The sequence below is a fragment of the Oncorhynchus gorbuscha genome, linkage group LG21 (assembly GCF_021184085.1).
Source record: "Oncorhynchus gorbuscha isolate QuinsamMale2020 ecotype Even-year linkage group LG21, OgorEven_v1.0, whole genome shotgun sequence".
NCBI classification, from domain to species: Eukaryota; Metazoa; Chordata; class Actinopteri; order Salmoniformes; family Salmonidae; genus Oncorhynchus; species Oncorhynchus gorbuscha.
This window is the reverse complement of record NC_060193.1, coordinates 12,633,203-12,704,680: the sequence shown is the minus strand read 5'-3', so window position 1 is coordinate 12,704,680 and position 71,478 is coordinate 12,633,203. Positions and strand designations below refer to the sequence as shown.

General features: G+C 41.2%; 2 protein-coding genes and 1 non-coding gene across 5 annotated transcripts in view; 1 reads left to right on the top strand and 2 right to left on the bottom strand.

Annotated features, from left to right (window-relative positions):
* Nucleotides 1–6,331: 6,331 nt before the first annotated feature.
* Nucleotides 6,332–6,413, top strand: trnal-aag. Its single transcript has one exon. It is a non-coding gene; the product is annotated as a tRNA-Leu (tRNA).
* Nucleotides 6,414–25,823: 19,410 nt separating this feature from the next.
* On the bottom strand, nucleotides 25,824–41,683 carry LOC124007839 (mucin-17-like). Its single transcript, XM_046318618.1, has 11 exons — nucleotides 40,711–41,683; nucleotides 40,413–40,528; nucleotides 40,250–40,311; nucleotides 39,972–40,102; nucleotides 38,648–38,719; nucleotides 38,045–38,210; nucleotides 30,488–30,643; nucleotides 29,168–29,286; nucleotides 28,619–28,737; nucleotides 28,262–28,399; nucleotides 25,824–28,066 (listed from the first exon to the last, which is right to left on the bottom strand). The coding sequence occupies exons 1-11, from the start codon at nucleotides 41,558–41,560 to the stop codon at nucleotides 28,022–28,024; spliced, it is 1,974 nt and encodes a 657-aa protein (XP_046174574.1). The 5' UTR covers nucleotides 41,561–41,683; the 3' UTR covers nucleotides 25,824–28,021.
* Nucleotides 41,684–66,233: 24,550 nt separating this feature from the next.
* The window catches only part of LOC124008390 (mucin-2-like), a 12,416-nt gene continuing 7,171 nt past the window's right edge, over nucleotides 66,234–71,478 (bottom strand). The window contains exons 5-11 of one of the 3 annotated variants that reach the window (XM_046319636.1): nucleotides 71,088–71,159; nucleotides 70,481–70,646; nucleotides 69,010–69,165; nucleotides 67,662–67,780; nucleotides 67,113–67,231; nucleotides 66,709–66,894; nucleotides 66,234–66,558 (exon numbers count right to left, since the gene is read on the bottom strand). In XM_046319636.1, coding sequence (XP_046175592.1) covers nucleotides 66,733–66,894; nucleotides 67,113–67,231; nucleotides 67,662–67,780; nucleotides 69,010–69,165; nucleotides 70,481–70,646; nucleotides 71,088–71,159 — 794 coding nt within the window. In that variant the 3' untranslated portion in view covers nucleotides 66,234–66,558; nucleotides 66,709–66,732. Of the gene's footprint in view, nucleotides 66,895–67,112; nucleotides 67,232–67,661; nucleotides 67,781–69,009; nucleotides 69,166–70,480; nucleotides 70,647–71,087; nucleotides 71,160–71,478 lie in introns of all 3 variants that reach the window. The other 2 variants (XM_046319637.1, XM_046319635.1) reach the window with 2 other exon arrangements.

Here is a 71,478-nt window from a genome sequence, read left to right as displayed (position 1 = left end):
GTGTCGTCTGCAAACTTGATGATTGAGTTGGAGGCGTGCATGATCGCGCAGTCATAGGTGAAAATGGAGTGCAGGAGAGGGCTGAGAACCCTTGTGGGGCCCCAGTGTTGAGGATCAGCGAAGTGAAGATGTTGTTTCCTACCTTCACCACCTGGGGGCGGCCCTTCAGGATGTCCAGGACCTAATTACACAGGGCAGGGTTGAAACCCAAGGCCTCAAGCTTAATGATGAGCTTGGAGGGTACTATGGTGTGCAGTGTGATGGATATTGCATCGTCTGTGTACCTGTTAGGGCAGTATGCAAACAGAAGTGGGTCTAGGGTGGCAGGTAAGGTGGAGGTGATATGATCCTTGACTAGTCTCTCAAAGCACTTCATGATGACAGAAGAGAGTGCTACGGGGCGATAGTCATTTAGTTCAGTTATCTTTGTTTTCTTGTGTACAGGAACAATGTGGTCATCCTGAAGCATGTGGCTACAGCAGATTGGGATAAGGAGTGATTGAATATGTCCGTAAACACACCAGCCAGCTGGTCTGCGCATGCTCTGAGGACGCGGCTAGGGATGCCGTCTGGGCCAGCAGCCTTGCGAGGGTTAACACATTTAAATGCCTTACTCACGTCAGCCATGGAGAAGGAAAGGTGGGCCCACAGTCCTTGGTAGTGGGCCGCGTCGGTGGCACTGTATTATCCTCAAAGCGGGCAAAGAAGGCATTTAGTTTGTCTGGAAGACTTCAGCGTTCGTGACGTGGCTGGTTTTCTTTCTGTTGTCCGTAATTGCCTGTAGACCCTGCCACATACGTCTCGTGTCTGAGCCGTTGAATTGCGACTCCACTTTGTTCGTATATCGACATTTCGCTTGTTTGATTGCCTTGCTGAGGGATTAACTACACTATTTATATTTGGCCATATTACTAGTCATCTTTCCATGGTTGAATGCGGTGGTTCGCGCTTTCAGTTTTGCGCGAATGCCGCAATCTATCCACGGTTTCTGGTTAGGGTAGGTTTTAATAGTCACAGTGGGTACAACATCTCCTACGTACTTCCTTATAAACTCCCTCAACAAGTAAGCGTATAAATCGATGTTAATCTCTGAGGCTTCCTGGAACATTTCCCAGTCCGCGTGATCAAAACAATCTTGAAGCGTGGATTCCGATTGGTCAGACCAGCGTTGAATGGGTCTAGTCATGGGTACATCCTGTTTGAGTTTCTGCCTGTAGGACGGTAGGAGCAAGGTGGTCAGATTTGCCGAAGGGAGGGGGGGGGCCTTGTATGCATCCCGGAAGTTAGAGTAGCAGTGGTCCAGTGTATTGCCTGTGCGGGTGTGACAGTCAATGTGTTGATAGAATTTAGATGGCCAAGTTCTCATTACTTTAAGACGTGAAGATCAGTCAATACGGAAAATGTCAAGTGTAGTCGCTGGGTTGGCAGCGTAGCCTAGTGGTTAGAGCGTTGGACTAGTAACCAAAAGATTTCAAGTTCAAATCCCTAAGCTGACAAGGCACAAACTGTCGTTCTTCCCCTGAACAGTCAGTTAACCCACTTTTCCTAGGCTGACATTGAAAATAAGAATTTGTTCTTAACTGACTTGCCTAGTTAAATAAAGGTTTAAAAAAAGGTGCTATGATGCTATGATGAAAATTGCTCACATGCTGTTGTGCAAATGGAATAGACAAAAGGTGGAAATTATAGGCAATTAGCAAGACACCCCCAATAAATGAGTGGTTCTGCAGGTGGTGACCACAGACCACTTCTCAGTTCCTATGCTTCCTGGCTGATGTTTTGGTCACTTTTGAATGCTGGCGGTGCTTTCACTCTAGTGGTAGCATGAGACGGAGTCTACAACCCACACAAGTGGCTCAGGTAGTGCAGCTCATCCAGGATGGCACATCAATGCGAGCTGTGGCAAGAAGGTTTGCTGCGTCTGTCAGCGTAGTGTCCAGAGCATGGAGGCGCTACCAGGAGACAGGCCAGTACATCAGGAGACGTGGAGGAGGCCGTAGGAGGGCAACAACCCAGCAGCAGGACCGCTACCTCCGCCTTTGTGCAAGGAGGGCAGGAGGAGCACTGCCAGAGCCGTGCAAAATGACCTCCAGCAGGCCACAAATGTGCATGTGTCTGCTCAAACGGTCAGAAACTGACTCCATGAGGGTGGTATGAGGGCCCGACGTCCACAGGTGGGGGTTGTGCTTACAGCCCAACACCGTGCAGGACGTTTGGCATTTGCCAGAGAACACCAAGATTGGCAAATTCGCCACTGGCGCCCTGTGCTCTTCACAGATGAAAGCAGGTTCACACTGAGCACATGTGACAGACATGACAGAGTCTGGAGACGCCGTGGAGAAAGTTCTGCTGCCTGCAACATCCTCCAGCATGACCGGTTTGGCGGTGGGTCAGTCATGGTGTGGCGTGGCATTTCTTTGGGGAGCCGCACAGCCCTCCATGTGCTCGATAGAGGTAGCCTGACTGCCATTAGGTACCGAGATGAGATCCTCAGACCCCTTGTGAGACCATATGCTGGTGCGGTTGGCCCTGGGTTCCTCCTAATGCAAGACAATGCTAGACCTCATGTGGCTGGAGTGTGTCAGCAGTTCCTGCAAGAGGAAGGCATTGATGTTATGGACTGGCCCGCCAGTTCCCCAGACCTGAATCCAATTGAGCACATCTGGGACATCATGTCTCGCTCCATCCACCAACGCCACGTTGCACCACAGACTGTCCAGGAGTTGGCGGATGCTTTAGTCCAGGTCTGGGAGGAGATCCCTCAGGAGACCATCTGCCACCTCATCAGGAGCATGCCCAGGCGTTGTAGGGAGGTCATACAGGCAAGTGGAGGCCACACACACTACTGAGCCTCATTTTGACTTGTTTTAAGGACATTACATCAAAGTTGGATCAGCCTGTAGTGTGGTTTTCCACTTAAATTTTTAGTGACTCCAAATCCAGACCTCCATGGGTTGATAAATTTGATTGCCATTGATCATTTTTGTGTGATTTTGTTTTCAGCACATTCAACTATGTAAAGAAAAAAGTATTTAAAAAGAATATTTCATTCATTCAGATCTAGGATGTGTTATTTTAGTGTTCCCTTTATTTTTTGAGCAGTGTACTACTAAGGGACACGAAGAATAAGAAGACTTGCTTGGGCCAAGAAACAAAAGTAATGGACATTAAGAGCAGTGGAATTCTTGTTTTTGGTCTGATGAATCCAAATGTGATATTTTTGGCTCCAACCGCCGTGTCTTTGTGAAACAACTATGAACAGATTTAGTGAGCATAACCTTGCTATTGAGAATGGTCGCCGTAGGCAGACCTGGCTCTCAAGAGAAGACAGGGTATGTGCACACTGCCCACAAAATGAGTTGGAAACTGAGCTGCCATTTCGAACCTCCTGCCAAATGTATGACCATGTTAGAGACACATATTTCCCTCAGATTACACAGACCCACAAAGAATTCGAAAACAAACCCAATCTTGATAAATATGTATTGGGTGAAGTACCACAGTGTGCCATCACAGCAGCAAGATTTGTGACCGGTTTCCACAAGAAAAGGGCAACCAGTGAAGAACAAACACCATTGTAAATACAACCCAGATGTATGTGAATATCTTTTCCCTTTTGTACTTTAACTATTTGCACATCGTTACAACATTGTATATAGACATAATATGACATTTGAAATGTTCCTATTCCTTTGAAACTTTTGTGAGTGTAAAGTTTACTTTTAATTTTTGATTGTTTATTTCACTTTTGTTTATTATCTATTTCACTTGCTTTGGCAATTTAAACATATGTTTGCCATGCCAATAAAGCCTATTGAATTGAATTGAGTTACATACAGTGTGAGAGAGAAAGTTACACAGTGAGAGAAAGCGAGAATTACACAGAATGTGAAAGAGAGAGTTACACAGAATGTGAGAAAGAGAGAGTTACACAGAATGTGAGAAAGAGAGAGTTACACAGAATGTGAAAAAGAGAGAGTTACACAGAATGTGAGAAAGAGAGAGTTACACAGAATGTGAGAGAGAGTTACTTCTGTGAGTGTAATGTTCACTGTTCATTTTTATTGTTAATTTCACTTTTGTATATTATCTACTTCACTTGCTTTGGCAATGTTAACATATGTTTCCATTGCCAATAAAGCTCCTTGAATTGAGTTACACTGAATGTCAAAGAGAGAGAGAGAGAGAGTTACACGGAATGTGAGACAGAAAGAGAGAGTTACACGGAATGTGAGACAGAAAGAGAGAGTTAAACAGAATGTGAGACAGAAAGAGAGAGTTAAACAGAATGTGAGACAGAAAGAGATAGTTAAACAGAATGTGAGACAGAAAGAGAGAGTTAAACAGAATGTGAGACAGAAAGAGAGAGTTAAAAAAATGTGAGACAGAAAGAGAGAGTTAAACAGAATGTGAGACAGAAAGAGAGAGTTAAACAGAATGTGAGACAGAAAGAGAGAGTTAAACAGAATGTGAGACAGAAAGAGAGAGTTAAACAGAATGTGAGACAGAAAGAGAGAGTTAAACAGAATGTGAGACAGAAAGAGAGAGTTAAACAGAATGAGAAAGAGAAAGAGAGAGTTAAACAGAATGTGAGACAGAAAGAGAGAGTTAAACAGAATGTGAGACAGAAAGAGAGAGTTAAACAGAATGTGAGACAGAAAGAGAGAGTTAAACAGAATGTGAAAGAGAAAGAGAGAGTTAAACAGAATGTGAGACAGAAAGAGAGAGTTAAACAGAATGTGAGACAGAAAGAGAGAGTTAAACAGAATGTGAGACAGAAAGAGAGAGTTAAACAGAATGTGAAAGAGAAAGAGAGAGTGGTAGTGAGGAGGGAAAGAAGAATAGGTTAGCTACGTAAATAGAACGGTGATTACCATAACAATCAGTCTATTAGACTTCAGGCTAGGAATGGCTTCAGGACTAAAGGGTCGCTACCTCTCAGCATACAGCAGCAACGCACCATGAGGAATTGAGACAGTCACGAGTCACTATGACACAAATCACAACTAGGCTACGTCATTGCACTATTTTATGCTCAGGCTGAGGATAAAGCATTATGTTTATCCTCCAAGGTTATTGAGTCACAAATAATGTTATGTGATTACTTGATTATTAATAACTACAGCAGCAGTATGTATCATATTAGCAAGCTTTTCTGGCTGCAGAAATATCGAGTTTTCTTAATGTAAGGTTTTTGTGTTGTTTGTTCATGTTGTTTCGTTTAAGCACAACGAGGTAACTTTAATAAAATACACCATGATATATAGATCGGCAAGGTAAAGGTTCTGTCGAGCGGCTAGATGTTCTTTACCATTCTGGCCATCAGATTTGCCACCAATGCTCCGTATAGGACACATCACTGCACTCTATACTCCTCTGTAAACTGGTCATCTCTGTATACCCGTCGCAAGACCCACTGGTTGATGCTTATTTATAAAACCCTCTTAGGCCTCACTGCCCCCTATCCGAGATACCTACTGCAGCCCTCATCCTCCACATACAACACTCATTCTGCCAGTCACATTCTGTTAAAGGTCCCCAAAGCACACACATCCCTGGGTTGCTCCTCTTTTCAGTCCTCTGTAGCTAGTGACTGGAACGAGCTGCAACAAACACTCAAACTGGACAATTTTATCTCAATCTCATCATTCAAAGACTCAATCATGGACACTCTTATTGACAATTGTGGCTGCTTCACGTGATTTATTGTTGTCTCTACCTTCTTGCCCTTGGTGCTGTTGTCTGTGCCCAATAATGTTTGTACCATGTTTTGATCTGCTACAATGTTGTGCTTCTGCCATGTTGTGTTGCTACCATGTTGTTGTAATACTGTGTTGCTACCATCCTGTGTTTTCATGTGTTGCTGCCATACTATGTTGTTGTCTTAGGTCTCTCTTTTAGTGTTGTGGTGTCTCTCTTTTCACGATGTGGCTTTGTTTCTTATTTTATTTTTGATCCCAGCCCCCGTCCCAGAAGGAGGCATTTTGATAGACCGTCATTGTAAATAATGATTTGTTCTTAACTGACTAGCCTTGTTAAATAAAGGTTAAATAAAAATAAATACAAAATAAAAAGTTGACCTTGCCCGATTGGTGCGTGATAGTTATTACACTGCCTCTTCAACCAGTAGATGGCGGTAGTGTACAAGGTTGGTGTTTCTGCGTTCTGAATAAACACACGTTTTCAGTACCATTGGGAGAAAAGTAGTGGGATAGGTCTACTGATTTTGAAGTGGTGTAGTAAAACTTTCCCATCAAATAAAGTATTGAGCAGAAATATATACCCTCATTTTGCTGAGTTAAATACCCAATCCCAACACACGTTTTTCATCGGTAGCGTGGCCGAGCGGTCTAAGGCGCTGGATTAAGGCTCCAGTCTCTTCGGAGGCGCGGGTTCGAATCCCGCCGCTGCCAGTTGATTTTTTGTTTGACATTTTGAAATAATATTTCTATAGTTACTACTGCAATCAATTATATTTCATGTGCATACGTCACGCACTTCAATACAAAATGTAGAACTTGTTTCTCCAGTGGTGCATTGTCCAGACTTTTTAAACCTTCGGTACTCCGTGGTGTATTGAGTACATTTAAATGTGTTGTCAACGCTAGGCACATAAACATAATTCACTTCTGCCCAGAGAAAGTGCAACATTTAGACATTTAAAGATATCTACGAACCATATTAGCTAGCTATAGCTATGTGAGACACGTTATTTGTACGTTGGCACGTAGATAACTAGCTATAAAGGGAGGGAGAAATAGTTTCAAAGCTAGTAACGTTAACTTGCTCTGGTCTTTCGTGCTACAGACAACGAGTTGCCTCCACTCTATCGTTATTCCATTTATCATTTCATAGAGGATATACTTTAGTAGCTAACTCTCCGATGTAACGATGTGCCTAGAGTGCTGGATAATGTGTATATGTGTGTGAAGGGTGTCATTTTTCCAAAATAGGAAAAGGAGCTTTGGTCACTTTTCTGAGAAGGGCAGCTACAGCTATGGCGAGTGGGTGTGTCGAAAGCGCTCCACATAGGTTAGACAAAATATATTAAGAACTAACCCAAGATAGTTCATCTGTGTTGTATACAGTAGGAGAACATGAAGCATACTGGGCAGAACCAGGAAGCAGGTGGGCAAAGCCAAACAAGAAATAGCGCGATACTATTGGCGCGTTGTACCATGTATTTGCATATTTATATTAGGGAACGCCCCTGGTGAAGTACGCTTCTGCACAAACTCCATTCGGCCTTGCACTCCTCCGAGTGAGGAAACTTTCTGAACTGGCGTGTATAGCCGCTGTGATGGGTTTCCCCTTCTGTCTATGGTTAGACGGATTTGATTGAGCTGTGTTTCTTACCACGCAGCTTCAACTACCGTACATTATACTGTGAGAGTTTGCACTTGTGTATTGAAGCCAGAGAATGAGTCGTATTTCACAAAATAATTTGACATTTTCACTTTTGAAAAATATGATTTAATACTCTTTAGCACTCTTTTAATTTTTACCTTTATTTAACCAGGCAAGTCAGTTAAGAACATATTCTTATTTTCAATGACGGCCTGGGAACAGTGGGTTAACTGCCTGTTCAGGGGCAGAACGACCTTGTCAGCTCGGGGGTTTGAACTCGCAACCAAGTTACTAGTCCAACGTTCTAACCACTAGGCTACGCTGCCGCCCAAATTTCTTCATGCGTTGTATGAATGTGCTTAGTAGCTAAAGTACCTGATACTAGGTACTTTAGCTACTTTCCTAACTGTTGCCGGTGTTGTGCCGAAAAGCTCCCACTGCCAGAATTCTCCCCCACCCCCGACTTGCAGGTACTCAATTATTCATTGTTGCGACTTGCTTGCTTGTTGAGATTTTTTTTATGTCGGTTTGATATCGGGGGAGGCACTAGTAATGTCTGCAGTTTTCGGTTTGGCTATTTGTTTCAAGTGTTTTTGTCTATAAATACACCTCTTTGACAAAATTGGTCATCTCTCCAATGTCTTATTCAACTAGTAGTTGTTCTGAAATGTTTATTGCTTGCCTACATTTGACTCCCGGCTCAATGTTTAATATCCTGACGTGAAGTTTGTTCAATAGAAAGTACTTGACTCTGATGTGTGCCAAAGAAAGAAGGGGCAGGATTTCCCCCTATCTGCCTACAGGACTAGGTTAAGCTTGAGTTCCATGCGATATCACCTGGAAAACTTTCCATAAAAATTGGACTAAATGTTCAGTCGAGCTGTTGCAGCTATCCAATATTTGTTTGTTATTTGTCTTTTTATATTTGATTTATTGTCATTTTACATCTTATTATCGAAATGTATATTTCTTATTTAATGTTTGTTAACAAACGTAACTTACTGTGATGTTTTTGTGTTACTGTGTGATAATATTTGTCTATTATCACTATTTTTCTTATACATTACAAAATGTTTCTAAAATAAATGTTTATGTTTCTTTATACTTTAATTTTGCTTTCTGTGGCACACACTACTTACTGGTCAACATGAGCTACCAAAATGATTATGAAGTGTGCCAGGCCTTGCAGTCCCAAGATAGAATTGGGGCGAGGGGGGGGATTTCGGCAAGAAAATAGCCTTTGCAAACTCCCAATCACGGCCAGTTGTGATACAGCCTGGAATCGAACCAGAGTATGTAGTGACGCCTTTCGCTCTGAGATGCAGTGCCTTAGACCGGTGCAACACTCGGGAGCTCCTGGTGTTGTTGCCGTTCATTCCCTGCCCATTGAGTAATCAATATGTGCTGTTTCTTATGTAGGCTGCTGTCTTACTTGATATACAATAATGGGAGGGAAAGAAAAGGCAGTCGGAAGCTTAATTATCGCGGTTAGATCTCAGGTTGGAAGGCATGTCCATACAGCATCAGTGCACTGGTCGCCGGTTTATTGACTCGTCGTGCAAACCAATGTATGTAGTTCTGTCCTTGAGCTGTTCTTGTCTAATGATGTTCTGTATTATGTCATTCTGTATTGTGTTTCATGTTTTGTGTGAACCCCAGGAAGAGTAGCTGCTGCTTTTGCAACAGCTAATGGGGACTCTAATAAAATACCAAAGAGGCCACACAAAACAGTCTTGAGTGGTAACATATCTGACAAACCAGCTGACTCGTTTTCCTTTCAACACACCCGATCGCCCATACTCCGGTGGCCATCTCGATTTGGATCAATGGAAAAAATATAAGAGAACTACAGTGCACCCTCACGAAAAGTGCAAAACCATGGATAAAACAACCACTCAGCTCCTTTCAACACACCCGATCGCCCATACTCCGGTGGCCATCTCGATTTGGATCAATGGAAAAAATATAAGAGAACTACAGTGCACCCTCACGAAAAGTGCAAAACCATGGATAAAACAACCACTCAGCTCCTTTCAACACACCCGATCGCCCATACTCCGGTGGCCATCTCGATTTGGATCAATGGAAAAAATATAAGAGAACTACAGTGCACCCTCACGAAAAGTGCAAAACCATGGATAAAACAACCACTCAGCTCCTTTCAACACACCCGATCGCCCATACTCCGGTGGCCATCTCGATTTGGATCAATGGAAAAAATATAAGAGAACTACAGTGCACCCTCACGAAAAGTGCAAAACCATAGATAAAACAACCACTCAGCTGGAGGAGACAATCTCCAATGCTGAACGGTCCAATATAAGATGTTGCCTGTACGAACAGACTGAATACAGCGTTGTGGTCGTAAAACAAAAAGTAAGTGCCATTTGTCAGAAGCTAGCGCCCGGTCTTGGTGTGAGTCAGCGAGACCGTCGACATCGCACACAGGCTGGGCAGGCGAGACAAGAACAATTCAGTTAAGTAGTTAATGACTTCTGTTGTTGTTACTTTTTATATCCTTTAACACAATGGGTTTACAGGATATTGTAAAAAGAAAAGCATTTTTCCTATTTTGTAAAGAGGCAAAGGAAGATTTAATTTTCTTTAAAAAAAAAATGCCATTCATACTCAGAGGATGTGCAATTTTGGAAAAACCAGTGGGGACTATCAATGAGCTGTGGTAATCACATGGTATGAATTATTCTGCAGAGGTCACTATTGTCAAAGAGAAGTATTAACAACTAAGACTTATACAAACTTCACAGCAAATGGCAATTATCTTATTTAACACTGGACATGATGATGATGAGAAATGAGAAATAGTGTGAATTATTCATGTTTAAGATTAGAAGATTGGCAATGAGGCATGGCAAGGAACATGCATCAAAAAAAGAGATTAAGGATTAAAAGCATTGTCAGTGAAATTACTTCCCCATCTGAAAGTCAAAACGAAGGTACAGGGTTGAATGATATTCAGGTACATAAACTGCTCAATGAATGAGATTACATTTACAAAGAGAAGGCTAGAGGGGCTTTTGTTACATCAAGAAGATAATGTATGGAGGAAGGCGAAAATAATTCAGAAATTAATGTTAAGGAAATTACCAATTGATGGAGCTTTGTGAAGATAGTAAAATTTCTACATTTTGTGGCTAGTTTTTACAGTAATCTTTACAAACTGACTCTTTGTCTTTGGGACACAAGCTAAGGCTTGATCACCCTTTAGCTGGCCACCTTTGATGAGGGTGTTTAGTGATTAAAGGCCGAAACACCCACTGATTCGAAGGCACACTACTGAGGATGTGTCCCAAAAATTGACATCTTACCCCAGTCTAAGAAATAAACCTCCCATGCCACTCTGTCAACATCACGGCAAATCTCATGCGAGTGCATTCCATCTATTGGCACAATGGACAGTTTTTAACATCTCGTCCCGTGTTTTATGATTCTTCACCAAGGAAGTTCAGAAATATACTGAACAAAAATATAAATGCAACAATTTCAACGATTTTACTGAGTTACAGTTCATATAAGGAAATCAGTCTAATGAAATACATTCATTAGGCCCTAATCTATGGTTTTCACATGATTGGAAATACAGATATGCATCTGTTGGTCGCAGATACCTTTAAAAAAAGATAGGGGCGGAAAACCAGTCAGTATCTGGTGTGACCACCATTTGCCTCATGCAGAGAGACATCTCCTTCACATACTATAGAGTTGATCAGGCTGTTGATTGTGGCCTGTGGAATGTTGTCCCACTACTCTTCAATCGCTGTGCAGTTGCTGGATATTGGCAGGAACTGCAACACGCCTTCCTACAAGTCGCCCCAGAGCATCCCAAACATGCTCAATGGTTTACATATCTGGTGAGTATGCAGGCCATGGAAGAACCAGGGCATTTTCAGCTTCCAGGCATTGTGTACAGATCCTTGCGACATGGGTGGCAGCAGATGAATGGCACGACAAAGGGCCTCAGGATCTCATTACGGTATCTCTGTGCATTCAAATTGCCATCGATAAAATGCAATTGTGTTTGTTGTCTGGACATACTGCCAAATTTTCCAAAATTGTGTTGGACGCAGTTTATGTGTAACGGCATTCCTCCTCTGAGGAGGAGAAGGATCGGAGGACCAATGTGCAGCGTGGTAAGTGTCCATAACGTTTATTTTTAGATTTAGACTGAACACTATGAAAATACAAAACAATAAACGTGAACATGAGGAAACAGTACCGTGTGGCAACAAACACCCACCACTCAAAAGTGAAACCCAGGCTACCTAAGTATGATTCTCAATCAGAGACAATAAACAACACCTGCCTCCGATTGAGAACCATACTAGGATGAACTCAAAACCCAAAACATAGAAAAACACACATAGACTGCCCACCCCAACTTATGCCCTGACGATACTAAATAAAGACAAAACAAAGGAAATAAAGGTCAGAACGTGACATTATGGTAGATAAATTAACACGAAAGTATTTGGCAACAGCAAGTCAGGTTAGGACATCTACTTTGTGCATGACACAAGTAATTGGTCCAACAATTTCTTATTTCACTTATATTTCACTTGTATCACAATTCCAGTGGGTCAGAAGTTTACATGCACTAAGTTGATGTGCCTTTTTAAACAGCTTGGAAAAATCCAGAAAATTATGTCATGGCTTTAGAAGCTTCTGATAGGCTAATTGACATAATTTGAGTCAATTGGAGGTGTACCTGTGGATGTATTTAAAGGCCTACCTTCAAACTCAAATATCATGGGGAAATCAAAACAAATCAGCCAAGACCTCAGAAAACAATTGAAGACCTTGACAAGTCTGGTTCATCATTGGGAGCAATTTCCAAACGCCTGAAGGTACCACTTTCATCTGTACAAACAATAGTACGCAAGTATAAACACCATGGGACCATGCAGCCGTCATACCGCTCAGGAAGGAGACGCGTTCTGTCTCCTAGAGATGAACGCACTTTGGTGGGAAAAGTGCAAATCAATCCCAGATCAACAGCAAAGGACCTTGTGAAGATGCTGGAGGAAACGGGTACAAAAGTATCCACAGTAAAACGAGTCCTATATCGACATAACCTGAAAGGCCACTGATCAAGGAAGAAGCCACTGTTCCAAATCCGCCATAAAAAAGCCAGGCTACAGTTTGCTACTGCACATGGGGACAAAGATCGTACTTTTTGGAGAAATGTCCTCTGGTCTGATGAAACAGAAATAGAACTGTTTGGCCATAATGACCATCGTTATGTTTGGAGGAAAAAGAGGGAGGCTTGCAAGCCGAAGAACACCATCCCAACTATGAAGCACGGGGGTGGCAGCATCATGTTGTGGGGTGCTTTGCTGCAGGAGGGACTGGTGCACTTCACAAAATAGATGGCTTGATGGCTAAATGGCTTAAGGACAACACATTCACGGTATTGGAGTGGACATCACAAAGCCCTGACCTCAATCCTATAGAATTGTTTTGGGCAGAACTGAAAAAGCGTGTGCGAGCAAGGAGGCCTACAACCTGACTCAGTTACATCAGCTGTGTCAGGAGGAATGGGCAAAAATTCACCCAACTTATTGTGGGAAGCTTGTGGAAGGCAACCTGAAACATTTGACCCAAGTTAAACAATTTAAAGGCAATGCTACCCAATACTAATTGAGTGTATTTAAACTTCTGGCCCACAGGGAATGTGATGAAAGAAATACAGTACAAGCTGAAATAAACCATTCTCTCTACTATTATTCTGGCATTTCACATTCCTAAAATAAAGTGGTCATGTGACGACCCTCCCACTCTGTCTGCCGTATTCTGTCTTTGTTCTTGTTTCCTTAATAGGATGCCGGTGGGCGGAGTTGAGAGGGTCGTCAGCTACATGGGAAACACCTGGGCCAGGTGTCTCCCAGGATAAATAGACCTCTTCCACATTCATGGGGGAGACTCTCTCCATGCAGACACCTTTGTAGATTGTATTGTGGTTCTTGGTGGCCTTTTGTTTGTTTGCTTTGGCACCTTTCAACACCCTGCATTATCACATTCATTCATGCAAAACACTCACTTACACTACGGATTACTGATTACACACACCATTGGATATTTTCCTTAGTTGCTTTAGTTAATAAATATATCTTTTGTTACTCCTTATCTCCACGTTGTCTCCCTTTTGTTACGGGCTTTGAGCCGGTTCGTGACAAGTGGGGTGCTCGTCCGGGATCTTTGAACTATTGGTTTGGGAGACCGTGGAGGTACGTGTTTGGTTTGAATATGGTGTTTGAGTGTGATCGGCCCAGTATTGGTTGCCTTTGTTGTTTGGTTTGTGTGCTGCGTTGGAGAGAGTATAATGGTTAGTTTCCAGGCCTTGCCTAGCCTGGAAACTCTTGTTCTACTTTCTGTTGGGAAGTCAGTCTGAGGAGGTGAGTAAATCGGCTGTGTACCTCCGGTAGGAGTTTTGTGTAGGGTAGTGGAACTTGCTACCCGGAGCTATAGCCTTTTTCCCCTGATAGGCTTAGCGACGTGTTTCAATTTTGGACATGTTGGGCATGGTTAAATGTTTGTTATTTTTGTGTGGTGTCTGTGGACTGAGCAGTTGTCTCGGGGGCACGTCCGTGGCTTGGTGGAATTTGCCAGCATGCTGGGGAGTTCTATTTCCTTGCCAGCGGGCTACAATGCGTAAATACCCACCGCAAATCTGCACAAAGACTAGGGTTGAGTTATTGTAGGTTTTGGGGAAGCTCTGTATCTCATCTCTCTTCTGTGGTGCTCAGGGTGATTGTCATTTCTCTGGTTGTGGTCTGATGTGCTCAGCAGAGGGGTTGAGCAAGATTACTTATGACTATGGTGTCTCATGTATACAAGTTCATTCGATTTCCATCAGAGGCCTGTGTCAATTTGGGACGCAGAGGCCTGTGTCAATTTGGGACGCAGAGGCCTGTGTCAATTTGGGACGCAGAGGCCTGTGTCAATTTGGGACGCAGAGGCCTGTGTCAATTTGGGACGCAGAGGCCTGTGTCAATTTGGGACGCAGAGGCCTGTGTCAATTTGGGACGCAGAGGCCTGTGTCAATTTGGGACGCAGAGGCCTGTGTCAATTTGGGACGCAGAGGCCTGTGTCAATTTGGGACGCAGAGGCCTGTGTCAATTTGGGACGCAGAGGCCTGTGTCAATTTGGGACGCAGAGGCCTGTGTCAATTTGGGACGCAGAGGCCTGTGTCAATTTGGGACGCAGAGGCCTGTGTCAATTTGGGACGCAGAGGCCTGTGTCAATTTGGGACGCAGAGGCCTGTGTCAATTTGGGACGCAGAGGCCTGTGTCAATTTGGGACGCAGAGGCCTGTGTCAATTTGGGACGCAGAGGCCTGTGTCAATTTGGGACGCAGAGGCCTGTGTCAATTTGGGACGCAGAGGCCTGTGTCAATTTGGGACGCAGAGGCCTGTGTCAATTTGGGACGCAGAGGCCTGTGTCAATTTGGGACGCAGAGGCTGGTATGTTGTTCCGGGGTCCTTGTTGGTCCCCGGTTTTATGGGGGGGAATGTGACGACCCTCCCACTCTGTCTGCCGTATTCTGTCTTTGTTCTTGTTTCCTTATTAGGATGCCGGTGGGCGGAGTTGAGAAGGTCGTCAGCTACATGGGAAACACCTGGGCCAGGTGTCTCCCAGGATAAATAGACCTCTTCCACATTCATGGAGGAGACTCTCTCCATGCAGACACCTTTGTAGATTGTGTTGTGGTTCTTGGTGGCCTTTTGTTTGTTTGCTTTGGCACCTTTCAACACCCTGCATTATCACATTCATAATGCAAAACACTCACTTACACTACAGATTACTGATTACACACACCATTGGATATTTTCCTTAGTTGCTTTAGTTAATAAATATATCTTTTGTTACTCCTTATCTCCACATTGTCTCCCTTTTGTTACGGGCTTTGAGCCGGTTCGTGACAACTGACCTAACTGACCTAAGACATGGAATTTTTTACTAGGATTGAATGTCAGGAATTGTGAAAAACTGAGTTTAAATGTATTTGGCTAAGGTGTATGTAAACTTCCGACTTCAACTGCATTGTTGGTTAAGGGCATGTGACAAATAACATTTGACGTGATCATATAATTACATACATTTTCCATCTCAGATAATGTCAAAAGATGAATGACTACTGAGCAGTTATTTGAACTTCTTTGACATTTTTCCATTGGTTCATTTTATTACAGTTTCAAAGTATGTTGCAACGTACAAGGTTATATGGCTATGAAAGCTGCTGAAACGAAACTCTAGAAGTCTAGAGTTCCATGTAAATACCACTCCCGTCCTCCTAACAGCGAAAGCCTACCGAATTACTTTTGGCATCACTTCAAAAATGACTTAACAGTAATAGAAGTCGGTAGACTTCCTCTGATAGGACGGAATTACTTTTATCATTTTTAAAAATGACTTAAAATTTGCTCATAGCATTGGATTACTAGTAGCACAACTGTTATAAAATTTTCTACATGTCCACTGTCCTACTACAGAGAGGTTCTTGCCCTATGGGTTGTTCTGACGTGGACAAGAATTACTTTAAGTTCAAAACGTTTTGAGCATCATTGCAGTGTTGCAATATGTTGAAACGTATATTTTACCTTACAAATGCACTTAAAATGGATGTATTTACACATCTTGTAGTGTCCATGAGTTACATTAAATAAAATACTGTATTAGAACCGTATTATTTCAATGTAAAAACATTCTGAAAACTAAATGCCATGTAAAACACACTCCAGGGCCTGTATTCACAGTGTCTCAGAGTATGGGTGCTGATTTAGGATCAGGTCCCCCATGTCTTGTTCATTATGATCTGAAAGGCAAACCTGATCCTAGATCAGCACTGAACCAAACCTAAATTCCAGGTGAGATATTTCAAAGATTGTTCAAGATTTTCTTTTCAGTTTTAAGAATCAAATGTGCTATCCATACCAGTAAATTAGCTTTTATATGTTCATATCATTCATCTATTATCATTACATAAAATGTATAATAAAAATTATTCTAAACAATACCCTACTCATTTAACAGCTTTAATATTTCTCAAATTATCACTAAGTTTAAATGTTACACAGAGTGGTTGCTCCTTAGCAATCATGGGTTTCCTGGGTGACCATGCTATGGATATACTACAGAGTTTTCTAATATTGATGGCTCTTATAGGTAAGACCCCATTCAAATGTTTAGTATTATATTTTTTCAATGGCAGATGTGATTTTAAACTGCAGTTAACAGTTGGTAACTTAAGTTAGTATTAGTAATCAGCAATGCACACGCAATGGATATACAACTAAGTTCTCTCTTATTGATCGCTATCAGACCCTGTACTTAACGGATAGGCTAATTGAGTTGCATGGAATATTTTGTTATCATAGGTGTGGTTATGAAATGCATTTTACTGCAGGAGAAGTTATAGTCAGCAATATATATATATATTTACACAGTGTAATATATGTATACTCTATAAAATACACTTGTCACGAATATTACCGAAGGTGACTCCCCTTCTTGTTCGGGTGGCGCTCGGCGGTCGTCGTCGCCGGTCTACTAGCTATCGCCGATCCGTTGTTCTGTGTTCGTTTAGTTTTGTCTAATTGGTAGCACCTGTTTCTAGTTTGGTTGTTAGGATAGGGTTATATATAGTCTGTTCAGCCCGCTTCTGTTTCGTGCGGGCTTGTTCTCCTGTTTCCTTGTTTGAGTGTATTTTTTGTTGGCATTTTGGGTTTCACGCTGTCCGTTTATATTTCTGTTCATTTGTGTTTCCACTTTTGTACATGTTATGTTTCTAGGACATTAAAGCTTGTTGTTTTTCCCACATCCTTTGCTCTCTGCGCCTGACTCCACACCTCTTCACTCATTACTCTTAACAACACTGTATAATATATATACTGTTCTTCTGATTATTGTAATAGGTATTTATGATAGTAAAAAATGTATGTCTTTGTAATTGATGCATTTATGTATTGTAATGTATTTATCAGTTGACGTTTGTAATCAATATCTTGTGTAAACATGTTTTAAATGTTTTCCAACTTTGTGCATTTGGGCATATGGTAGGCAGGGTGTATAGGGAATGGTAAGGGGTTAAATGATGTTCAACAAGAGCTGAGAAACATATGATACTTTAAATTCAATGATAAAGTGACTACAGGGAGGTTATCCTGGTCAAACAGGCTGTTACGTGTTTCAATGTTCAGCCACTTAACTATCAGCTCTCTATGAGCTCTAGAATATTTATTATAGCCGTTGTGTCAGTTCACGAGGGCACTGGAATGTAGGCAAAGGCATCACAGTCAGAGATAAGAGATCTGTAGCTATGATGGAGCTCCCACTGTAAAAAGATGACAGGATTGTAAATATCAACGCAAATAATATTTGTTTAACATTCCAGGGGCTGCAATAAATATGATCTTAAAAGAAAAATCCTACTGACAATGAATTACTTAATATATTCTTGCAACAGAAGGATCAAGCCAATACAAACTGTGGAATCCATCTGTAGTGTATAAGTACACAAGATAGAGATATTTGTTATTTTGCTAATTCAAAGATATAGCATTTCACCATCATTATCCCATAAAAACACTATCTTCAGTATCCACTTGTTGTAGATATCATATCGATGGATAGGTTTGAACATTGAATGATTATTTCAGACTCGTACCCCACAGAGTTGATTGATAACCTATTAGAATTCCAACTCCTGTTGCATAAGTAAGTGATTATTGTGGAGGGATTATTCTTTTTTGCTGGTAACTACATGCATCATGCTACTATCTTCAACCAACCAACTGCCATGGTGTCACGCCCTGGCCTTAGTATTTTGTGTTTTCTTTATTATTTTGGTCAGGCCAGGGTGTAAAATGGGTGAATTATGTGGTTGTCTTGTCTAGGGGTTTTTGTAGATTGATGGGGTTGTGTTTAGTATAGTAGTCTAGGTAAGTCTATGGTTGCCTAGAGTGGTTCTCAATCAGAGGCAGGTGGTTATCGTTGTCTCTGATTGGGAACCATATTTAGGGAGCCATATTCTTTAGGTATTTTGTGGGTGATTGTTCCTGTCTCTGTGTTTGTTTGCACCAGATAGGCTCAGTCACTTTGGTTTTTCTCTTTACTTGTTTTGGAAGAGAAGAGAACGAGTGCCATTCTCCTTGCAGAGATGGTGCTAAATCCATCAACACGGTTGGTCCCTGGGATTGGGCTGGCCAACACGATTCGGTTTGCTTGGAAGGAAAAGGAGTTGGAGCCTTTAGGACGGGAAACTTTTGGAATTATAATATTGATGGGGATTCTAAAGCTGACGGTGAAGGAGGTGTTTTGTTTCCAAGGCAACTAGTTGGAGGGAGCATACGACGTGGCACTATATACAGAGGAGAAACATGCTACCTACCCTCACCACCTGGGGGAAGCCCGTCAGGAAGTCCAAGATCCATTTGCAGAAGGAGGTGTTTAGTCGCAGGATCCTTAGCTTAGTGATGGCTTTGAGGGTACTATGGTGTTGAACGCTGGGCTGTAGTCAATGAATAGCATTCTCACATAAGTGTTCCTTTTGTCCAGGTGGGAAGGGCAGTGTAGAGTGCAATAGAGATTGCATCATCTGTGGATCTGTTTGGGCAGTATGCAAATTGGAGTGGGTCTAGGGTTTCGTCTCTTATCGGGTATTGTCTCTTATCGATGGTGGTTATGATGTCGTTTAGGACCTTGAGCGTGGCTGAGGTGCACCGATGACCAGCTCAGAAACCAGATTGCGTAGCGGAGAAGGTACGGTGGGATTCAAAATGGTAGGTGATCTATTTGTTAACTTGACTTTTGAAGACTTTCGAAAGGCATGGTAGGCTAGATATAGGTCTGTAGCAGCTTGGGTCTAGAGTATCTCCCCCTTTGAAGAGGGGGATGATGGCAGCAGCTTTCCAATCTTTGGGATCTCAGACGGTACGAAAGAGGTTGAACAAGCTAGTAATAGGGGTTGCAACAATTTCGGCGGATAATTTTAGGGTCCAGATTGTCTAGCCCTGCTTATTTGTAGGGTGCAGATTTTGCAGCTCTCTCAGAACATCAGCTATCTGGATTTGAGTGAAGGAGAAATGGGGGAGGCTTGGGCAAGTTGCAGTGAGGGCTGCAGGGCTGTTGACCAGGGTAGGGGTAGACAGGTGGAAAGAATGGCCAGCCGTAGAAAAATGCTTATTGAAATGATCAATTATCGCGGATTTATCGGTGGTGACAATGTTTTGTAACCTCAGTGCAATGGGCAGCTGGGAGGATGTGCTCTCATTCTCCATTTACTTCACAGTGTCCCAGAACTTTTTGGAGTTAGTGCTACAGGATGCACATTTCTGATTGAATAATCTAGTCTTTGCTTTCCTAACTGCCGAACTTTCCTTTCCTAACTCCTAACATTCCTGAAAAGTTGCATATCGTGGGGGCTATTCGATGCTAATGCAGTACACCACAGGATGTTTTTGTGCTCGTCAAGGGCAGTTAGGTCTGGAGTGAACCAAGGGCTATATCTGTTCCTGTTTTTGTTTTTTTTATGAATGGGGCATGCTTATTTAAGTTGGTGAGGAAAACACTTTTAAAGAATAACCAGGCATCCTCTACTGATGGAATGAGGTCAATATCATTTCAGGATACCCGGGCCAGGTCGATTAGACAGGCCTGCTAGCTGAAGTGTTTTAGGGAGCGTTTAACAGTGATGAGGGGTGGTCGTTTGACCGCAGACCAACTACGGATGCAGGCAACGAGGCAGTGGTCACTGAGATCTTGGTTGAAAACAGCAGCTGTGTATTTGGAGGGCAAGTTGGTTAGGTTGATATCTATGAGGGTGCCTGTGTTTACGGATTTGGGGTTGTACCTGGTAGGTTCATTGATCATTTGTGTGAGATTGAGGGCATCAAACTTAGATTATAGGATGACTGGGTTGTTAGCAGCATGAGCTCTGAAGATAGATGGGGGGAAATCAATTCACATATGGTGTCCAGCACACAGCTGGAGGCAGAGGGTGGTCTATAGCAAGCAGCAACGGTGATAGACTTGTTCCTGGAAAGGTGGATTTTTAAAAGTAGAAGCTCAAATTGTTTGGGTACAGACCTGGATAGTAAGACAGAACTCTGCAGACTATCTCTGCAGTAGATTGCAACTCCGCCCCCTTCGGCAATTCTATCTTGTACGGAAAATGTTATAGTTAGGGATGGAAATTTCAGAGTTTTTGGTGGGCTTCCTAGGCCAGGATTCAGACACGGCTGGGACATCCGGGTTGGCAGAGTATGCTAGGGCAGTGAATAAAACAAACTTAGGGAGAAGGCTTCTAATGTTAACCTGAGAGCACCTGGGGAACAGGAGTGGAACTAGGCACTGCAGGGCCTGGATTAACCTCTACATCACCCGAGGTGTAGGATAAGGGTACGGCTGAAGGCTATAAGAACTGGTCGTCTAGTACGTTCGGGAACAGAGATTAAAAGGAGCAGGTTTCTGGGCGCGATAGAATAGATAAGGCATAATGTACAGACAAAGGTATGGTAGGATGTGGACACAGTGGAGGTAAACCTAGGCATTGTGTGATGATGACAGAGATATTGTCTCTAGAAACATTTAAACCAGCTGATATCACCGCATGTGTGGGAGGTGGAACTAAAGGGTTGGCTAAGGCATATTGAGCAGGGCTAGAGGCGCTACACTGAAATAAGACAATAATCACTAACCAGAAAAGCAATGGACAAGGCATATTGACATTAGGGAGAGGCATGCATAGCCAAGTTATCATAGGTGTCCAGTGAATAGTTAGGCTGGCTGGAGACATGGCGATTCAAACAGCTAGCAGGCCGGGGCGAGCAAGCTAGCAAGCTAGCAGAAGGGTCTTAGAGGGACGTCGTGACAGAGGAAGTCTGTTATAGCCTCCTCGTGCGGTTACGTTGAATACACCAGTCGTGATGGAGTAGTAGGGTGCCGTGTAGCAAAGTGGTTCAGTCCAATTGGCAAAATAGGTATAGTGGCCCAAGAAATTGGCTGATGGATCTCTTCAGCAAACAGTCCAATATGCTCTAGACAGCTAGCGGGCTGCGGCTAGCAGGCTAGCAGATGGGCATTCTAATGCAGTGTCCAAATTCATCAGATGTCGTCATCATAATATAGTAGCCATATCTGGGAAAAAACAAGTTCCAAAGGCTAGGCCGAGTATAGTGTATAAGAGGTCATATAATATGTTTTGTAGTTATTCCTATGTTAAAGATGTAAAGAATATTTGCTGGTCTGGGGTGTGTAATGAGGAGCAACCAGATGCTGCACTTGACACATTTATGAAATTGCTTATTCCAGTTACTTATAAGCATGTATCCAACAAGAAAATTAATGTAAAAAATGGTATGGTTGAGAGCTCTGAAGCAAAAAGAATGGCAGATCAGTCTGGCTGCACTGCCGATTGGCAAACTTACTGCAAATTGAGAAATCCATCTGACTAAACTGAATAAAAATAACAATAAACTATACTATGAAACAAACATGAATTATATAAAGAATGATAGTCAAAAGCTTTGGAGCACCTAGAATTACATTTTTTCCCAAAAAGGCAAACATGCCTCCATCATTCATTGAATCAGATGGCTCATTTATGACAAAACCAACTGAAATGGCCAAATAATTTAATATTTTTTTTATTGACATGATTAGTGAACTTAGGCATGACATGCCAACAACTAATTCTGAACCTACACATCCATCCATAACTGACTTTGGCTTTGGTTTTTCAAATTATATTTAGAGGTTGGACGTTAACGGGTCAGCACGTGAGGCACACCGATTGGTGTCTCATCGTTAGTCAATATGTTACACCTGTGCTGGGTTGTCCATCTCTTTAGTCAGTATGTGTTTCACCTGTGCTGGCTTGTCCATCTCTTTAGTCAATATGTTACACCTGTGCTGGCTTGTTCACCTCTTTAGTCAATATGTTACACCTGTGCTGGCTTGTCCATCTCTTTAGTCAGTATGTTACACCTGTGCTGGCTTGTTCACCTCTTTAGTCAATATGTTACACCTGTGCTGGCTTGTCCATCTCTTTAGTCAGTATGTTACACCTGTGCTGGCTTGTTCACCTCTTTAGTCAATATGTTACACCTGTGCTGGCTTGTCCATCTCTTTAGTCAGTATGTTACACCTGTGCTGGCTTGTTCACCTCTTTAGTCAATATGTTACACCTGTGCTGGCTTGTCCATCTCTTTAGTCAGTATGTTACACCTGTGCTGGCTTGTTCACCTCTTTAGTCAATATGTTACACCTGTGCTGGCTTGTCCATCTCTTTAGTCAGTATGTTACACCTGTGCTGGCTTGTTCACCTCTTTAGTCAATATGTTACACCTGTGCTGGCTTGTCCATCTCTTTAGTCAGTATGTGTTTGACCTGTGCTGGCTTGTTGATCTCTTTAGTCAGTATGTGTTTGACCTGTGCTGGCTTGTCCATCTCTTTAGTCAGTATGTGTTTCACCTGTGCTGGCTTGTCCATCTCTTTAGTCGGAAGGTGTTTCACCTGTGCTGGCTTGTCCATCTCTTTAGTCAGTATGTGTTTCACCTGTGCTGGCTTGTCCATCTCTTTAGTCAGTATGTGTTTCACCTGTGCTGGCTTGTCCATCTCTTTAGTCAATATGTTACACCTGTGCTGGCTTGTTCACCTCTTTAGTCAATATGTTACACCTGTGCTGGCTTGTCCATCTCTTTAGTCAGTATGTTACACCTGTGCTGGCTTGTTCACCTCTTTAGTCAATATGTTACACCTGTGCTGGCTTGTCCATCTCTTTAGTCAGTATGTTACACCTGTGCTGGCTTGTTCACCTCTTTAGTCAATATGTTACACCTGTGCTGGCTTGTCCATCTCTTTAGTCAGTATGTTACACCTGTGCTGGCTTGTTCACCTCTTTAGTCAATATGTTACACCTGTGCTGGCTTGTCCATCTCTTTAGTCAGTATGTTACACCTGTGCTGGCTTGTTCACCTCTTTAGTCAATATGTTACACCTGTGCTGGCTTGTCCATCTCTTTAGTCAGTATGTTACACCTGTGCTGGCTTGTCCATCTCTTTAGTCAGTATGTGTTTGACCTGTGCTGGCTTGTTGATCTCTTTAGTCAGTATGTGTTTGACCTGTGCTGGCTTGTCCATCTCTTTAGTCAGTATGTGTTTCACCTGTGCTGGCTTGTCCATCTCTTTAGTCGGAAGGTGTTTCACCTGTGCTGGCTTGTCCATCTCTTTAGTCAGTATGTGTTTCACCTGTGCTGGCTTGTCCATCTCTTTAGTCAGTATGTGTTTCACCTGTGCTGGCTTGTCCATCTCTTTAGTCAGTATGTGTTTCACCTGTGCTGGCTTGTCCATCTCTTTAGTCAGTATGTGTTTCACCTGTGCTGGCTTGTCCATCTCTTTAGTCAGTATGTGTTTCACCTGTGCTGGCTTGTCCATCTCTTTAGTCAGTATGTGTTTCACCTGTGCTGGCTTGTCCATCTCTTTCATCAGTATGTGTTTCACCTGTGCTGGCTTGTCCATCTCTTTAGTCGGAAGGTGTTTCACCTGTGCTGGCTTGTCCATCTCTTTAGTCAGTATGTTACACCTGTGCTGGCTTGTTCACCTCTTTAGTCAATATGTTACACCTGTGCTGGCTTGTCCATCTCTTTAGTCAGTATGTTACACCTGTGCTGGCTTGTTCACCTCTTTAGTCAATATGTTACACCTGTGCTGGCTTGTCCATCTCTTTAGTCAGTATGTTACACCTGTGCTGGCTTGTTCACCTCTTTAGTCAATATGTTACACCTGTGCTGGCTTGTCCATCTCTTTAGTCAGTATGTGTTTGACCTGTGCTGGCTTGTTGATCTCTTTAGTCAGTATGTGTTTGACCTGTGCTGGCTTGTCCATCTCTTTAGTCAGTATGTGTTTCACCTGTGCTGGCTTGTCCATCTCTTTAGTCGGAAGGTGTTTCACCTGTGCTGGCTTGTCCATCTCTTTAGTCAGTATGTGTTTCACCTGTGCTGGCTTGTCCATCTCTTTAGTCAGTATGTGTTTCACCTGTGCTGGCTTGTCCATCTCTTTAGTCAGTATGTGTTTCACCTGTGCTGGCTTGTCCATCTCTTTAGTCAGTATGTGTTTCACCTGTGCTGGCTTGTCCATCTCTTTAGTCAGTATGTGTTTCACCTGTGCTGGCTTGTCCATCTCTTTAGTCAGTATGTGTTTCACCTGTGCTGGCTTGTCCATCTCTTTAGTCAGAAGGTGTTACACCTGTGCTGGCTTGTCCATCTCTTTAGTCAGTATGTGTTTCACCTGTGCTGGCTTGTCAATCTCTTTAGTCGGAACGTGTTTCACCTGTGCTGGCTTGTTCATCTCTTGAGTCCTGTGTAGCTCAGTTGGTAGAGCATGGCGCTTGTAACGCCAGGGTAGTGGGTTCGATCCCCGGGACCACCCATACGTAGAATGTATGCACACATGACTGTAAGTCGCTTTGGATAAAAGCGTCTGCTAAATGGCATATATTATTATATTATTGAGTCAGTATGTGTTTCACCTGTGCAGGCTTGTCCATCTCTTTAGTCAGTATGTGTTTCACCTGTGCTGGCTTGTCCATCTCTTTCATCAGTATGTGTTTCACCTGTGCTGGCTTGTCCATCTCTTTAGTCGGAAGGTGTTTCACCTGTGCTGGCTTGTCCATCTCTTTATTCGGAAGGTGTTTGATAGTGGAATTTCTAAATTCCTATATGTTTTATAGCCAAAATCAATTTCACATTCTCTCTAAGTCATTAATAAGGTGTAAGTTCATTAATTATGCCTGTGCATGAAGTAGATCGAGACCAGTCTTAAAAGCCAGGTAAGAGTGTTTAATTCCAGAGAGTACTAACCACATACACATATTTCCACAGGTTATAAACTGAAAATGACGTCAGCGTTTTCTAAACGTTCTATCTATTTCACAAGTAGAGGGGCCCTCTAGCTCTCGAGCCTTCGCATTATCAGCACGAAGTCGAGGCCAGTCAGTATAAATCATCATTCTAGACAGCCTGGAGATGGGCCGTTCCTACCACCTGGAGATTGTACAAATGTATGAACTAAGGAACAGACCTTCATTGTTACTAAACTCCTGACTACATTATATACAATTGGGAATGGGAGCAAGAGAGAAAATTCACATGTACAGTACATTATAGCATTTGGACTAGTCAGTTCTGATTGGAATGTATCCCTAATTAGTCATTTCAACCATAATTTCCTCTAACAGTGTTTCACCTGTGCTGGCTTGTTCATCTCTTTAGTCGGAAGGTGTTTCACCTTGCTGGCTTGTTCATCTCTTTAGTCGGAAGGTGTTTCACCTGTGCTGGCTTGTTCATCTCTTTAGTCGGAAGGTGTTTCACCTGTGCTGGCTTGTTCATCTCTTTAGTCGGAAGGTGTTTCACCTGTGCTGGCTTGTTCATCTCTTTAGTCGGAAGGTGTTTCACCTGTGCTGGCTTGTTCATCTCTTTAGTCGAAGGTGTTTCACCTGTGCTGGCTTGTTCATCTCTTTAGTCGGAAGGTGTTTCACCTGTGCTGGCTTGTTCATCTCTTTAGTCAGAAGGTGTTTCACCTGTGCAGGCTTGTTCATCTCTTTAGTCAGAAGGTGTTTCACCTTGCTGGCTTGTTCATCTCTTTAGTGGGAAGGTGTTTCACCTGTGCTGGCTTGTTCATCTCTTTAGTGGGAAGGTGTTTCACCTGTGCTGGCTTGTTCATCTCTTTAGTGGGAAGGTGTTTCACCTGTGCTGGCTTGTTCATCTCTTTAGTGGGAAGGTGTTTCACCTGTGCTGGCTTGTTCATCTCTTTAGTCGGAAGGTGTTTCACCTGTGCAGGCTTGTTCATCTCTTTAGTGGGAAGGTGTTTCACCTGTGCAGGCTTGTTCATCTCTTTAGTCGGAAGGTGTTTCACCTGTGCAGGCTTGTTCATCTCTTTAGTCGGAAGGTGTTTCACCTGTGCAGGCTTGTTCATCTCTTTAGTCGGAAGGTGTTTCACCTGTGCAGGCTTGTTCATCTCTTTAGTCGGAAGGTGTTTCACCTGTGCAGGCTTGTTCATCTCTTTAGTCGGAAGGTGTTTCACCTGTGCAGGCTTGTTCATCTCTTTAGTCGGAAGGTGTTTCACCTGTGCTGGCTTGTCCATCTCTTTAGTGGGAAGGTGTTTCACCTGTGCAGGCTTGTTCATCTCTTTAGTCGGAAGGTGTTTCACCTGTGCAGGCTTGTTCATCTCTTTAGTGGGAAGGTGTTTCACCTGTGCTGGCCCAGTGTTCCAGTTGTCTTGAGAGATGTGAAGGATTAACACCGTCAGTTGGAGCTCACTATTAGATATTCCTAAAAACAATCTTTTAGATGATCATCCCCGCTTCCCTTTTGTTTTGGTTGTTAGTGAATCTTTGTTAGTTCCTCCTTCTGTTTGAGTGAAATGTTTTGGTTTCTTGCTGGGGAACGTAACAGAAAGGGGGCTCGTCCGGGATTTTGTTTCCTGTGATAGTTGCTCTAATCTCAGACTGTGAGGCTCTGCTGTGCTCAGATATTTGAGTGTTGAAAATACACTTTTGTGGTAGAGTTGCTGTCACTGACATCCACCCTAATGGGTTATAAGACTAGTGGAATCATTTTATAAGTTGCAAAATCACACAGGCTCATTGGAAGCATTTGTGGAAAACCCTACATGGGAGATGGATACATGTACGAAGGTGAATCTGCTCATCATCACTAAGAATTATGACATCAGAGTGGCACCAGGCAATCCAAAAGCAGTGGTCAAAGTGCTGATTGGTGGAGGACTGATGATAAGGGTGCTACGGGTAGTGGGGTGAGTCCCGTAGATGTTCAACCAAGGGAGTTAGAACTAAAGGCAAAGTAGGAGTAACGTAAATTAGAGCTTGAGCACAGGAAAAGATGAGATGAGCGCACAGCCAAAGAACGTTGGACATACAGCCAAACAACAAGATCAAGAGAATGCGGCACCGATTAGACATGGCTCACTTTGGCCTTCATTCACTGTTCATTTGACTGCCAATTTCATCAGATGCGTTTATTGTTCTATTTATGTGTGATACAATATTGTATTATTGGTTTGACATTATGCAGTTCACAAAAATGAGTCGGGAAATAACTTAGTTTTTGGAAAACATTTTAAATATGTTTTGATTTTATAACAACTACCACAGTGCAATGTCTGTTCTATATAAAGACAGATTGTTATGTACATGTGATATTACAACATTATTTACATTAATTTATTGTGGTATTAAAGTGCAAAAGAAGCCATGCTAATTGGTAAACTGGTACAAGCAACATATATCATTGTGTAGATTTATTGTAAACATGCGTCACTGAAGTAGAGCATTTAAAACATGTTGTTTCCTGATATCCTGATAGGTTGATTGATTTGAGAGCAGATTATTCCATTATTGAAGCTGAGGTTGGGTTTCACATCCTCCTGTATCATTGACTCCATACTTCGTTGGACAATCCTGTGTAGTGTTAATAAAGCCTCATCCCACAACCGTTATTCAGGCTTCGCTCCCAAAGAGGAGACTGTCCGTTAAGTGATCCTTTTTCCTTCTGCTTTATTCCGTTGGTCGATGAGAAACACTTCGTTAAATGTATTATCCTGTTCTTTGTCCAGTTCTGTTTTTTAAGAGTTGAGGATGTCCCACTAGATCTCAGAGTAAGTCCGTATCTCCGGTATGCTGATCCTAAGCTGTCAGGGAATATTTAAAACAGGTATTTGAGTATGGAATAGGTTTCTAAAGTGATCACTAGCTCCTCTGTGTCCTCAATCATGTAGTAATTTACTTGGAAAGAGCACACCCAGAAGGCTGAAACAGTTCACGAGGGCCATCCATACCTATTACATACATATTTGACAGCATTATGATGAACATTACGTTCCCACCTCTGATTGGCTGCCAGGGTCACTCAATGTAAAATGCTGCCCTGACGAGGTGGCAGTAGTCTGTATGACTTGAATGGCGTCCCTATCAGCACCCCAGGAACTGTAGTCATGGCAAATGATCTCAGGCCTCCTGGACACCTTTTGAAGAAGAAATAGAAGACTTGATTGTCCATTGTCATTTTCAGAACATGGAATTTTTTTTCAATGTTGCCTTTAAACCGTTTAAGTAACATGCACTCGTCTCCCACACACACGGAGGGGTCGGAAACAAGGGTGAGCCATGGGTTAAGTCAAGTGCCTTGCTCAAAGGCACCGCAGCAGGAGATGGCATCTAGGATACCCAAAATAGATCCCCACCTGTGCCTGTGTTCCATGGTAGGGAGACGACAGCCTTGTACTGGAGGATGACAGGGAATCTCCCTCTGCGTCGTACTGCAAGCCCACTCGGCCCCCATAAGGTGGGTTAGGCTCATTCTCTGTATAAAAGGGGACAAAAATTATATTTACAAACGGTCCACTGAAGATACTCATGTTTTAAAACATGCCAAGGTACTCTACAGATAATAATATTTTAAAATACATTTTCTGGAAGGGGGTAGCATTAAGCCATACTTTTTAAAGTAAAATGAAATCAAAGTTTATGTGTTACGTCCACAGGAAACAGCAGGTGGAAACAATACAGAGAAATGCTCACTGACAAGTTCTTCTTCAGCAATACAGTGTTCAATTTCAAATACTAAGAAATAGAACATCCAGAATAGGATCATAAAAGAGCACAGAATCAAAACTAGGTCAGATAAAAGTAAAAGAATGTATAAGAATGGCATATTATAAATGTACCCCTTAAAACACAATTTGAGCAATAACCTATGACAGGTGAGGCAGAATAGTCTTTAGACAGTGTACCTGTTAGGACTGTGGTACTACTTGAACCAACCAAGTGGCCACCTATATTTGGCCTGTTGGGCCATTCAAAGTCTTCCTCCAGCCACTGGTTAACTTGTCCAGTATGGATATCTTTCACCCTGAAGGAAAGGGGGAGAGAAGAAACTCACTTTATGACCGTACATTGCTGATTATCGTAGTATGATCATTGTTTTGAGTAGAATTATTGCTTGGTGTCATTGATTGCTAATATATCATTATATCAAAATTCTAAACAAATGCATAGCTTTGTAATACATATTTTGTGTTTCACCTACAGGCTTGTTGTCTGTGCCAACATCTTACTCCTGTTGTTTTAGATTTACAAATCTACACATTAGCTTCTCTAGATGGTGAAGGCATGTCTCATGACTAGGTGGTGAAGGCTTCTCTCGTGACTAGGTGGTGAAGGCTTCTCTCGTGACTAGGTGGTGAAGGCTTCTCTCATGACTAGATGGTGAAGACTTCTCTCGTGACGAGATGGTGAAGGGTTCTCTCATGACTAGATGGTGAAGGCTTGTCTCGTGACCAGATGGTGAAGGCTTCTCGTGACTAGATGGTGAAGGCTTGTCTCGTGACTAGATGGTGAAGGGTTGTCTCGTGACTAGATGGTGAAGGGTTGTCTCGTGACTAGATGGTGAAGGCTTGTCTCGTGACTAGGTGGTGAAGGCTTGTCTCGTGACTAGATGGTGAAGGTTTCTCTCGTGACTAGGTGGTGAAGGCTTGTCTCATGAATAGATGGTGAAGGCTTCTCTCGTGACTAGGTGGTGAAGGCTTCTCTCATGACTAGATGGTGAAGGCTTCTCTCGTGACTAGATGGTGAAGGTTTCTCTCATGACTAGATAGTGAAGGCTTCTCTCGTGACGAGATGGTGAAGGGTTCTCTCATGACTAGATGGTGAAGGCTTGTCTCATAACTAGATGGTGAAGATTTGTCTCGTGACTAGATGGTGAAGGCTTGTCTCATGACCAGATGGTGAAGGCTTCTCGTGACTAGATGGTGAAGGCTTGTCTCGTGACTAGATGGTGAAGGCTTGTCTCGTGACTAGATGGTGAAGGCTTGTCTCGTGACTAGATGGTGAAGGCTTGTCTCGTGACTAGATGGTGAAGGCTTGTCTCGTGACTAGATGGTGAAGGCTTGTCTCGTGACTAGGTGGTGAAGGGATCTCTCATGAATAGATGGTGAAGGCTTCTCTCATGACTAGATGGTGAAGGCTTCACTTACTGCACGTAAACATTTATGTCACTCTTTATGTTGTCCCTGATATTTTTAGCTACTGTGTTGATGTGTAGTCAGTCTCACCTATGTAATTGTCGTCTATGCCAGGGCACATAGACCACCATGACCCCCACGGCTGCTATCGCCAGTCCTGCCAGGGTCAGTAGCGCGGCAAAGAGGTCCCTCTTCAGGATAGGACCGAAGCAATCGGAGTCTAGGTACCAGTAGTCCTGGTTACATCTGTGTGGGTGGTGGATGGGACACAGAAGGATGGAGAGTAAAGTGGAGTCATTGTGCTGGTTTTATGTTGGCGATATGTTGGCTAGTATGTTGGCGATATGTTGTGTATGTTGGCGATATGTTGTATATGTAGTATGTTGGCTATATTTAGTATGTTGGCTATATGTTGTATATGTAGTATGTTGGCTATAATTAGTATGTTGGCGATATGTTGTATATGTAGTATGTTGGCGATATGTTGTATGTTGGCGATATGTTGTATATGTAGTATGTTGGCTATATTTAGTATGTTGGCGATATGTTGTATATGTAGTATGTTGGCGATATGTTGTATGTTGGCGATATGTTGTATATGTAGTATGTTGGCGATATGTTGTATGTTGGCGATATGTTGTATATGTAGTATGTTGGCTATATTTAGTATGTTGGCTATATGTTGTATATGTAGTATGTTGGCGATATGTTTTATGTTGGCGATATGTTGTATATGTAGTATGTTGGCTATATTTAGTATGTTGGCTATATGTTGTATATGTAGTATGTTGGCTATATTTAGTATGTTGGCTATATGTTGTATATGTAGTATGTTGGCTATAATTAGTATGTTGGCTATATTTAGTATGTTGGCTATAATTAGTATGTTGGCTATATTTAGTATGTTGGCTATATGTTGTATATGTAGTATGTTGGCTATATGTTGTATATGTAGTATGTTGGCTATAATTAGTATGTTGGCTATATTTAGTATGTTGGCTATATGTTGTATATGTAGTATGTTGGCTATAATTAGTATGTTGGCTATATTTAGTATGTTGGCTATATGTTGTATATGTAGTATGTTGGCTATATTTAGTATGTTGGCTATATGTTGTATATGTAGTATGTTGGCTATATGTTGTATATGTAGTATGTTGGCTATATGTTGTATATGTAGTATGTTGGCTATATGTTGTATATGTAGTATGTTGGCTATATGTTGTATATGTAGTATGTTGGCTATATGTTGTATATGTAGTATGTTGGCTATATGTTGTATATGTAGTATGTTGGCTATATGTTGTATATGTAGTATGTTGGCTATATGTTGTATATGTAGTATGTTGGCTATATGTAGTATGTTGGCTATATGTTGTATATGTAGTATGTTGGCTATATGTTGTATATGTAGTATGTTGGCTATATGTTGTATATGTAGTATGTTGGCTATATGTTGTATATGTAGTATGTTGGCTATATGTTGTATATGTAGTATGTTGGCTATATGTTGTATATGTAGTATGTTGGCTATATTTAGTATGTTGGCTATATGTTGGCTATATGTAGTATGTTGGCTATATGTTGTATATGTAGTATGTTGGCTATATGTTGTATATGTAGTATGTTGGCTATATGTTGTATATGTAGTATGTTGGCTATATGTTGTATATGTAGTATGTTGGCTATATTTAGTATGTTGGCTATATGTTGTATATGTAGTATGTTGGCTATATGTTGTATATGTAGTATGTTGGCTATATGTTGTATATGTAGTATGTTGGCTATATGTTGTATATGTAGTATGTTGGCTATATGTAGTATGTTGGCTATATGTTGTATATGTAGTATGTTGGCTATATGTTGTATATGTAGTATGTTGGCTATATTTAGTATGTTGGCTATATGTTGTATATGTAGTATGTTGGCTATATGTTGTATATGTAGTATGTTGGCTATATGTTGTATATGTAGTATGTTGGCTATATGTTGTATATGTAGTATGTTGGCTATATGTTGTATATGTAGTATGTTGGCTATATGTTGTATATTTAGTATGTTGGCTATATGTTGTATATGTAGTATGTTGGCTATATGTTGTATATTTAGTATGTTGGCTATATGTTGTATATGTAGTATGTTGGCTATATGTTGTATATGTAGTATGTTGGCTATATGTTGTATATGTAGTATGTTGGCTATATTTAGTATGTTGGCTATATGTTGTATATGTAGTATGTTGGCTATATGTAGTATGTTGGCTATATTTAGTATGTTGGCTATATTTAGTATGTTGGCTATATTTAGTATGTTGGCTATATGTTGTATGTTGGCTATATGTAGTATGTTGGCTATATTTAGTATGTTGGCTATATTTAGTATGTTGGCTATATTTAGTATGTTGGCTATATGTTGTATGTTGGCTATATGTTGTATATGTAGTATGTTGGCTATATGTTGTATATGTAGTATGTTGGCTATATGTTGTATATGTAGTATGTTGGCTATAGGTTGTATATGTAGTATGTTGGCTATATGTTGTATATGTAGTATGTTGGCTATAGGTTGTATATGTAGTATGTTGGCTATATGTTGTATATGTAGTATGTTGGCTATATGTTGTATATGTAGTATGTTGGCTATAGGTTGTATATGTAGTATGTTGGCTATATGTTGTATATGTAGTATGTTGGCTATATTTAGTATGTTGGCTATATGTTGTATATGTAGTATGTTGGCTATATGTTGTATATGTAGTATGTTGGCTATATTTAGTATGTTGGCTATATTTAGTATGTTGGCTATATGTTGTATGTTGGCTATATGTAGTATGTTGGCTATATTTAGTATGTTGGCTATATTTAGTATGTTGGCTATATTTAGTATGTTGGCTATATGTTGTATGTTGGCTATATGTTGTATATGTAGTATGTTGGCTATATGTTGTATATGTAGTATGTTGGCTATATGTTGTATATGTAGTATGTTGGCTATAGGTTGTATATGTAGTATGTTGGCTATATGTTGTATATGTAGTATGTTGGCTATAGGTTGTATATGTAGTATGTTGGCTATATGTTGTATATGTAGTATGTTGGCTATATGTTGTATATGTAGTATGTTGGCTATAGGTTGTATATGTAGTATGTTGGCTATATGTTGTATATGTAGTATGTTGGCTATATTTAGTATGTTGGCTATATGTTGTATATGTAGTATGTTGGCTATATGTTGTATATGTAGTATGTTGGCTATATTTAGTATGTTGGCTATATTTAGTATGTTGGCTATATTTAGTATGTTGGCTATATGTTGTATGTTGGCTATATGTTGTATATGTAGTATGTTGGCTATATGTTGTATATGTAGTATGTTGGCTATATGTTGTATATGTAGTATGTTGGCTATAGGTTGTATATGTAGTATGTTGGCTATATGTTGTATATGTAGTATGTTGGCTATATGTTGTATATGTAGTATGTTGGCTATAGGTTGTATATGTAGTATGTTGGCTATATGTTGTATATGTAGTATGTTGGCTATATTTAGTATGTTGGCTATATGTTGTATATGTAGTATGTTGGCTATATGTTGTATATGTAGTATGTTGGCTATATTTAGTATGTTGGCTATATTTAGTATGTTGGCTATATTTAGTGTGTTGGCTATATGTTGTATGTGTGCTATATGTAGTATGTTGGCTATATGTTGTATATGTAGTATGTTGGCTATATGTTGTATATGTAGTATGTTGGCTATATTTAGTATGTTGGCTATATTTAGTATGTTGGCTATATGTTGTATATGTAGTATGTTGGCTATATGTTGTATATGTAGTATGTTGGCTATATGTTGTATATGTAGTATGTTGGCTATATGTTGTATATGTAGTATGTTGGCTATATGTTGTATATGTAGTATGTTGGCTATATTTAGTATGTTGGCTATATTTAGTATGTTGGCTATATTTAGTATGTTGGCTATATGTTGTATATGTAGTATGTTGGCTATATGTTGTATATGTAGTATGTTGGCTATATTTAGTATGTTGGCTATATGTTGTATATGTAGTATGTTGGCTATATGTTGTATATGTAGTATGTTGGCTATATTTAGTATGTTGGCTATATTTAGTGTGTTGGCTATATGTTGTATGTGTGCTATATGTAGTATGTTGGCTATATTTAGTATGTTGGCTATATGTTGTATATGTAGTATGTTGGCTATAATTAGTATGTTGGCTATATGTTGTATATGTAGTATGTTGGCTATATGTTGTATATGTAGTATGTTGGCTATATGTTGTATATGTAGTATGTTGGCTATATGTTGTATATGTAGTATGTTGGCTATATGTTGTATATGTAGTATGTTGGCTATATTTAGTATGTTGGCTATATGTTGTATATGTAGTATGTTGGCTATATGTTGTATATGTAGTATGTTGGCTATATTTAGTATGTTGGCTATATGTTGTATATGTAGTATGTTGGCTATATGTTGTATATGTAGTATGTTGGCTATATGTTGTATATGTAGTATGTTGGCTATATTTAGTATGTTGGCTATATGTTGTATATGTAGTATGTTGGCTATATTTAGTATGTTGGCTATATGTTGTATATGGAGTATGTTGGCTATATGTTGTATATGTAGTATGTTGGCTATATTTAGTATGTTGGCTATATGTTGTATATGTAGTATGTTGGCTATATTTAGTATGTTGGCTATATGTTGTATATGTAGTATGTTGGCTATATTTAGTATGTTGGCTATATTTAGTGTGTTGGCTATATGTTGTATGTGTGCTATATGTAGTATGTTGGCTATATTTAGTATGTTGGCTATATTTAGTGTGTTGGCTATATGTTGTATGTGTGCTATATGTTGTATGTTGGCTATATGTTGTATGTGTTGTATGTTGGCTGTCTGGATAAGAGTGTCTGCTAAATGACTTAAATGTAAATGTAAATTTAGTATGTTGGCTATATTTAGTATGTTGGCTATATTTAGTATGTTGGCTATATTTAGCGTGTTGGTTATATGTTGTATGTTGGCTATATTTAGTATGTTGGCTATATTTAGTATGTTGGCTATATTTAGCATGTTGGTTATATGTTGTATGTTGGCTATATGTTGTATGTTGGTTATATGTTGCATGTTGTCTTTATGTTGCATGTTGTCTATATGTTGTATGTTGGCTATATGTTGTATGTTGGCTATATTTAGTATGTTGGCTATATGTTGTATATGTAGTATGTTGGCTATAATTAGTATGTTGGCTATATTTAGTATGTTGGCTATATTTAGTGTGTTGGCTATATGTTGTATGTGTGCTATATGTAGTATGTTGGCTATATTTAGTATGTTGGCTATATTTAGTGTGTTGGCTATATGTTGTATGTGTGCTATATGTTGTATGTTGGCTATATGTTGTATGTGTTGTATGTTGGCTGTCTGGATAAGAGCGTCTGCTAAATGACTTAAATGTAAATGTAAATGTAGTATGTTGGCTATATTTAGTATGTTGGCTATATTTAGTATGTTGGCTATATTTAGCGTGTTGGTTATATGTTGTATGTTGGCTATATTTAGTATGTTGGCTATATTTAGTATGTTGGCTATATTTAGCGTGTTGGTTATATGTTGTATGTTGGCTATATGTTGTATGTTGGTTATATGTTGCATGTTGTCTATATGTTGCATGTTGTCTATATGTTGTATGTTGTCTATATGTTGTATGTTGTCTATATGTTGTATGTTGTATGTTGGCTATATGTTGTATGTTGGCTATATTTTATATGTTGTCTATATGTTGTATGTTGGCTATATGTTGTATGTTGGTTATATGTTGCATGTTGTCTATATGTTGCATGTTGTCTATATGTTGCATGTTGTCTATATGTTGCATGTTGTCTATATGTTGCATGTTGTCTATATGTTGGTTGTTGTCTATATGTTGTATGTTGTCTATATGTTGTATGTTGTCTATATGTTGCATGTTGTCTATATGTTGCATGTTGGCTATATGTTGTATGTTGGCTATATGTTATATGTTGGCTATATGTTATATGTTGTCTATATGTTGTATGTTGTCTATATGTTGCATGTTGTCTATATGTTGCATGTTGGCTATATGTTGTATGTTGTCTATATGTTGCATGTTGTCTATATGTTGTATGTTGTCTATATGTTGTATGTTGTCTATATGTTGTATGTTGTCTATATGTTGTATGTTGTCTATATGTTGTATGTTGTCTATATGTTGTATGTTGTCTATATGTTGCATGTTGTCTATATGTTGCATGTTGTCTATATGTTGCATGTTGGCTATATGTTGCATGTTGGCTATATGTTGCATGTTGGCTATATGTTGCATGTTGGCTATATGTTGCATGTTGGCTATATGTTGTATGTTGGCTATATGTTGTATGTTGGCTATATGTTGTATGTTGTCTATATGTTGTATGTTGTCTATATGTTGTATGTTGTCTATATGTTGTTTGTTGTCTATATGTTGTTTGTTGTCTATATGTTGTTTGTTGTCTATATGTTGAATGTTGTCTATATGTTGTATGTTGTATGTAGTCTATATGTTGTATGTTGGCTATATGTTGTATGTTGGCTATATGTTGTTTGTTGGCTATATGTTGTTTGTTGTCTATATGTTGTATGTTGTCTATATGTTGTATGTTGGCTATATGTTGTGTGTTGTCTATATGTTGTATGTTGTCTATATGTTGCATGTTGTCTATATGTTGTTTGTTGTCTATATGTTGTATGTTGGCTATATGTTGTATGTTGGCTATATGTTATATGTTGTCTATATGTTGTATGTTGTCTGTATGTTGTATGTTGTCTATATGTTGTATGTTGTATGTTGTCTATATGTTGTATGTTGTCTATATGTTGTATGTTGTCTATATGTTGTATGTTGTCTATATGTTGCATGTTGTCTATATGTTGCATGTTGTCTATATGTTGCATGTTGGCTATATGTTGCATGTTGGCTATATGTTGCATGTTGGCTATATGTTGCATGTTGGCTATATGTTGCATGTTGGCTATATGTTGTATGTTGGCTATATGTTGTATGTTGGCTATATGTTGTATGTTGGCTATATGTTGTATGTTGTCTATATGTTGTATGTTGTCTATATGTTGTATGTTGTCTATATGTTGTTTGTTGTCTATATGTTGTTTGTTGTCTATATGTTGAATGTTGTCTATATGTTGTATGTTGTATGTAGTCTATATGTTGTATGTTGGCTATATGTTGTATGTTGGCTATATGTTGTTTGTTGGCTATATGTTGTTTGTTGTCTATATGTTGTATGTTGTCTATATGTTGTATGTTGGCTATATGTTGTGTGTTGTCTATATGTTGTATGTTGTCTATATGTTGCATGTTGTCTATATGTTGTTTGTTGTCTATATGTTGTATGTTGGCTATATGTTGTATGTTGGCTATATGTTATATGTTGTCTATATGTTGTATGTTGTCTGTATGTTGTATGTTGTCTATATGTTGTATGTTGTATGTTGTCTATATGTTGTATGTTGTCTATATGTTGTATGTTGTCTATATGTTGTATATTATGCTATATGTTGTATGTTATAAGAAGTCATAAGAGGTAATACTCTTACCTGCAGACCGGACCGTCCCTTGACATACTACAGGTGCCGGTGTTGCAGTTCTTTCCCCTGTTGTGTCCGGGGGCACAGGGAGAGACACAGACCAGTCGCCCATCTATTTGTGCTGCATGGTAGTATATCCTCAAGTCCTTATCTAGTTTGGCCGTGTCGCATACCGCTACACAAAGACGATGGTAAGTTAAAAATAATATTAAGTTCAAAGTCCAAAAGTATGTTAAAAGTCAATGCAGGAGATTAATTGTTATTTTTCAAAGGTTTGGACAAACCTACTCATTCAAGAGTAGTATTTGTACTATTTTCTACATTGATAAATAATAGTGACGACATCAAAACTATGAAATAACACATATGGAATAATGTAGTAACCAAAAAGTGTTAAACAATTCAAAATATGTTATTTTTTAAATTCTTGAAAGTAGCCACCTTTTGCCTTGGTGACAGTTTTGCACACTCTTGGTGTTCTGAATTACAGTAACTGACCCCAAACCTGGTAGGAACAGCTTTACAGTATAACCTCATTCACTAAAATGTGTTGAAAGGATATCCATAGATACCCTGGTGTGGACTCACAAATATAGGCTTTAGTGTACTTACATTCTTTATCAAATGTGGAATTTTTTACTATGACATCTCCAATTATGTCCACCCCAATACAGCCTACTTGGCCTGTGAATGCAACAGAAAGGTTTGTTATACAAAACAAATGATTTGACACGTGATTTGTCAATAATACCATCTTTTAATAACGCAGTAGAATTTTTTCGTCAATGTAAAGTTTACGAGTGGTAATTTTTCTTACTTTTCTTTAATGTCATACACATTGGTCAGCTAACCCAGGTCTAATATGTGAATTTAACAACGTTGGGTGTGATCGTTAATTCAAATCTGGAGTGCCAGAGTACGCTCTCGAGGTGTTCGGAAATTCAGAACATTGACAGATTGTCCATTCATAAATTCAGAGTGTTTCACTCTGGCCTACTTAACCGGTTTCTAATATCGTAAGTGTCTGTAGTCTGACTAGCTATACTCGGCCTTGTCTCAGGATGGTAAGTTGGTGGTTGAAGATATCCCTCCAGTGGTGTGGGGGCTGTGCTTTGGCAAAGTGGGTGGGGTTATATCCTGCCTGTTTGGCCCTGTCCGGGGGTATCATAGGATGGGGCCACAGTGTCTCCTGACCCCTCCTGTCTCAGCCTCCAGTATTTATGCTGCAGTAGTTTATGTGTCGGGGGGCTAGGGCCAGTCTGTTATATCTGGAGTACTTCTCCTGTCTTATCCGGTGTCCTGTGTGAATTTAAGTATGCTCTCTCAAATGTTTTCTTTCTTTCTCTCTCGGCGGAGGAGGACCTGAGCCCTCGGCCCATGCCTCAAGGCTACCTGGCATGATGACTCCTTCCTGTCCCCAGTCCACCCGGCCCTGCTGCTGCTCCAGTTTCAACTGTTCTGCCTGCGGCTATGGAACCCTGACCTGTTCACCGGACATGCTACCTGTCCCAGACCTGCTGTTTTCAACTCTCTAGAGACAGCAGGAGCGGTAGAGATACTCTCAATGATCGGCTATGAAAAGCCAGCTGAAACTTACTCCTGAGATGCTGAATTGTTGCACTCTCAACAACTACTGTGATTATTATTATTTGACCATGCTGATAATTTATGAACATTTGAACATTTTGGCCATGTTCTGTTATAATCTCCACCCGGCACAGCCAGAAGAGGACTGGCCACCCCTCATAGCCTGGTTCCTCTCTAGGTTTCTTCCTAGGTTTTGGCCTTGCGCTGCTTCTTCACCTGCATGCTTGCTGTTTTGAGTTTTAGGCTGGGTTTCTGTACAGCACTTTGAGATATCAGCTGATGTAAAAAGGGCTATATAAATAAATTTGATTGGATTTTGATTTGATTTGATTTGTAGTCGGTTACTGACCTGTGGTGCAGTTTTTGGCCGCATTGAGAATGTCCTTGATTTGTTTTTCTGACTCAGCAATCTCATTACTTAGGTTCTTCCCATTCTCTATGCGCAGTAGAACCACATGCTCCACCACGACACTGCCATTCCTGATAGAGAGCGAAGAGATTCCAAAAAAAGGTTCCACATTTTAAATAGACGTTCTAAAAAGAGGTTCAACTAACCTTTTAAAGTAAGTGTTTAATGTACATGCGTACTGCCTCTTTGTTGCAATGTTTCCTCAAATGTTCACATACCTGAGTCCTATTATTACTATGCCGATAAAATTGTTAATAGTGCGGTTGTACAGTAAGGTCATCTGGAAAACATAAGTCGTTATAGCTCAGTTAGTTACTATTAATGAGCTCATTAAGATTATACATGTATCATTAAAAAAGAGTATGTAAATTAGGCACTTACATCGTTGGTGAAATTTTTTGTGAAATCTTGGTATTCCTGTGTTGACGGGTGACTGTATTCTTCTTTAAATGTTTTGTTGAGTCTAACAGTGACATCTGTTGATACTTCAATAGTGTCTGTAGTTCATTGACATGAATAGGATGATAAGGAACAACAATTAGACCATTTATGGACCAGTAGTAGTTAGATAAACCAGGACAGTATATTCCATAGGACTGGCCGTTTTTTACTGACAAAAAACCTCCAAGCCCTAGTAGTATCACAGAGTATTTCCTGGTCAGGTCATGTGATCACTCACCCACAGTCACAATTATCGGAGGTCCAGTTGTTGAGAGTGAAGTTGACGTCAATGAAGCAGATGCAGTTGTAGAAGTTGGACTGGATGCAGTAGAAGGGTTAGTTGGGGTAGTTGAAGTAGGTGTATTAGAATGGGTAGGTGTATTAGAAGGGGTAGTTGGGATAGGTGTAGTATAAGGGCTATTTGGGGTAGGTGTTGTAGTTAGGTTAGGTGTAGAAGAAGGTGTAGTAGAAGGGGCAGGTGGGATAGGTGTAGTAGAATGTGTAGTTGATGTAGTTGGGGTAACTGGAGAAGGTGTGGTAGGTGTAGTTGATGTAGTTAATGCAGTTGGAGGTGTGGTAGGTGTGGTAGTTGATGTAATTAGGGTGGTTGTAGAAGGTGTGGTAGTTGGGGTAGTTGATGGTATGTTGGGTGTGGTTGTGAAAGGTAATGTAGTTTGAGTAGTTAGAAAGGGTGTGGTAGATGTGGGAGACTGTGTTGTGGTTATTGCTTCTATCGTTGGGCTAGTTGATGGTCCTTGTGTATTAATGGTCGTTATTTCAGCTGGAATTGTTGACATTTCTAACGTTGTTGTGTGATCTTCAAGGGTCGTTCCCGCTGCAGTTGTGGAGTCAGTTGGCTCTGCAGTTGTACTTTCAGTTCCCTGGGTAGATGAGAGTCCAATAGTAGTGGAAGATATTTGCCCGTCCGTGACTGCTGAAGTTAGTTCATTTGTAGTGGAAGGCTCAATGGTAATCGTAGAAGGTTGTGAGGGACTTGTTTCCGTCGAGGTACTGGTTGAAATTTCTGTTACACTTGAGGACATAGCTGTCGTTGTTTCCATTGTGTCTCCGGTTGATTCTGGTGTCATGGTCACTCCCGATGTTGAAAACGTAGCTTCCACAGTTTCACTTGTTAAACCAGCGGAGGTCGCTGTCGATTCTTCAGCAGATGTGTTTGCTTCAGAAGTTGTTGTTGATGCCTCACTTGATGTTGAGGTACCAGCAGTGCTCGTTAGAGACTCACTTGTAACTTCAGAGGGCACTGATGTGTGACCAGAAGTGATTGTGGGAGATGGGCTTGTCACAGTCTCTGGGCTAGCTGATGGATCCTGTGTAACAATGGTAGTTGTTTCAGCTGGAATTGTTGACATTTCTAATGCTGTTGTGTGATCTTCAAGGGTCGTTCCCACTGCAGTTGTGGAGTCAGTTGGCTCTGCAGTTGTACTTTCAGATCCCTGGGTAGATGAGAGTCCAATAGTAGTGGAAGATATTTGCCCGTCCGTGACTGCTGAAGTTAGTTCATTTGTAGTGGAAGGCTTACTGGTAATCGTAGAAGGTTGTGAGGGACTTGTTTCCGGCCAGGTACTGGTTGAAGTTTCTGTTACACTTGAGGACATAGCTGTAGTTGTTTCCATTGTGTCTTTGGTTGATTCTGGTGTCATGGTCACTCCCGATGTTGAAAACGTAGGTTCCACAGCTGCACTTGTTAAACCAGCTGAGGTAGCTGTCGATTCTTCAGCAGATGTGTTCGCTTCAGAAGTGGTTGTTGATGCCTCACTTGATGTTGAGGTACCAGCAGTGCTAGTTGGAGACTCACTTGTAACATCAGAGGGCACTGATGTGTGACCAGAAGTGATTGTGGGAGATGGGCTTGTCACAGTCTCTGGGCTAGCTGATGGTTCTTGTGTAACAATGGTAGTTGTTTCAGCTGGAATTGTTGACATTTCTAACGATGTTATGTGATCTTCAAGGGTCGTTCCAGCTGCAGTTGTGGAGTCAGTTGGCTCTGCAGTTGTACTTTCAGATCCCTGGGTAGATGAGCGTCCAATAGTAGTGGAAGATATTTGCCCGTCCGTGACTGCTGAAGTTAGTTCATTTGTAGTGGAAGGCTCAATGGTAATCGTAGAAGGTTGTGAGGGACTTGTTTCCGGCCAGGTACTGGTTGAAGTTTCTGTTACACTTGAGGACATAGCTGTAGTTGTTTCCATTGTGTCTTTGGTTGATTCTGGTGTCATGGTCACTCCCGATGTTGAAAACGTAGGTTCCACAGCTGCACTTGTTAAACCAGCTGAGGTAGCTGTCGATTCTTCAGCAGATGTGTTTGCTTCAAAAGTTGTTGATGCCTCACTTGATGTTGAGGTACCAGCAGTGCTAGTTAGAGACTCACTTGTAACGTCGGAGGGCACTGATGTGTGACCAGAAGTGATTGTGGGAGATGGGCTTGTCACAGTGTCTGGGCTAGCTGATGGTTCTTGTGTAACAATGGTAGTTGTTTCAGCTGGAATTGTTGACATTTCTAATGCTGTTGTGTGATCTTCAAGGGTCGTTCCCACTGCAGTTGTGGAGTCAGTTGGCTCTGCAGTTGTACTTTCAGATCCCTGGGTAGATGAGAGTCCAATAGTAGTGGAGGATATTTGCCCGTCCGTGACTGCTGAAGTTAGTTCATTTGTAGTGGAAGGCTCAATGGTAATCGTAGAAGGTTGTGAGGGACTTGTTTCCGTCGAGGTACTGGTTGAAATTTCTGTTACACTTGAGGACATAGCTGTAGTTGTTTCCATTGTGTCTTTGGTTGATTCTGGTGTCATGGTCACTCCCGATGTTGAAAACGTAGCTTCCACAGTTTCACTTGTTAAACCAGCGGAGGTCGCTGTCGATTCTTCAGCAGATGTGTTCGCTTCAGAAGTTGTTGTTGATGCCTCACTTGATGTTGAGCTACCAGCAGTGCTAGTTTGAGACTCACTTGTAACATCAGAGGGCATTGTTGTGTGACCAGAAGTGATTGTGGGAGATGGGCTTGTCACAGTCTCTGGGCTAGCTGATGGATCCTGTGTAACAATGGTAGTTGTTTCAGCTGGAATTGTTGACATTTCTAACGTTGTTGTGTGATCTTCAAGGGTCGTTCCCGCTGCAGTTGTGGAGTCAGTTGGCTCTGCAGTTGTACTTTCAGATCCCTGGGTAAATGAGAGTCCAATAGTAGTGGAAGATATTTGCCTGTCCGTGACTGCTGAAGTTAGTTCATTTGTAGTGGAAGGCTCAATGGTAATCGTAGAAGGTTGTGAGGGACTTGTTTCCGGCCAGGTACTGGTTGAAATTTCTGTTACACTTGAGGACATAGCTGTCGTTGTTTCCATTGTGTCTTTGGTTGATTCTGGTGTCATGGTCACTCCCGATGTTGAAAACGTAGCTTCCACAGTTTCACTTGTTAAACCAGCGGAGGTCGCTGTCGATTCTTCAGCAGATGTGTTCGCTTCAGAAGTTGTTGTTGATGCCTCACTTGATGTTGAGCTACCAGCAGTGCTAGTTAGAGACTCACTTGTAACGTCAGAGGGCACTGATGTGTGACCAGAAGTGATTGTGGGAGATGGCCTTGTCACAGTCTCTGGGCTAGCTGATGGATCCTGTGTAACAATGGTAGTTGTTTCAGCTGGAATTGTTGACATTTCTAACGTTGTTGTGTGATCTTCAAGGGTCGTTCCCGCTGCAGTTGTGGAGTCAGTTGGCTCTGCAGTTGTACTTTCAGATCCCTGGGTAGATGAGAGTCCAACGGTAGTGGAAGATATTTGCCTGTCCGTGACTGCTGAAGTTAGTTCATTTGTAGTGGAAGGTTCAATGGTAATCGTAGAAGGTTGTGAGGGACTTGTTTCCGGCCAGGTACTGGTTGAAGTTTCTGTTACACTTGAGGACATAGCTGTAGTTGTTTCCATTGTGTCTTTGGTTGATTCTGGTGTCATGGTCACTCCTGATGTTGAAAACGTAGCTTCCACAGTTTCACTTGTTAAACCAGCGGAGGTCGCTGTCGATTCTTCAGCAGATGTGTTCGCTTCAGAAGTTGTTGTTGATGCCTCACTTGATGTTGAGGTACCAGCAGTGCTAGTTAGAGACTCACTTGTAACGTCAGAGGGCACTGATGTGTGACCAGAAGTGATTGTGGGAGATGGGCTTGTCACAGTCTCTGGGCTAGCTGATGGTTCTTGTGTAACAATGGTCGTTGTTTCAGCTGGAATTGTTGACATTTCTAACGTTGTTGTGTGATCTTCAAGGGTCGTTCCCGCTGCAGTTGTGGAGTCAGTTGGCTCTGCAGTTGTACTTTCAGTTCCCTGGGTAGATGAGAGTCCAACAGTAGTGGAAGATATTTGCCCGTCCGTGACTACTGAAGTTAGTTCATTTGTAGTGGAAGGCTCACTGGTAAGCGTAGAAGGTTGTGAGGGACTTGTTTCCGTCGAGGTACTGGTTGAAGTTTCTGATACACTTGAGGACATAGCTGTAGTTGTTTCCATTGTGTCTCCGGTTGATTCTGGTGTCATGGTCACCCCCGATGTTGAAAACGTAGCTTCCACAGTTGCACTTGTTAAACCAGCTGAGCTCGCTGTCGATTCTTCAGCAGATGTGTTTGGTTTAGAAGTTGTTGTTGATGCCTCACTTGATGTTGAGGTACCAGCAGTGCTAGTTTGAGACTCACTTGTAACATCAGAGGGCATTGTTGTGTGACCAGAAGTGATTGTGGGAGATGGGCTTGTCACAGTCTCTGGGCTAGCTGATGGATCCTGTGTAACAATGGTAGTTGTTTCAGCTGGAATTGTTGACATTTCTAACGTTGTTGTGTGATCTTCAAGGGTCGTTCCCGCTGCAGTTGTGGAGTCAGTTGGCTCTGCAGTTGTACTTTCAGATCCCTGGGTAAATGAGAGTCCAATAGTAGTGGAAGATATTTGCCTGTCCGTGACTGCTGAAGTTAGTTCATTTGTAGTGGAAGGCTCAATGGTAATCGTAGAAGGTTGTGAGGGACTTGTTTCCGGCCAGGTACTGGTTGAAATTTCTGTTACACTTGAGGACATAGCTGTAGTTGTTTCCATTGTGTCTTTGGTTGATTCTGGTGTCATGGTCACTCCCGATGTTGAAAACGTAGCTTCCACAGTTTCACTTGTTAAACCAGCGGAGGTCGCTGTCGATTCTTCAGCAGATGTGTTCGCTTCAGAAGTTGTTGTTGATGCCTCACTTGATGTTGAGCTACCAGCAGTGCTAGTTAGAGACTCACTTGTAACGTCAGAGGGCACTGATGTGTGACCAGAAGTGATTGTGGGAGATGGCCTTGTCACAGTCTCTGGGCTAGCTGATGGATCCTGTGTAACAATGGTAGTTGTTTCAGCTGGAATTGTTGACATTTCTAACGTTGTTGTGTGATCTTCAAGGGTCGTTCCCGCTGCAGTTGTGGAGTCAGTTGGCTCTGCAGTTGTACTTTCAGATCCCTGGGTAGATGAGAGTCCAACGGTAGTGGAAGATATTTGCCTGTCCGTGACTGCTGAAGTTAGTTCATTTGTAGTGGAAGGTTCAATGGTAATCGTAGAAGGTTGTGAGGGACTTGTTTCCGGCCAGGTACTGGTTGAAGTTTCTGTTACACTTGAGGACATAGCTGTAGTTGTTTCCATTGTGTCTTTGGTTGATTCTGGTGTCATGGTCACTCCTGATGTTGAAAACGTAGCTTCCACAGTTTCACTTGTTAAACCAGCGGAGGTCGCTGTCGATTCTTCAGCAGATGTGTTCGCTTCAGAAATTGTTGTTGATGCCTCACTTGATGTTGAGGTACCAGCAGTGCTAGTTAGAGACTCACTTGTAACGTCAGAGGGCACTGATGTGTGACCAGAAGTGATTGTGGGAGATGGGCTTGTCACAGTCTCTGGGCTAGCTGATGGTTCTTGTGTAACAATGGTAGTTGTTTCAGCTGGAATTGTTGACATTTCTAACGTTGTTATGTGATCTTCAAGGGTCGTTCCAGCTGCAGTTGTGGAGTAAGTTGGCTCTGCAGTTGTACTTTCAGATCCCTGGGTAGATGAGAGTCCAATAGTAGTGGAAGATATTTGCCTGTCCGTGACTGCTGAAGTTAGTTCATTTGTAGTGGAAGGCTCAATGGTAATCGTAGAAGGTTGTGAGGGACTTGTTTCCGGCCAGGTACTGGTTGAAATTTCTGTTACACTTGAGGACATAGCTGTCGTTGTTTCCATTGTGTCTTTGGTTGATTCTGGTGTCATGGTCACTCCCGATGTTGAAAACGTAGCTTCCACAGTTTCACTTGTTAAACCAGCGGAGGTCGCTGTCAATTCTTCAGCAGATGTGTTCGCTTCAGAAGTTGTTGTTGATGCCTCACTTGATGTTGAGCTACCAGCAGTGCTAGTTGGAGACTCACTTGTAACGTCAGAGGGCACTGATGTGTGACCAGAAGTGATTGTGGGAGATGGGCTTGTCACAGTCTCTGGGCTAGCTGATGGTTCTTGTGTAACAATGGTAGTTGTTTCAGCTGGAATTGTTGACATTTCTAACGTTGTTATGTGATCTTCAAGGGTCGTTCCAGCTGCAGTTGTGGAGTCAGTTGGCTCTGCAGTTGTACTTTCAGATCCCTGGGTAGATGAGAGTCCAATAGTAGTGGAAGATATTTGCCCGTCCGTGACTGCTGAAGTTAGTTCATTTGTAGTGGAAGGCTCAATGGTAATCGTAGAAGGTTGTGAGGGACTTGTTTCCGGCCAGGTACTGGTTGAAGTTTCTGTTACACTTGAGGACATAGCTGTAGTTGTTTCCATTGTGCCTTTGGTGGATTCTGGTGTCATGGTCACTCCCGATGTTGAAAACGTAGCTTCCACAGCTGCACTTGTTAAACCAGCTGAGGTCGCTGTCGATTCTTTAGCAGATGTGTTTGCTTCAGAAGTTGTTGTTGTTGATGCCTCACTTGATGTTGAGGTACCAGCAGTGCTCGTTAGAGACTCACTTGTAACTTCAGAGGGCACTGATGTGTGACCAGAAGTGATTGTGGGAGATGGGCTTGTCACAGTCTCTGGGCTAGCTGATGGTTCTTGTGTAACAATGGTCGTTGTTTCAGCTGGAATTGTTGACATTTCTAACATTGTTGTGTGATCTTCAAGGGTCGTTCCCGCTGCAGTTGTGGAGTCAGTTGGCTCTGCAGTTGTACTTTCAGTTCCCTGGGTAGATGAGAGTCCAACAGTAGTGGAAGATATTTGCCCGTCCGTGACTACTGAAGTTAGTTCATTTGTAGTGGAAGGCTCACTGGTAAGCGTAGAAGGTTGTGAGGGACTTGTTTCCGTCGAGGTACTGGTTGAAGTTTCTGATACACTTGAGGACATAGCTGTAGTTGTTTCCATTGTGTCTCCGGTTGATTCTGGTGTCATGGTCACCCCCGATGTTGAAAACGTAGCTTCCACAGTTGCACTTGTTAAACCAGCTGAGGTCGCTGTCGATTCTTCAGCAGATGTGTTTGCTTCAGAAGTTGTTGTTGTTGATGCCTCACTTGATGTTGAGGTACCAGCAGTGCTCGTTAGAGACTCACTTGTAACTTCAGAGGGCACTGATGTGTGACCAGAAGTGATTGTGGGAGATGGGCTTGTCACAGTCTCTGGGCTAGCTGATGGTTCTTGTGTAACAATGGTCGTTGTTTCAGCTGGAATTGTTGACATTTCTAACGTTGTTGTGTGATCTTCAAGGGTCGTTCCCGCTGCAGTTGTGGAGTCAGTTGGCTCTGCAGTTGTACTTTCAGTTCCCTGGGTAGATGAGAGTCCAACAGTAGTGGAAGATATTTGCCCGTCCGTGACTACTGAAGTTAGTTCATTTGTAGTGGAAGGCTCACTGGTAAGCGTAGAAGGTTGTGAGGGACTTGTTTCCGTCGAGGTACTGGTTGAAGTTTCTGATACACTTGAGGACATAGCTGTAGTTGTTTCCATTGTGTCTCCGGTTGATTCTGGTGTCATGGTCACTCCCAATGTTGAAAACGTAGCTTCCACAGTTTCACTTGTTAAACCAGCGGAGGTCACTGTCGATTCTTCAGCAGATGTGTTCGCTTCAGAAGTTGTTGTTGATGCCTCACTTGATGTTGAGCTACCAGCAGTGCTAGTTGGAGACTCACTTGTAACGTCAGAGGGCACTGATGTGTGACCAGAAGTGATTGTGGGAGATGGGCTTGTCACAGTGTCTGGGCTAGCTGATGGTTCTTGTGTAACAATGGTAGTTGTTTCAGCTGGAATTGTTGACATTTCTAACGTTGTTATGTGATCTTCAAGGGTCGTTCCAGCTGCAGTTGTGGAGTAAGTTGGCTCTGCAGTTGTACTTTCAGATCCCTGGGTAGATGAGAGTCCAATAGTAGTGGAAGATATTTGCCTGTCCGTGACTGCTGAAGTTAGTTCATTTGTAGTGGAAGGCTCAATGGTAATCGTAGAAGGTTGTGAGGGACTTGTTTCCGGCCAGGTACTGGTTGAAATTTCTGTTACACTTGAGGACATAGCTGTCGTTGTTTCCATTGTGTCTTTGGTTGATTCTGGTGTCATGGTCACTCCCGATGTTGAAAACGTAGCTTCCACAGTTTCACTTGTTAAACCAGCGGAGGTCACTGTCGATTCTTCAGCAGATGTGTTCGCTTCAGAAGTTGTTGTTGATGCCTCACTTGATGTTGAGGTACCAGCAGTGCTAGTTGGAGACTCACTTGTAACGTCAGAGGGCACTGATGTGTGACCAGAAGTGATTGTGGGAGATGGGCTTGTCACAGTCTCTGGGCTAGCTGATGGTTCTTGTGTAACAATGGTAGTTGTTTCAGCTGGAATTGTTGACATTTCTAACGTTGTTATGTGATCTTCAAGGGTCGTTCCAGCTGCAGTTGTGGAGTCAGTTGGCTCTGCAGTTGTACTTTCAGATCCCTGGGTAGATGAGAGTCCAATAGTAGTGGAAGATATTTGCCCATCCGTGACTGCTGAAGTTAGTTCATTTGTAGTGGAAGGCTCAATGGTAATCGTAGAAGGTTGTGAGGGACTTGTTTCCGGCCAGGTACTGGTTGAAGTTTCTGTTACACTTGAGGACATAGCTGTCGTTGTTTCCATTGTGTCTCCGGTTGATTCTGGTGTCATGGTCACTCCCGATGTTGAAAACGTAGCTTCCACAGTTTCACTTGTTAAACCAGCGGAGGTCGCTGTCGATTCTTCAGCAGATGTGTTCGCTTCAGAAGTTGTTGTTGATGCCTCACTTGATGTTGAGCTACCAGCAGTGCTAGTTAGAGACTCACTTGTAACGTCAGAGGGCACTGATGTGTGACCAGAAGTGATTGTGGGAGATGGGCTTGTCACAGTGTCTGGGCTAGCTGATGGTTCTTGTGTAACAATGGTAGTTGTTTCAGCTGGAATTGTTGACATTTCTAACGTTGTTATGTGATCTTCAAGGGTCGTTCCAGCTGCAGTTGTGGAGTCAGTTGGCTCTGCAGTTGTACTTTCAGATCCCTGGGTAGATGAGAGTCCAATAGTAGTGGAAGATATTTGCCTGTCCGTGACTGCTGAAGTTAGTTCATTTGTAGTGGAAGGTTCAATGGTAATCGTAGAAGGTTGTGAGGGACTTGTTTCCGGCCAGGTACTGGTTGAAGTTTCTGTTACACTTGAGGACATAGCTGTAGTTGTTTCCATTGTGTCTCCGGTTGATTCTGGTGTCATGGTCACTCCCGATGTTGAAAACGTAGCTTCCACAGTTTCACTTGTTAAACCAGCGGAGGTCGCTGTCGATTCTTCAGCAGATGTGTTCGCTTCAGAAGTTGTTGTTGATGCCTCACTTGATGTTGAGGTACCAGCAGTGCTAGTTAGAGACTCACTTGTAACGTCAGAGGGCACTGATGTGTGACCAGAAGTGATTGTGGGAGATGGGCTTGTCACAGTCTCTGGGCTAGCTGATGGTTCTTGTGTAACAATGGTAGTTGTTTCAGCTGGAATTGTTGACATTTCTAACGTTGTTATGTGATCTTCAAGGGTCGTTCCAGCTGCAGTTGTGGAGTCGGTTGGCTCTGCAGTTGTACTTTCAGATCCCTGGGTAGATGAGAGTCCAATAGTAGTGGAAGATATTTGCCTGTCCGTGACTGCTGAAGTTAGTTCATTTGTAGTGGAAGGTTCAATGGTAATCGTAGAAGGTTGTGAGGGACTTGTTTCCGGCCAGGTACTGGTTGAAGTTTCTGTTACACTTGAGGACATAGCTGTAGTTGTTTCCATTGTGTCTCCGGTTGATTCTGGTGTCATGGTCACTCCCGATGTTGAAAACGTAGCTTCCACAGTTTCACTTGTTAAACCAGCGGAGGTCGCTGTCGATTCTTCAGCAGATGTGTTCGCTTCAGAAGTTGTTGTTGATGCCTCACTTGATGTTGAGGTACCAGCAGTGCTAGTTAGAGACTCACTTGTAACGTCAGAGGGCACTGATGTGTGACCAGAAGTGATTGTGGGAGATGGGCTTGTCACAGTGTCTGGGCTAGCTGATGGTTCTTGTGTAACAATGGTAGTTGTTTCAGCTGGAATTGTTGACATTTCTAATGCTGTTGTGTGATCTTCAAGGGTCGTTCCCACTGCAGTTGTGGAGTCAGTTGGCTCTGCAGTTGTACTTTCAGATCCCTGGGTAGATGAGAGTCCAATAGTAGTGGAAGATATTTGCCTGTCCGTGACTGCTGAAGTTAGTTCATTTGTAGTGGAAGGTTCAATGGTAATCGTAGAAGGTTGTGAGGGACTTGTTTCCGGCCAGGTACTGGTTGAAGTTTCTGTTACACTTGAGGACATAGCTGTAGTTGTTTCCATTGTGTCTCCGGTTGATTCTGGTGTCATGGTCACTCCCGATGTTGAAAACGTAGCTTCCACAGTTTCACTTGTTAAACCAGCGGAGGTCGCTGTCGATTCTTCAGCAGATGTGTTCGCTTCAGAAGTTGTTGTTGATGCCTCACTTGATGTTGAGGTACCAGCAGTGCTAGTTAGAGACTCACTTGTAACGTCAGAGGGCACTGATGTGTGACCAGAAGTGATTGTGGGAGATGGGCTTGTCACAGTCTCAGGGCTAGCTGATGGTTCTTGTGTAACAATGGTAGTTGTTTCAGCTGGAATTGTTGACATTTCTAATGCTGTTGTGTGATCTTCAAGGGTCGTTCCCACTGCAGTTGTGGAGTCAGTTGGCTCTGCAGTTGTACTTTCAGATCCCTGGGTAGATGAGAGTCCAATAGTAGTGGAAGATATTTGCCCGTCCGTGACTGCTGAAGTTAGTTCATTTGTAGTGGAAGGCTCATTGGTAATCGTAGAAGGTTGTGAGGGACTTGTTTCCTGCCAGGTACTGGTTGAAATTTCTGTTACACTTGAGGACATAGCTGTCGTTGTTTCCATTGTGTCTCCGGTTGATTCTGGTGTCATGGTCACTCCCAATGTTGAAAACGTAGCTTCCACAGTTTCACTTGTTAAACCAGCGGAGTTCGCTGTCGATTCTTCAGCAGATGTGTTCGCTTCAGAAGTTGTTGTTGATGCCTCACTTGATGTTGAGGTACCAGCAGTGCTAGTTAGAGACTCACTTGTAACTTCAGAGGGCACTGATGTGTGACCAGAAGTGATTGTGGGAGATTGGCTTGTCACAGTCTCTGGGCTAGCTGATGGTTCTTGTGTAACAATGGTAGTTGTTTCAGCTGGAATTGTTGACATTTCTAACGTTGTTATGTGATCTTCAAGGGTCGTTCCAGCTGCAGTTGTGGAGTAAGTTGGCTCTGCAGTTGTACTTTCAGATCCCTGGGTAGATGAGAGTCCAATAGTAGTGGAAGATATTTGCCTGTCCGTGACTGCTGAAGTTAGTTCATTTGTAGTGGAAGGCTCAATGGTAATCGTAGAAGGTTGTGAGGGACTTGTTTCCGGCCAGGTACTGGTTGAAAATTCTGTTACACTTGAGGACATAGCTGTCGTTGTTTCCATTGTGTCTTTGGTTGATTCTGGTGTCATGGTCACTCCCGATGTTGAAAACGTAGCTTCCACAGTTTCACTTGTTAAACCAGCGGAGGTCACTGTCGATTCTTCAGCAGATGTGTTCGCTTCAGAAGTTGTTGTTGATGCCTCACTTGATGTTGAGCTACCAGCAGTGCTAGTTGGAGACTCACTTGTAACGTCAGAGGGCACTGATGTGTGACCAGAAGTGATTGTGGGAGATGGGCTTGTCACAGTGTCTGGGCTAGCTGATGGTTCTTGTGTAACAATGGTAGTTGTTTCAGCTGGAATTGTTGACATTTCTAACGTTGTTATGTGATCTTCAAGGGTCGTTCCAGCTGCAGTTGTGGAGTCAGTTGGCTCTGCAGTTGTACTTTCAGTTCCCTGGGTAGATGAGAGTCCAACGGTAGTGGCCGATATTTTCGCTTCCTTGACTGCTGAAGATTGTTCATTATTAGTGGCAGACTCATTTGTAACCGAAGGAGGTTGTGAGGGTTTTATTTCCTGCAAGGCACTTGTTGCTGCCACCATATTCCTCACAGATGCATTTATATTTGTTTTGAGTCTATCTTGGTTTTTCACCACCATTTTAAATGTTGTACTGCCATCTGTTGGTGGATTCATTTTCCCTTTAGATGTTACAGTGAAATCAGTTGATGAGGCTGTATTTGCTGTTTTGGGTGGTAGAGAATGAATCATTAGTACAGTTTTCTAACAGTTATTACAACAAAAACAAATATATAATTATTACTGCTTTCCCACATCGTCTATATTTTCCTTGCTTGTTAAATACAATCTTTTATTGAATTAAATATTTCAATATAATGTTTTTGTAACTTCACATCCCAATATAATGTCGCCGGAAGAGATGGCTGCCGCTTTGTTGTTCGTTTTACGTTCTCCTAACCATTTGTGCTATTGTGTGTTTTTTCGCGTTATTTGGAACTTATTTTGTACATAATGTTTCTGCCACCGTCTCTTATGACCGAAAATAGCTTCTATACATCAGGACAGCGATTACTTACCTCTTGCTGGAAGAATATTTTTTTCTTTAATGAGTCTGACACAAAGGATTTACTCCAGACACCCGATAAGGCCCTCATCCCCGTCATTCACAGGAGAATGAGACAGAAATATCGGGGACGTAGCTCTGGGTGCCTTGTAAGGATCCGACGGATAGTGGGTAATCTGCCTCTATATTCTACCAATGTGACATTACAAATTGTAATATCTTGTGTTTCACTGAGTCGTAGCTGAACGACGACATGAATAACACACGGCTGGAAGGTTATACGATTTTTCGGCAGGGGAGAAAGAGGGGTGAGATAAGGGGTGACGGTCTATGTACAGTATATTAGTAAACAACAGCGGGTGCACAAAATAATAAGGAAGTCTCAAGGTTTTGCTCGCCTGAGGTAAAGATCTCATGATAATCTGTAGACCACACTATTTACAGAGAGAGTTTTCATCTATATTCTTTGTAGCTGTCTATTTACCACCACAAACCAATGATGACACTAAGACTGCACTCAATCACCTGTATACGGCCATAAAATGGCACAGACTGGAATATGTTCCGGGATTCTTCCAATGGCATTGAGGAGTACACAACATCAGTCATTGGCTTCATAAATAAGTGCATCGATGACGTCGATCCCACAGTGGCTGTACATATAGTTGAAGTCGGAAGTTTACATACACTTAGGTTGGAGTCATTAAAACTAGTTTTTCAACCACTCCACAAATTTCTTGTTAACAAACTATAGTTTGGGCAAGTCGGTTAGGGCATCTACTTTGTGTATGACACAGGTAATTTTTCCAACAATTGTTCACAGACAGACTGTTGTATTCTGTGCATGTGACTAATAACATTTGATTTGATAATATAATTACATACATTTTCCATCTCAGATAATGTCAAAAGATTCATGAGCACTGAGCAGTTAGGTGAACTCATTTGACATTTTTCCATTGGTTCATTTTATTGCAGGTTTATATGGCTATGAAAGCTGCTGAAACGAAACTCTAGAAGTATAGAGTTCCCTATAAATGCCACACCCTTCCTCTTACTAGCGAAATCCTACCGAATTACTTTTATCGTCATCATAAAAATAGCTTATTAACATTTCCTCATAGCATTAGATGACTTGTAGCACAACTGTCTTAAGATTTTCTACAACGCATCACCGGTGGCAAACTACCTGCCCTCCAGGACACCTACAACACCCGATGTCACAGGAAGGCCATAAAGATCATCAAGGACAACAACCACCCGAGCCACTTTAATAATTAAAATGGGATGTAATAAATGTATCACTAGTCACTTTAAACTATGCCACTTTATATAATGTTCACATACCCTACACTACTCATCTCATATGGGGTCCTGTAGCTCAGTTGGTAGAGCATGGCGCTTGTAACGCCAGGGTAGTGGGTTCGATCCCCGGGACCACCCATACGTAGAATGTATGCACACATGACTGTAAGTCGCTTTGGATAAAAGCGTCTGCTAAATGGCATATATTATTATTATATTATTATATTATTATTATTATATATTATTATATGTATACACTGTACTCTATACCATCTACTGCATCTTGCCTATACCGTTCGGCCATCACTCATCCATATACAGTGGGGCAAAAAAGAATTTAGTCAGCCACCAATTGTGCAAGTTCTCCCACTTAAAAAGATGAGAGGCCTGTTATTTTCATCATAGGTACACTTCAACTATGACAGACAAAATGAGAAGAAAATAAATCCAGCAAATCACATTGTAGGTTTTTTTATGAATTTATTTGCAAATTATGGTGGAAAATAAGTATTTGGTCAATAACAAAAGTTATCTCAATACTTTGTTATATACCCTTTGTTGGCAATGACAGATGTCAAATGTTTTCTGTAAGTCTTCACAAGGTTTTCACACACTGTTGCGGGTATTTTGGCCCATTTCTCCATGCAGATCTCCTCTAGAGCAGTGATGTTTTGGGGCTGTTGCTGGGCAACACGGACTTTCAACTCCCTCCAAAGATTTTCTATGAGGTTGAGATCTGGAGACTCCAGGACCTTGAAATGCTTCTTACGAAGCCATTCCTTCGTTGCCCGGGCGGTGTGTATGGGATCATTGTCATGCTGAAAAACCCAGCCACGTTTCATCTTCAATGCCTTTGCTGATGGAAGGTTTTCACTCAAAATCTCACGATACATGGCCCCATTCATTCTTTTCTTTACACGGATTAGTCGTCCTGGTCCCTTTGCAGAAAAACAGCCCCGGAGCATGATGTTTCCACCCCCATGCTTCACAGTAGGTATGGTGTTCTTTGGATGCAACTCAGCATTCTTTGTCCTCCAAACACAACGAGTTGAGTTTTTACCAAAAAGTTATGTTTTGGTTTCATCTGACCATATGACATTCTCCCAATCTTCTCTGGATCATCCAAATGCTCTCTAGCAAACTTCAGACGGCCCTGGACATGTACTGGCTTAAGCAGGGGGACACGTCTGGCACTGCAGGATTTGAGTCCCTGGCGGCGTAGTGTGTTACTGATGGTAGGCTTTGTTACTTTGGTCCCAGCTCTCTGGAGGTCATTCACTAGGTCCCCCCGTGTGGTTCTGGGATTTTTGCTCACCGTTCTTGTGATCATTTTGACTCCACGGGGTGAGATCTTGGTGGCTGACGAAATACTTTTTTGCCCCACTGTATATTTTTATGTACATATTATTATTCATTCCTTTATATTAGTGTGTATAAGGTAGTTGTTGTGGAATTGTTAGAATCCTTGTTAGATATTACTGCATGGTCGGAACTAGAAGCACAAGCATTTCGCTACACTCATATTAACATCTGCTAACCATGTGTATGTGACAAATAAAATGTGATTTGATGTCCAATGTCCCTCTTCAGAAACAGAGGTTCTTGCCCTATAGGTTGTTCTGACGTGGACAAGGCTTACTTTAATGACTACTATATGTTTGCCTATAGTTTGACTATAAATTGGAATTTCTCTAATTTGACTATTCACATTGCAAGTTTTTCACAAATACTCAGGTCACATAAACATTCCCATAATTTGCCAGTTCACTCACTGATACTCTTCACATTTGCGACAAATACCATGCATATATTTGAGTGTGTTTTTCGGAAGTTCAATACGTTTGGTTTTCAGCATCATTGCAGTGTTGCAATATGTTGAAACGTATATTTTACCTTACAAATGCACTTAAAATTGATGTATTTACACATCTTTTAGTGTCCATGAGTTACATTAAATAAAATACTGTATTAGTACTGTATTATTATTATTTCAATGTAAAAACATCTGAAAACTAAATGCCATGTAAAACACACTCCAGGGCCTGTATTCACAGTGTCTCAGAGTATGGGTGCTGATTTAGGATCAGGTCCCCCATGTCTTGTTCATTATGATCTGAAAGGCAAACCTGATCCTACATCAGCACTAAACCAAACCTAAATTCCAGGTGAGATATTTCAAAGATTGTTCAAGATTTTCTTTTCAGTTTTAAGAGTCAAATGTGCTATCCATACCAGCAAATTAGCTTTTATATGTTCATATCATTCATCTATTATCATTCCATAAAATGTATAATAGAATTATTCTATAACAATTCCCTACTCAGCTTTAATATTTCTCAAATGATCACCAAGTATAAAGGATAACTCCTTACCATTTGTCAAAATGCACAAAGTTGGAAAACATTAAAAATGTGTTTTCACAAGATATTGATTTCAAGCATCAACTGATAAATACATTACTACATACATTACAATACATCAATGCATCAATACAAATGTAATTGTATCATAAATACCTATTAAAATAATCAGAAGTACAGTATATATCTTATCCTGTACATATATATAATAAGTATGGGGTCTTGCAGCGATCAATAAGAGAGAACTTAGTTGTATATCTATTGCGTGTGCATTGCTGATGACTAATACTATCTTAAGTTACCAACTGTTAACTGCAGTTTAAAATCACATCTGCCATTGAAAAAATATAATACTAAACATTTGAATGGGGTCTTACCTATAAGAGCCATCAATATTAGAAAACTCTGTAGTATATCCATAGCATGGTCACCCAGGAAACCCTTGATTGCTAAGGAGCAAACACTGTTTAAATGAGGTTCAGAGCTGAGAAACATATGATACTTTAAATTCAATGATAAAGTGACTACAGGGAGGTTATCCGGGTCAAACAGGCTGTTACGTGTTTCAATGTTCAGCCACTTAACTATCAGCTCTCTATGAGCTCTAGAATATTTATTATAGCCGTTGTGTCACTTCACAAGGGCACTGGAATGTAGGCAAAGGCATCACAGTCAGAGATAAGAGATCTGTAGCTGTGATGGAGCTCCCACTGTAAAAAGATGACAAAGGATTGTAAATATCAACGCAAATAATATTTGTTTAACACTCCAGGGGCTGCAATAAATATTATCTTTTTTTTATCGTACTGACAATGAATGAATTCATATATTCTTGCAACAGAAGGATCAAGCCAATACAAACTGTGGAATCCATCTGTAGTGTATAAGTACACAAGATAGAGATATTTGTTATTTTGCTAATTCAAAGATATAGCATTTCACCATCATTATCCCATAAAAACACTATCTTCAGTATCCACTTGTTGTAGATATCATATCGATGGATAGGTTTGAACATCGAATGATTATTTCAGACTCGTACCCCACAGAGTTGATTGATAACCTTAGAATTCCAACTCCTGTTGCATAAGTAAGTGATTATGACGGAGGGATTGTTAATGGCTGTATGACATTTGTTTTGCTGGTAACTAGATGCATCATGCTACTGTCACGACACCTACTGAAGGTGGCTCCCCTTCCCATTCGGGTGGTGCTCGGTGGTCGTCGTCACTGGCCTACTAGCTGCCACTGATTCTTTTCTCCCCCTCCTTGTCTGTTTATTGGTTACACCTGGTTACGGCCCTCCTGTTCTTTGTGCGGGTTTGTTTTGTGTAACTTGTGTGCACGTCTGTGAGTTACGTGTTTTGCCATTTCGTGGGTTTTGCTGGACAGTTTAAGTCCCCGTGTTTGGGGCGTTGGTTTTGTTGTGCCCCCTGTGTTTTCGTGGGTTTTGCTGGACAGTTTAAGTCCCCGTGTTTGGGGCATTGGTTTTGTTGTGTGCCCTGTGTTTTCGTGGGTTTTGATGGACAGTTTAAGTCCCCGTGTTTGGGGCATTGGTTTTGTTGTGTGCCCTGTGTTTTCGTGGGTTTTGCTGGACAGTTTAAGTCCCCGTGTTTGGGGCATTGGTTTTGTTGTGTGCCCTGTGTTTTCGTGGGTTTTGATGGACAGTTTAAGTCCCCGTGTTTGGGGCATTGGTTTTGTTGTGTGCCCTGTGTTTTCGTGGGTTTTGCTGGACAGTTTAAGTCCCCGTGTTTGGGGCATTGGTTTTGTTGTGTGCCCTGTGTTTTCGTGGGTTTTGCTGGACAGTTTAAGTCCCCGTGTTTGGGGCATTGGTTTTGTTGTGTGCCCTGTGTTTTCGTGGGTTTTGCTGGACAGTTTAAGTCCCCGTGTTTGGGGCATTGGTTTTGTTGTGCGCCCTGTGTTTTCGTGGGGTTAGCTTATGTTCAATGTTTTGTTCATTAAAGTAGCACTACCCTGAACTCTCTGCTTCCTGCGCCTGACTTCTCACCCACTACACCCAGAACATTACAGCTACTATCTTCAACCAACCAACTGCCATGGTCACATTTGAGCATGTTGTGCAATGTTTGATCAGCACCCATCCCTAGTGTTTGCTGTTCTCTTGCGACGGTAATAAAAATGAAATAATAATTTAATGTACACATTTTAAGATACATTCTGCGATTGAAAAAAATAGCAAAATGGCCAACCCCCTTATAAAAACAAACACATGATTCCACTTGTGGTAAATCACCATGTTTTTACATGTGGAATTCTCACATATTGCACATGTGAAACCATGTGGCTTTGGAACACTTCACATGTGATGATATTTCACATGAAGTTTCACATCTCACAAGTGGATTTTCATGTGATTATGTGTTTTTGGAACAACTTCACAGGTGCGGATATTTCACATGTGGATTTTCACGTGATCACACAACCTTTCACATGTGTATTCACAATTTAACATGATGCCCTGCAAACATTCTGGATCCGTTCTGAGCATTTCACGGCTACGTTGTGACAATGACTTATCAGTGGCCCAAGCACTGCTCAGATAATCCCTACCATTGTGTCACAGAGTTGTTGTAATAGTGCTGCAAATGTACATTGTCCCAGGGGTGTTGGTAGTAAGTAACCTAATGTATGTCCCTCTAACTCCCCTGAATGCCTCTGTCAGTCATACAGCTATTGTATTTTATTTACATTTATTTGACATTTATTTAACTAGGCAAGTCAGTTAAGAACAAATTCGTATTTACAATGGCGGCCTACCAAAAGGCAAATAACCTCCTGCGGAAACAGGGGATTAAGCAGTTATCATCCGACTATGAACCTGAGTTATACTTTGGACTGAGGCTGTTTGCCCTAGTCCACAACGGCTCAAACATATCATGTCATGTCTACCTCTGATAAGCCTCCCAGTAAAGCAATAAAAACAATAAATAATCCCAGAAAAGTGCTAAAAATAGCCCACATTAATATACACTATGTAGCCTAAGAAAGAACGTTCATGAAATCGATAACTTGCTAGTAACAGACAACACTCATATACTGACTATCTCTGAAACTCACTTAGATAATACCTTTGATGATACAGTGGTAGCAATACATCTTTTCAATATCATCAGAAGATACAGGAATGCCAATGGTGGAGGTGGTGTTGCCATTGTTGTTCAGTCATATTCCTGTAAAACCTAGCGAGGATCTCTTGTCTAAAGCTGTTGAAGTAATATGGCTAGAGGTTCACATCTCACCTAAAGCCCGCTATAAACCACCAAGTGCTGACAGAAAGTATCTAGATAATATGTTTTAATTGCTTGATAATCTACACTACTTGTATGTGTACACCTATTGGTCGAACATCTCATTCCAAAATCATGGGCATTAATATGGAGTTGGTCCCCCCCTTTGCTGTTATAACAGCCTCCACTCTAATGGGAAACTTTCCACTAGATGTTGGAACATTGCTGCGGGGACTGGCTTCCATTCAGCCACAAGAGCATTTGTGATGTCGGGGCACAGATGTTGGGCCATTAGGCCTGGCGCACAGTCGGTGTTCCAATTCATCCCAAAGGGTGTTTGATGAGGTTGAGGTCAGGGCTGTGTGCAGGCCAGTCAAGTTCTTCCACACCAATCTCGACAAACCGTTTCTGTATGGACCTGGCTTTGTGAACAGGGGCATTGTCATATTGAAACAGGAAAGGGCCCTTTTCAAGCTCTTGCCACAAAGTTAGAAACACAGTATCATCTAGAACAGGCCTAGGCAATTCCAGTCCATTGGGGCCTGATTGGAGTCACACTTTTCCCCCATCCCTAGCAAACACACCTTATTTAAACTAATTTCATTTTTAACTGAATATATATATTAATATATTATATTCATGATATATTATATATATAATATATATAATTTATTGATCAAAAAAAGTGTGACACCAATCAGGCACACAAGGACTGGAGTTGCCCGGGCCTGGTCTTGAATGTCAAGGTATGCTGCAGCTTTAAGATTTTCCTTTTCTGGAACTGAGGGACCTAGGCCGAACTATGAAAAACAACCCTAGACCATTATTCATTCTCCACCAAACTTTACAGTTGACACTATGCATTGGGGCAGGGAGGGGTTCTCCTGGCATCTGCTAAACCCAGATTCACACATCGGACTGCCAGATGGTGAAGCATGATTTATCACTCCAGAGAACACGTTTCCACTGATCCAGAGTCCAATGGTGGCGAGCTTTACACCACTCCAGCCAACGCTTGGCATTGCGCATGGTGATAGGCTTGTGTGCGGCTGCTCGGCAATGGAAAACCATTTCATGAAACTCTCAACTAACAGTTCTTGTGCTGACCTTGCTTCCAGAGGCAGTTTGGAACTCAATAGTGAGTGTTGCAACAAAGGACAGGCAATTTTTACACGCTTCAGCACTTAGTGGTCCCATTCTGTGACGTTGTGCCAGCTACCACTTCGCGGCTAGGCCATTGTTGCTCCTAGACGTTTCAGTTGACTGGGACAGCTCTAGCAGGGCAAAAATTTGTCCAACTGACTTGTTGGGAAGGTGGCATCCAATGACAGTGCCACATTTAAAGTCCCTAAGCTCTTCAAGAAGGCCATTCTACTGCCAATGTTTGTCTATGGAGATTGCATGGCTGTGTGCTTGATTTTATACACCTGTAAGCAACGGGTGTGGCTGAAATAGCCGAATCCACTAATTTGAAGGGGTGCCAACATACTTTTGGATATATAGTGTATGTGACATCAACAGAGAGGTATATTTTCTGGGTGATCTAAATATTGCCTGGTATTCATCAACCAGTGACCAGTGAGATATACCTGCTGGAGCGCGTGCTACGGGTGGGTGCTGCTATGGTAACCATTGAGCTGAGATAAGGCGGGTTTTACCTAGCAAAGACTTGTAGATGACCTGGAGCCAGTGGGTTTGGCGACGAGTATGAAGCGAGGGCCAGCCATCGAGAGCATACAGGTCGCAGTGGTAGGTAGTATATGGGGCTTTGGTGACAAAACGGATGGCACTGTGATAGACTGCATCCAATTAGTTGAGTAGAGTGTTGGAGGCTATTTTGTAGATGACATCGCCGAAGTCGAGGATCGGTAGGATGGTCAGTTTTACGAGGGTATGTTTGGCAGCATGAGTGAAGAATGCTTTGTTGAGAAATTGGAAGCCGATTCTAGATTTAATTTTGGATTGGAGATGCTTAATGTGAGTCTGGAAGGAGAGTTTACAGTCTACCCAGACACCTAGGTATTTGTAGTTGTCCATATATTCTAAGTCTAAACCGTCCAGAGTTGTGGTCAGAGAGAGGTCGTAAATTCCTGAGAAGACCTAGCCTCATGGCCACACAGTATTGAGAGAGAGAGTGAAGTTTCATAGAGAACAAAGGAATTTATTCCACCTCACAGAACTGGAGGTCCGATCAAATTTCATGTTCCGGACAAGGTATAAAAGATTGCTGAAGGATCCAGCTACGAACTGGTCCGTTTGTTACATTTTGGGGAATTTCATGGGATAAGGTGCGGCCACATTGCCATAACGCTGTTTATATAATAGCCTCAGATATGAGGTTAACATCTAATTGTTGTATAAGATGAATGAGTGAGTATGATACTGTTTGTAAAATTGTGTGATTAATGAAGGAAATTCCAATTCCCTTTTGAGTTTAACTAAATCAGAGGACCCCCCCCTGAGCCCAGTTAGGGTCAGACGTTTATAAAACTGGTTAAATCACGGCTGTGACTATAACAGAACGTGCGTTTCATCGAAAAGCGCAGGAAAATCTGATCACTGAAAATGCGAAAATATATCCATGTGCCACTAGAACCCATTGTTGAATGTGAACCACATTAAATGGGGCCGAGGTTGCAATACCTACAGCTTCCACACGATGTCAACAGTCTTGTCATTTGCCTACGATTTGTTTCTTGGTCAAACTGACACAAGGTAGCGCCTTTCTTCCGGTCTCCGACTGGATATTTTGGTTGAGATTTACCCGGACATTATTTCCAGACGTACAGCTATAGAATATACATCGCCTCGTGATCAATTTGATCGCTTATTAATGTTTACTAATACCTAAAGTTGCATTACAAAAGTATTTTGAAGTGTTTTGTGTAAGTTTATCGTCGACTTTTTTAATTTAAAAAAATGACGTTACGTTATAAAACGCAATTTTTTTCCATTGATCACAGTCTTCATAGATCGATATCTAGGCTATATATAGACCGATTTAATCGAAAAAAGACCCAATAGTGATGTTTATGGGACATCTAGGAGTGCCAACAAAGAAGATGGTCAAAGGTAATGAATGTTTTATATTTTATTTGTGCGTTTTGTGTCGCGCCGACTATGCTAATTATTTTGTTTACATCCCCTGCGGGTCTTTTGGGGTGTTACATGCTATCAGATAATAGCTTCTCATGCTTTCGTTGAAAAGCATTTTAAAAATCTGACTTGTTGCCTGGATTCACAACGAGTGTAGCTTTAATTCAGTACCCTGCATGTGTATTTTAATGAATAATCTCCAAGCTGCTCTAAACATTGATGTTTTTGGTGTCTCTAGGTTCATCTCTAGACTGTTGAATGAGGCCTGTTACAACTTTCTTACAAAACCTTTAAAGGGAGTTTGTGAAACCATTCAGTCGTGGATGTATGTAAAACATATTTAACACGTATTGCAGGTTACATAAGACTCCTGTTGTACTATGAATCCCCACTCATCCCTGTTAGATCTTGATGTGTTGGCTCTCTATGTATGTACATGTTTATAATCCACATAGTGTGAATATTGTTTTCCATAAAGTTAATAACCCCCCTAAACCGAAATATGAAATGACCTCTTCCCCTAAACCGAAATATGAAATTACCTCTTCCCCTATCGTTAAAGCGTGAGATACATTTTTAAAACCAGTGATTTAATTCAAAATATTTAGTACATACATTTTAACACGTTATAATTCAAAATGTTTACTATTTCTTACAGATAAAGGGTCTGGTTAGCCCTGACCATTATCCGTTTCGAATTCACCAACGCAAAGACGCTTGCCCGCTCCATGAAAACTCCATAAGTTTTCCCTCCATGTGTCGATCAACCGTCCTGCATGTAAATTCTGGGTATGCCCACATCATTAATGAATAAGATGTGTAGAAAACTGTTTAGCCATAAGTAAAGGCCTTTCATTAAGAGGCTGTCATGATTGCCTGTGCCACATGTTTAACACATATTGTTTGTTACCGAATACTACTGTTGTATATTTAATATCCACAAGCAGATTTTGTCGCATTTGCACAAATTCTGTCATGTTACTGTGGTCTTTTTAAATGTAAATAAATATGTGTGTAAAGTGTACATGTTTGTTTCACCGTAGATTTGTTTAAGCCCTCCTAGAAACACCTAATTTCATCATCCCACAGCATTAATTAATAAGCTGTGTAGAAGCTGTTTAGCCATAAGTAAAGGCCTTTCATAAAGAGGCTGTCATGATAAACCTGAATCTGAAATTACTTTTAGGATCTTTTCTTTGGGGTTCTAATCTCCCCAGGTGTACATGCACTGACAATCCTTAGGCTGGAGCCATCTGGAAGCTCTGTGCCTGTACATATAAAGAGAACTAAATAGGAAACTAGGCTGGGAAACATTATTTAGATGGCTGTTTAATTGTTGTTTAAAGCTTGAAATGGACACAATGCCAAGGGACCTTGTTTCTAACACACACACACACACACACATTCCTGCTTCATAGATAGCAACCATAAGGACAAAAAAACTGGTGGTGGGGGGCCATACACTTTCAAAAGTTCAAACACTGAACCCCTCCCAGTTCAACCAGGTCCCTAGACATCAATCAGCATGACTACTTCAAAGGATGCAATATAGATATAAAATAACACACCCTCTAACACGTGACCACAGGAACAGGATGGCCTGGCCGGAGGCCCATATTTGGACATGTACACGTCATCAGGGACATCAATCAAAAATGTTGACCCGTGCCGTCTACTTTATTCTCTCTGATTAACACCGTCAGTTGACGGTGTTATATTAGATATTCCTAAAAACAATCTTTTAGATGATCATCCCCGCTTCCCTTTTGTTTTGGTTGTTAGTGACTCTTTGTTAGTTCCTCCTTCTGTTTGAGTGAAATGTTTTGGTTTCTTGCTGGGGAACGTAACAGAAAGGGGGCTCGTCCGGGATTTTGTTTCCTGTGATAGTTGCTCTAATCTCAGACTGTGAGGCTCTGCTGTGCTCAGATATTTGAGTGTTGAAAATACACTTTTGTGGTAGAGTTGCTGTCACTGACATCCACCCTAATGGGTTATAAGACTAGTGGAATCATTTTATAAGTTGCAAAATCACACAGGCTCATTGGAAGCATTTGTGGAAAACCCTACATGGGAGATGGATACATGTACGAAGGTGAATCTGCTCATCATCACTAAGAATTATGACATCAGAGTGGCACCAGGCAATCCAAAAGCAGTGGTCAAAGTGCTGATTGGTGGAGGACTGATGATAAGGGTGCTACGGGTAGTGGGGTGAGTCCCGTAGATGTTCAACCAAGGGAGTTAGAACTAAAGGCAAAGTAGGAGTAACGTAAATTAGAGCTTGAGCACAGGAAAAGATGAGATGAGCGCACAGCCAAAGAACGTTGGACATACAGCCAAACAACAAGATCAAGAGAATGCGGCACTGATTAGACATGGCTCACTTTGGCCTTCATTCACTGTTCATTTGACTGCCAATTTCATCAGATGCGTTTATTGTTCTATTTATGTGTGATACAATATTGTATTATTGGTTTGACATTATGCAGTTCACAAAAATGAGTCGGGAAAGTTTTTAGTTTTTGGTACACATTTTAAATATGTTTTGATTTTATAAGAACTACCACAGTGCAATGTCTGTTCTATATAAAGACCGATTGTTATATACATGTGATATTACAACATTATTTACATTAATTTGTTGTGGTATTAAAGTGCAAAAGAAGCCATGCTAATTGGTAAACTGGTACAAGCAACATATATCATTATGCAGATTTATTGTAAACATGCGTCACTGAAGTAGAGCATTTAAAACATGTTGTTTCCTGATATCCTGATAGGTTGATTGATTTGAGAGCAGATTATTCCATTAATGAAGCTGAGGTTGGGTTTCACATCCTCCTGTATCAGTGACTCCATACTTCGTTGGACAATCCTGTGTAGTGTTAATAAAGCATCATCCCACAACCGTGATTCAGGCTTCGCTCCCAAAGAGGAGACTGTCCGTTAAGTGATCCTTTTTCCTTCTGCTTTATTCCGTTGGTCGATGAGAAACACTTCGTTAAATGTATTATCCTGTTCTTTGTCCAGTTCTGTTTTTTAAGAGTTGAGGATGTCCCACTAGATCTCAGAGTAAGTCCGTATCTCCGGTATGCTGATCCTAAGCTGTCAGGGAATATTTAAAAACAGGTATTTGAGTATGGAATAGGTTTCTAAAGTGATCACTAGCTCCTCTGTGTGTCCTCAATCATGTAGTAATTTACTTGGAAAGAGCACACCCAGAAGGCTGAAACAGTTCACGAGGGCCATCCATACCTATTACATACATATTTGACAGCATTATGATGAACATTCCGTTCCCTCCACTGATTGGCTGCCAGGGTCACTCAATGTAAAATGCTGCCCTGACGAGGTGGCAGTAGTCTGTATGACTTGAATGGCGTCCCTATCAGCACCCCAGGAACTGTAGTCATGGCAAATGATCTCAGGCCTCCTGGACACCTTTTGAAGAAGAAATAGAAGACTTGATTGTCCATTGTCATTTTCAGAACATGGATTTTTTTTAAATGTTGCCTTTAAACCGTTTAAGTAACATGCACTCGTCTCCCAAACACACGGAAGGGTCGGAAACAAGGGTGAGCCATGGGTTAAGTCAAGTGCCTTGCTCAAAGGCACCGCAGCAGGAGATGGCATCTAGGATACCTAAAATAGATCCCCACCTGTGCCTGTGTTCCATGGTAGGGAGACGGCAGCCTTGTACTGGAGGATGACAGGGAATCTCCCTCTGCGTCGTACTGCAAGCCCACTCGGCCCCCATAAGGTGGGTTAGGCTCATTCTCTGTATAAAAGGGGACAAAAATTATATTTACAAACGGTCCACTGAAGATACTCATGTTTTAAAACATGCCAAGGTACTCTACAGATAAGAATATTTTAAAATACATTTTCTGGAAGGGGGTAGCATTAAGCCACACTTTTTTAAGTAAAATGAAATCAAAGTTTATGTGTTACGTCCACAGGAAAAAGCAGGTGGAAACAATACAGAGAAATGCTCACTGACAAGTTCTTCTTCAGCAATACAGTGTTCAATTACAAATACTAAGAAATGGAACATCCAGAATAGGATCATAAAAGAGCACAGAATCAAAACTAGGTCAGATAAAAGTAAAATAATGTATAAGAATGGCATATTATAAATGTACCCCTTAAAACACAATTCGAGCAATAACCTATGACAGGTGAGGCAAAATAGTCTTTAGACAGTGTACCTGTTAGGACTGTGGTACTACTTGAACCAACCAAGTGGCCACCTATATTTGACCTGTTGGGCCATTCAAAGTCTTCCTCCAGCCACTGGTTAACTTGTCCAGTATGGATATCTTTCACCCTGAAGGAAAGGGGGAGAGAAGAAACTCACTTTATGACCGTACATTGCTGATTATCGTAGTATGATCATTGTTTTGAGAATAATTATTGGTTGGTGTCATTGATTGCTAATATATCATCATATCCAAATTCTAAACAAATGCATAGCTTTGTAATACATATTGTGTTTCACCTACAGGCTTGTTGTCTGTGCCAACATCTTACTCCTGTTGTTTTAGCTTTACAAATCTACACATTAGCTTCTCTAGATGGTGAAGGCTTGTCTCGTGACTAGGTGGTGAATGCTTCTCTCGTGACTAGGTGGTGAAGGCTTCTCTCATGACTAGATGGTGAAGGCTTGTCTCGTGACCAGATGGTGAAGGCTTCTCGTGACTAGATGGTGAAGGCTTGTCTCGTGACTAGATGGTGAAGGCTTGCTTGTCTCGTGACTAGATGGTGAAGGCTTGTCTCGTGACTAGATGGTGAAGGCTTGTCTCGTGACTAGGTGGTGAAGGCTTGTCTCGTGACTAGATGGTGAAGGCTTCTCTCGTGACTAGGTGGTGAAGGCTTGTCTCATGACTAGATGGTGAAGGCTTGTCTCATGACTAGATGGTGAAGGCTTCTCTCGTGACTAGGTGGTGAAGGCTTGTCTCATGAATAGATGGTGAAGGCTTCTCTCGTGACTAGGTGGTGAAGGCTTCTCTCATGACTAGATGGTGAAGGCTTCTCTCGTGACTAGATGGTGAAGGTTTCTCTCATGACTAGATAGTGAAGGCTTCTCTCGTGACGAGATGGTGAAGGGTTCTCTCATGACTAGATGGTGAAGGCTTGTCTCAGAACTAGATGGTGAAGATTTGTCTCGTGACTAGATGGTGAAGGCTTGTCTCATGACCAGATGGTGAAGGCTTCTCGTGACTAGATGGTGAAGGCTTGTCTCGTGACTAGATGGTGAAGGCTTGTCTCGTGACTAGGTGGTGAAGGCTTGTCTCGTGACTAGGTGGTGAAGGCTTCTCTCGTGACTAGATGGTGAAGGCTTGTCTCGTGACTAGATGTTGAAGGCTTGTCTCGTGACTAGATGGTGAAGGCTTCTCTCGTGACTAGGTGGTGAAGGCTTGTCTCGTGACTAGGTGGTGAAGGGATCTCTCATGACTAGATGGTGAAGGCTTCACTTACTGCACGTAAACATTTATGTCACTCTTTATGTTGTCCCTGATATTTTTAGCTACTGTGTTGATGTGTAGTCAGTCTCACCTATGTAATTGTCGTCTATGCCAGGGCACATAGACCACCATGACCCCCACGGCTGCTATCGCCAGTCCTGCCAGGGTCAGTAGCGCGGCAAAGAGGTCCCTCTTCAGGATAGGACCGAAGCAATCGGAGTCTAGGTACCAGTAGTCCTGGTTACATCTGTGTGGGTGGTGGATGGGACACAGAAGGATGGAGGGTAAAGTGGAGTCATTGCGCTGGTTTTATGTTGGCTATATGTTGGCTAGTATGTTGGTGATATGTTGTATGTTGGCGATATGTTGTATGTTGGCGATATGTTGTATGTGTTGTACGTTGGCGATATGTTGTATGTTGTCTACATGTTGTATGTGTTGTATGTTGGCTATGTGTTATATATGTAGTATGTTGGCTATATGTTGTATATGTAGTATGTTGTCTACATGTTGTATGTGTTGTATGTTGGCTATGTGTTATATATGTAGTATGTTGGCTATATTTAGTGTGCTGGCTATATGTTGTATGTGTGCTATATGTTGTATGTTGGTTATACAGTGCCTTGCGAAAGTATATGTAGTATGTTGGCTATATTTAGTATGGCTATATTTAGTATATTTAGTATATTTAGCGTGTTGGTTATATGTTGTATGTTGTCTATATGTTGTATGTTGTCTATATGTTGTATGTTGTCTATATGTTGTATGTTCTCTATATGTTGTATGTTGTCTATATGTTGTATGTTGTCTATATGTTGTATGTTGTCTATATGTTGTACGTTGTCTATATATTGTATGTTGTATGTTGTATGTTGTATGTTGTATGTTGTCTATATGTTGTATGTTGTCTATATGTTGTATGTTGTATGTTGTCTATATGTTGTATGTTGTCTATATGTTGTATGTTGTCTATATGTTGTATGTTGTCTGTATGTTGTATGTTGTCTATATGTTGTATGTTGTCTATATGTTGTATGTTGTCTATATGTTGTATGTTGTCTATATGTTGTATGTTGTCTGTATGTTGTATGTTGTCTGTATGTTGTATGTTGTCTATATGTTGTATGTTGTCTATATGTTGTATGTTGTCTATATGTTGTATGTTGTCTATATGTTGTACGTTGTCTATATATTGTATGTTGTATGTTGTATGTTGTCTATATGTTGTATGTTGTCTATATGTTGTATGTTGTATGTTGTCTATATGTTGTATGTTGTCTATATGTTGTATGTTGTCTATATGTTGTATGTTGTATGTTGTCTGTATGTTGTATGTTGTCTATATGTTGTATGTTGTCTATATGTTGTATGTTGTCTATATGTTGTATGTTGTCTATATGTTGTATGTTGTATGTTGTCTATATGTTGTATGTTGTCTATATGTTGTATGTTGTATGTTGTCTATATGTTGTATGTTGTCTATATGTTGTATGTTGTCTATATGTTGTATATTATGCTATATGTTGTATGTTATAAGAAGTCATAAGAGGTAATACTCTTACCTGCAGACCGGACCGTCCCTTGACATACTACAGGTGCCAGTGTTGCAGTTCTTTCCCCTGTTGTGTCCGGGGGCACAGGGAGAGACACAGACCAGTCGCCCATCTATTTGTGCTGCATGGTAGTATATCCTCAAGTCCTTATCTAGTTTGGCCGTGTCGCATACCGCTACACAAAGACGATGGTAAGTTAAAATAATATTAAGTTCAAAGTCCAAAATTATGTTAAAAGTCAATGCAGGAGATGAATTGGAATTTTTCAAAGGTTTGGACAAACCTACTCATTCAAGGGTCTTTCTTTATTTGTACTATTTTCTACATTGATAAATAATAGTGACGACATCAAAACTATGAAATAACACATATGGAATAATGTAGTAACCAAAAAGTGTTAAACAATTCAAAATATGTTATATTTTAAATTCTTGAAAGTAGCCACCTTTTGCCTTGGTGACAGTTTTGCACACTCTTGGTGTTCTGAATTACAGTAACTGACCCCAAACCTGGTAGGAACAGCTTTACAGTATAACCTCATTCACTAAAATGTGTTGAAAGGATATCCATAGATACCCTGGTGTGGACTCACAAATATAGGCTTTAGTGTACTTACATTCTTTATCAAATGTGGAATTTTTTACTATGACATCTCCAATTATGTCCACCCCAATACAGCCTACTTGGCCTGTGAATGCAACAGAAAGGTTTGTTATACAAAACAAATGATTTGACACGTGATTTGTCAATAATACCATCTTTTAATGACGCAGTAGAATTTTTTCGTCAATGTAAAGTTTACGAGTGGTAATTTTTCTTACTTTTCTTTAATGTCATACACATTGGTCAGCTAACTCAGGTCTAATATGTTATTTTAACAACGTAGGGTGTAATCGTTAATTCAAATCTGGAGTGCCAGAGTACGCTCTCGGGGTGTTCGGAAATTCAGAACATTGACAGATTGTCCATTCATAAATTCAGAGTGTTTCGCTCTGGCCTACTTAACC

Coding starts and splice junctions, on each gene's coding strand:
- LOC124007839 (XM_046318618.1), bottom strand. CDS start 41,560: ATGACACCAGAATCAACCGGAGACACAATGGAAACAACGACAGCTATG. Junction 38,211..38,647: donor TTCCACATTTGATAAAGAAT/GTAAGTACACTA, acceptor GTCTTTGTGTAG/CGGTATGCGACACGGCCAAA. Junction 28,067..28,261: donor ACCCTGGCAGCCAATCAGAG/GTGGGAACGTAA, acceptor ATTCCCTGACAG/CTTAGGATCAGCATACCGGA.